The sequence below is a fragment of the Hyla sarda genome, chromosome 12 (assembly GCF_029499605.1).
Source record: "Hyla sarda isolate aHylSar1 chromosome 12, aHylSar1.hap1, whole genome shotgun sequence".
In the NCBI taxonomy this organism is placed as follows: domain Eukaryota; kingdom Metazoa; phylum Chordata; class Amphibia; order Anura; family Hylidae; genus Hyla; species Hyla sarda.
The window spans coordinates 82,722,605-82,794,693 of record NC_079200.1 but is presented as its reverse complement, the minus strand read 5'-3'; the positions used below and the strand labels follow the sequence as shown (position 1 = coordinate 82,794,693).

Here is a 72,089-nt window from a genome sequence, read left to right as displayed (position 1 = left end):
GGTCCAGGGTAATTCTTCAGTAGGCGAGTACGCCATCCAATTTCGTACTCTCGCTTCCGAATTATCTTGGAATAACGAGGCTCTCTGCGTGACCTTTAAAAAAGGCCTATCCAGTAACATCAAGGATGTGCTGGCCGCACGAGAGATTCCTGCCAACCTGCAAGAACTTATCCATTTGGCCACCCGCATTGACATGCGTTTTTCTGAGAGACACCAGGAGCTCCGCCAGGAAAAAGACTTAGATCTCTGGGCACCTCTCCCACAGTATCCTTTGCAATCTACGCCTGGGCCTCCCGCCGAGGAGGCCATGCAAGTGGATCGGTCTCGCCTGACCCAGGAAGAGAGGAATCGCCGTAGGGAAGAAAATCTTTGTCTGTACTGTGCCAGTACCGAACATTTCTTGGTGGATTGCCCTATTCGTCCTCCACGTCTAGGAAACGCACGCACGCACCCAGCTCACGTGGGTGTGGCGTCTCTTGGTTCGAAGTCTGCTTCTCCACGTCTCACGGTGCCCATGCGGATTTCTCCTTCTGCCAACTCCTCCCTCTCAGCCGTGGCCTGCTTGGACTCTGGTGCCTCTGGGAATTTTATTCTGGATTCTTTGGTGAATAAATTCTGCATCCCGGTGACCCGTCTCGTCAAGCCGCTCTACAATCCCGCGGTCAACGGAGTTAGATTGGATTGCACCGTGCGTTACCGCACAAAACCCCTCTTAATGTGCATTGGACCCCATCACGAAATGATTGAGTTTTTCGTCCTTCCCAACTGCACCTCCGAAGTCCTCCTCGGTCTGCCATGGCTCCAGCTTCATTCTCCCACCCTTGCCTGGACCACCGGGGAGATCAAGAATTGGGGCTCTGCTTGCCACAAATGCTTCTCCTCTCCTCCCAGTCCCGTCAGGTAAGCCTCAGTGCCTCCTCCTACACCTGGTCTACCCAAGGCTTATCAGGACTGTACCTTGCCTCCTCATGGCCCCCTGTCCTGGTGACACACTGCCCCGTGCCAAGCTTCACCCTCTGCCCTCCCTCCCCATTCCCACTCCTGCTGTACTGCCTGCCTTTGAGGAAACCCTACAGTCACTCCCGGTGTCCTCGTCCCATGTGAAGCAGCTGCCGGACAAAAAAAGGGGGAGACCTAAGGGGGGGGGTACTGTTACGCCGAGCGCTCCGGGTCCCTGCTCCTCCCCGGAGCGCTCACGGCGTCTCTCTCCCTGCAGCGCCGCGGTCAGACCCGCTGACCGCGAGCGCTGCACTGACATTGCCGACGGGGATGCGATTCGCACAGCGGGACGCGCCCGCTCGCGAATCGCATCCCAAGTCACTTACCCGTCCCGGTCCCCGGCTGTCATGTGCTGGCGCGCGCGGCTCCGCTCTCTAGGGCGCGCGCGCGCCAGCTCTCTGAGACTTAAAGGGCCAGTGCACCAATGATTGGTGCCTGGCCCAATTAGCCTAATTGGCTTCCACCTGCTCCCTGGCTATATCACCTCACTTCCCCTGCACTTCCTGGCCGGATCTTGTTGCCTTGTGCCAGTGAAAGCGTTTAGTGTTGTCCAAGCCTGTGTTACCTGATCTCCTGCTATCCATATTGACTACGAACCTTGCCGCCTGCCCCGACCTTCTGCTACGTCTGACCTTGCCTCTGCCTAGTCCTTCTGTCCCACGCCTTCTCAGCAGTCAGCGAGGTTGAGCCGTTGCTAGTGGATACGACCTGGTTGCTACCGCCGCAGCAAGACCATCCCGCTTTGCGGCGGGCTCTGGTGAACACCAGTAGCCACTTAGAACTGGTCCACCGGCATGGTCCACGCCAATCCCTCGCTGACACAGTGGATCCACAACCTGTAAGCCGAATCGTGACAGGTGCCTTTACATGTGCCTGCTCGGAGCGGCAATACATCGCTATGAGCAGACACACTGAAGCGATGTGCGAATCGCCGCGCATGCGTGGTGTACTCGCCCACATCTTGGCCGCTGCCCCTGCTCTATGAGCTAGGCTGAGATCTGCCGTGATGTGCAAGTATACTGCACATGCGCGCAGCGGCTCGCACATCGCAGTGTGTCTACTCATAGCAGCATATTTCCGCTCCGAGCAGGCACATGTAAAGGCACTATACAGCGGATCTGCAGCATAAAATACTAAGGGTGAGTCCACATGAGCTTGTTTCCCACTGCAAATTTGAAAGGGGGCAGGCTCTTCACGAGCTGACTGCAGCAGATTTTCAGCTGTTTAATTTTGCTGTTGAAAATCCACCAGAGATTCTATTGCCTTCAATAGGTCTGCAGCAGATTTTCCGTTTTAAAGGAAATACGCTTATGTGAACGAGCCCTTAAAGGGGTACTCCATTGGAATAAAATGGAATAAAATAATCTGGTACCAGAAAGTTAAACAGATTTGTAAAAAATGTTTATTTCTTTTCTGTCACACCACAGTGCTCTCTGCTGACACCTCTGTCCATGTCAGGAACTGTCCGGAGAAGGACAGGTTTGCTAGGGGGATTTGTTCCTGCTCTGGACAGTCCCTGACATGGACAGAGGTGTCAGCAGAGAGCACTGTGGTCAGACAGAAAAGAAATTCAAAAAGAAAAGAACTTCCTCTGTAGTATACAGCAGCTGATAAGTACTGGAAGGATTAATATTTTTTTTTAATAGAAGTCATTTACAAATCTGTTTAACTTTCTGGCACAAGTTGAATAAAAAAAATTGCTTTCCATCAAAGTACCTCTTTATGGTCTATTCACACGTACAGTATTCTGCGCAGATTTGATGCTCAGGATTTTCTGCTGCAGATCTCAGTGTAAGCTGAATGACTGAACAGCTTGAAATCCTGCGCATTAAATCTGCGCATCAAATCTACGCAGAATACTGTACGTGTGAATAGACCCTTAATCTACAAAGTCTGAACCAGGTTACTTTAGGCCTGAGTCTGTCTCTCCTCTAGGGGCACCTTTCCTTCCAGAGATCCTCCCTAATGGCCCAAGTCTGGGTATTTGAACTGATTTTTGGAATTCCTGCTGTACACATGGATCCCTAAGGTGCTGTGGGGGAGACATGCTGACCAGTTGTTATCACACCTACCACAATGCCTGTTCAGTCATTGGTAGATTGCATCTTTTTTACAGGTTAAAATAACACTTATGGACGCTTATTTAAGAGGTGACCATAATGTTGTCTATTCTGTCCTGTTAAAGGGGTACTGCCGTGGAAAACTTTTTTTTTTTTTTAAATCAACTGGTGCCAGAAAGTTAAACAGATTTGTAAATTACTTCTATTTAAAAATCTTAATCCTTTCAGTACTTATTAGCTGCTGAATACTACAGAGGAAATTCTTTTCTTTTTGGAACACAGAGCTCTCTACTGACATCATGAACACAGTGCTCTCTGCTGACATCTCTGTCCATTTTAGGAACTGTCCAGAGCAGCATATGTTTGCTATGGGGATTTTCTCCTACTCTGTACAGTTCTTAAAATGGAGAGAGCACTGTGGTCAAGATGTCAGCAGAGAGTTCTGTGTTCCAAAAAGAAAACCATTTCCTCTGTAGTATTCAGCAGCTAATAAGTACTGGAAGGATTAAGATTTTTTAATAGAAGTAATTTACAAATCTGTTTAACTTTCTGGCACCAGTTGATTTAAAAAAAAAAAAGTTTTCAATGGGAATACCCCTTTAAGGCTATATTCACATCAGCGTTGTCTAAATCTCTTATTGACACATAATGGAGGTCACCCATAACGGATATGAAACTGATGTTAACTAAAGTAAAATGGTAAAACTTGCATACAAAATAATGGACTGTTAAAATCCGTTATTAGCCGTAAAATTTTCCGTTAATGTCCGTTATAAATTTTTTTCTTCTGAACATGATAGTAGCAATAACAGATGAAATAATAGATAAAAATAACAGAGTTACTTGCATCACAATAGACTTCAATGTTAAATTACCACATGCGTTATGACATCTGTAATTTATGATTGAAAAAAAAATCCTTAATTCCCGTTTTTTTTCTGCTCAAAAATAAAGCAAATTCAACGCAACGGACAATAACAGAGGGCAGCGGAGATTTAAAAAAAAAGCCCATTGGCATCTCCATTGCTCATTTCTATTACAGAGATAAGAAATGGACATGAAAAACACTGTTAGCCTATGTTAGCATATACCAGCATAAGGCTGGGTTCACACTGTGGAATTTCTGGGCAGAATTTCTGCCGGAGATCGAGCCGGCGGCACTAGGACCACGTGGACTACATTGCCGTCCCCATAGTTGGCAATGCATTTCTGAGCAGATCTTCCAAAAGATCCACCCAGAAATGCATTGCAGTCTATGGGGGCAGCAATGCAGTCTGCTCGGTCCTAGTGCCACCGGCTCGATCTCCGGCAGAAATTCTGCTCAGAAATTCTGCAGTGTGAACCCAGCCTAAAGTTGCCCAAACCTATTCAGTATGTGACTACGTTCAGGTCTTGTATTTAATAGGACCACAGTATATGCCAGCTTCTCGTTCTTGGCGGGATGCCGTCAGACAGCTGTGACGTACAGTGATCCCTCAACATACGATGGTAATCCGTTCTAAATGAACCATCGTTTGTTGAAACCATCGTATGTTGAGGGATCTGTGCACTGTAAAGTATAGGAAGTTGTACTCACTTGTCCCCTACGCTCTGGACCCGTCACAGTTGGTCACCGCTGCCCTGGTCCACCGCTGGTCACCGCTGTCGCTGGTCCATCGCTGTTGCCGCGTCCCCGTCATCACGTTACTACGAACGCCGCTCCTATTGGATGACGGGACGGCGTGCGCGGAGACGTGATGACGACGATGGAGAGCACCGGTGATGGAGGGGATACCAAAGAGGACGCTTCGGAGCCCCAAGGACAGGTAGGAGACCATTACCGGAGCTCACGGGGCACCGTAAACGGCTATCCGGTGGTAGCTGAAGTAGTCAGCGCAGCCGTATAGCCGTTTATGCGATGGCCCCGACATACAAAAGCATCGTATGTTGATGCTGCCTTCAACATGCGATGGCCTCTGAGAGGCCATCGCATGTGCAAATTATCGTATGTCATGGCCAACGTAGGTCGGGGGGGGGGGTCACTGTACTGCATAAATTCATGCATGCTGGGAGTTGTAGTTTTGCAACAGCTGGAGGCACCCTGGTTGGGAAACACTGACCTAGCCTATGCTAAGGATTCCTCTTCTTCTTGTCTCCTCCCAGGTGCAGAGTCCAGGTTTGCGAACGCAGGGAAACACCTAGGTGGCTCATGGCGAGAATCGTTGTCCTAGGTGTTCTGTGTGCGCTGACAGGTGTGTTACACAGCACTATAATATGGTACCTGCAGTCATGGTTGCCAAGGCTGTAGTATGATGGGTGTGAAGGTAAGAGTGATACCTGTAGAACCTGTAGACTCTCTTATCTGTATTTCCCTCCAGAATCCCTGAAAGTGTGGACAACAGCACCGGAGGCCTTGGTCCTGGTGGATGGAGATGTTTTACTCCATTGTTATTTCACATTTGTGGAGCCCATCAGAGCAGAGGACGTTGCCGTGAAGTGGACGGTGAGGCGCAGCGATGGAGCTGTAAGACCAGTCTACATGTTTGATGGAGTAAATATTGATTCCCTGCGACTGGAAAGCTCTATTGATCACCACCTCCTGGAGACAGGCAATGCCTCTTTATACCTGGCAAACCTATTGGTGGAGGATGAGGGGGAGTACACCTGCACTGTGCTCATACCTCCAGAGGTTGGGGACACTGTGCTGGACCTGAAACTTGCAGGTGAGTGTGGTTTCCCAGTACCGTATTGCATACCATACCTAGGGTGGTGGTCCCCAAAGTCAGAGTTACTACGCTCAGGTAGGGTCCCTCAGGTGGGAAAGCCCCTAGTCGCCTCTCTTTTACTCTAATTCTATAGTGGTCATATGTGTATATATTTAATAATGTGTTTATTTAAGATAATGTATAGAGTACTTACCTCGTTAGCGTCGCAGAACCTTCAGTCATATGACTATGTTAAATCCTCTATGGTATGTGTCACGATGCCGGCTGGCAGGTAGTGGATCCTCTGTGCCAGAGAGGGATTGGCGTGGACCGTGCTAGTGGACCGGTTCTAAGCCACTACTGGTTTTCACCAGAGCCCGCCGCAAAGCGGGATGGTCTTGCTGCGGCGGTAGTGACCAGGTCGTATCCACTAGCAACGGCTCACCTCTCTGGCTGCTGAAGATAGGCGCGGTACAAGGGAGTAGGCAAAAGCAAGGTCGGACGTAGCAGAAGGTCGGGGCAGGCAGCAAGGATCGTAGTCAGGGGCAACGGCAGAAGGTCTGGAAACACAGGCAAGGAACACACAAGGAACGCTTTCACTGGCACTAAGGCAACAAGATCCGGCAAGGGAGTGCAGGGGAAGTGAGGTGATATAGGGAAGTGCACAGGTGAACACACTAATTGGAACCACTGCGCCAATCAGCGGCGCAGTGGCCCTTTAAATCGCAGAGACCCGGCGCGCGCGCGCCCTAGGGAGCGGGGCCGCGCGCGCCGGGACAGAACAGACGGAGAGCGAGTCAGGTAGGGGAGCCGGGGTGCGCATCGCGAGCGGGCGCTACCCGCATCGCGAATCGCATCCCGGCTGGCAGCGGAATCGCAGCGCCCCGGGTCAGAGGACGTGACCGGAGCGCTGCCGCGGGGAGAGTGAAGCGAGCGCTCCGGGGAGGAGCGGGGACCCGGAGCGCTCGGCGTAACAGTATGTTGGAGGACCTTTGGAGGTCCTTGGGTCACATGTTACCCATAACCCTTGGTAATGGTGATTGACACAAGTGTTGGACCAATTAGCTTTAGTCCAGCCCCTGCCCATATAAGGGAGCTGTAGCCAATTATCACTCTCTTGGGTTGCTGCTCTCGTGGATGCCGGACTAGCAGGACGGATCTGCACAACTTTCAAAGACATGCTAGGCCAGAAAACCTACCGGCCTCAGCTGAACTAAACCGTGAGTTCTAAACTAATCCCTGCTAAAGTTAGCATGACTACTGGACCACAACTAAATCCCCTAAATCAATTGGAACAGCGCATATCATCCTAAAGACTCTAAATTGCTTAAATGGGCACTGTCACCAACTTTATTTTTTGATATGTTGTAGTACTTATGTACTACAACATATCTCTAATATACTTTTATTATTATATATTTTTTTTAATTAAAATTGTTTAATTTACATTTGAAAACCGGCCACTAGGGGTCTCCCTCCTAGTGGCCGGCTGCAGCCTGGCGTGACGTCACGCCTGAAAAAGGACTGATGCGGCCGGGCATCGGTCCTTTTTCATTCAGCCTGCGCTCGCTCCCTGCCTGTCAATCAGACAGGCAGTGAGCGAGCGCATTGGCTCCCCGGCCACTGGCTGGGAGGCCACTCCTCCCGCACATCGCCGCCCCCTCCGCCTCATCGCCGCCGCTGTCCCTGTACGCCCGCTGCCGGACTCTGCAGTAAGTGTAATGGGGGGGGGGGAGGTTGTGATAGAGGAAACAGGGTATGGCGCAGGGGGGGGGGAGGGAGACGGAGGAGACGGGCTAGCACCGCATGTAACTAATAGTTTATCTACACAGGGTGCCTCCAGCTGTTTCAATACTACAACTCCCAGCATGCCCTGACAGCCAATAGATGTCAGGGCAAGCTGGGAGTTGTAGTGATGAAACAGCTGGAGGCACCCTGTGTAGATGAACTAAGGGCGGAAGTCCCCCCCAGCAGGCATCAGTGACGTGGTGCCTGCTGGGGAAGTCTGCCTGGTAGTGAGCACACTGCCAGGCAGACAAAAAGCATTTTTAATATAGTAAAAATAAAAATTAAAAGCAGGGAGGGGGTTAGGGATAGATTGGCAATAGGCAGGTGGGAGCTACCCTTTAAAGTCCCAACCTTTGTCAATCTCCAAGAGAACTTGCATGTATAGAGACTGTTCCGGTTATGAAGCTTGCATAAAATCTTCAGTAAAAGTTACAACTGTTTTCAGCAAACTCTCCGGTTGTGGACATCTAATTATTCTCTACCTCCCTATTGCTCTTGGGAAGGGTGGCGGTAGGACAAGCATTACTGAGGAGCCCTCACCCTGGCGTCACGAATAGCAAGGGTTAACCAAACACCCTTTAGTCACCGCACAAGCAACAGGTACACGAAAGGGTCAGATAACCTGACAGATAACTGGTAAGCAGCAGATTTGTTAATGCTGCTCTGGATTTATTATGTGATGTAACTCAGAATTGGAGATTGTATCTAGCTATGACCATAGACACAAGTATAACCTGTTTTGTGTATTGTGTACAGCACAGCCCACTGTCACCCTGCTCCCGGAGAACCCTCATCTGACCAACGGCGAGATGAAGACCTTTATCTGTAAACTCAGTCATTTCTATCCACAAGATCTTGATATAAAGTGGATCATGAAGAAGGACAAAAGAGAAACAGTGCTGAAGAAGGATATCTGCACCGGCATCCCCTTCCAGGGTCAGAACGGAACCTTCACCACAGACAGTCAGGTCTCTATCGTGTTTACCGAGGAAGATGATGGCAGCACAATCTTGTGTGAGGTTGGACACCAGTCACTGCCAGAGCCACTGAGGAGAGGCACCAGCATTCACCTCACTGGTAAGCGAGACATCACACCTTGGGGCCTGTACAGCAATCGGGGATGGCAGGAATGTGACAGACATAGTAACATAGTAATATAGTTCATAAGGTTGAAAAAAGACCAAAGTACATTAAGTTCAACCCTTCCAGAGAAAGGGGGAAAAAAACTCATACTAGAGGTAAAAATTCCTTCCCGACTCCAAATATGGCATCAGAAGAAATCCCTGGATCAACATTCTGTCCCTATAAATCTAGTATCCATAGCCTGTAATGTTATTACTCTCCAAAAATGCATCCAGGCCCCTTTTGAACTCTTTTATTGTGTTCACCATGACCACCTCCTCTGGCAGAGAGTTCCACAGTCTCACTGCTCTTACAGTAAAGAACCCCTGTCTGTGCTGGTGTAGAAACCTTCTTTCCTCTAGACGTAGAGGATGCCCCGTTGTTATGGATACAGTCCTGGGTATAAATAGATCATGGGAGAGATCTCTGTACTGTCCCCTGATATATTTATACATAGTTATTAGGTCTCCCCTAAGCCTTCTTTTTTCTAAACTAAATAACCCTAATTCTGATATTTCTGGGTACTGTATTCCTCCCATTCCCCGCATTACTCTGGTTGCCCATTTATGAACCCTCTCCAGCTTATCTATATTTTTCTTGTACACTGGTGCCCAGTACTGTACACAGTATTCCATGTGTGGTCTGACTAGTGATTTGTACAGCGGTAGAATTATTTCCTTGTTGTGGGCATCTATGCCTCTTTTAATGCTCCCCGTTATTTAGATTTTATTTGCCTTGGCAGCAGCTGCCCGACACTGGTCACTACAGCTAAATTTACTATTAACTAAAACTCCCAAGTCCTTTTCCACGTCAGTCATCAACGGTGTTTTCCCATTTAATAAATAATCCCAGGGGGTGGATTTTATTTCCCCATGTTCATAACCTTACATTTATCAACCTCATCTGCCACTTCTCAGCCCAAACCTTCAACCTATCCAGATCCATTTGTAAGCGTGCACTGTCCTCTATTGTGTTATCTATTATACACAGTGTACTGTCCTCTACAAAGCTTAGTATCATCTGCAAAAATGAATTCTTTACTATACAATCCCTCAACAAGATTATTAATAAATTAAATAGAATAGGACCCAAAACTGACCCCTGTGGTATCCCACTAGTAACAGTTACCCAATCAGAACAAGTACCATTAATAACCACCCTCTGTTTCCTATCACTGAGCCAGTTACTTACCCACTTACACACATTCTCCCCAGCCCAATCCTTCTCATTTTATGCACCAATCTTTTATGTGGCACCGTATCAAACGCTTTGGAAAAATCAAGATATACGACATCCAGCGATTGCCCCTGGTCCAGTCTGGAGCTCACCTCCTCATAAAAGCTGATCAGGTTAGTTTAACAGGACCAATCCTCATAAAGCCATGCTGATATGGAGTCATACATTTATTTTTATCAAGATATTCCAAAATAGCATCTCTTAGAAACCCTCAAACAATTTTCTGCCACATGATGTTGTGAGGTCTGACTCAATAAACAAGTTCAAGGGGGGCCTGGATGTTTTTCTAGAGAGTAATAAGATTACAGGTTATGGATAATAGATTTATGTGGAAAGAACGTTGATCCAAGGATTTATTCTGATCGCTATATTGGGGAGTTTTTCCTTTGTTGTGGGGCGGTTGGCATCAGCCTCATGTTTTTTTTTGTCTTCCTCTGGATCAACACAGTAGGGTTTTGGGTTGAACTCGATGGACTCTTGTCTTTTTTCGACCTTGCAAACTATGTTACTATGTTAATTTACATACAACGGAGGTTAAACTTACCGGCCTATAATTCTCGAGGTCACTTTTTGACCCCTTTTTAAATATTGCCACCACATTTGCTATGCGCCAGTCCTGGGGAACAGTCCCTGTCACTATAGAGGCCTTGAATATTAGAAATAGGAGTTTGTCTATTACTTTACTTAACTCCCTTAGAACACAGGGGTGAATGTCATCTGGACCTGGTGATTTGTCTATTATGATTTTTGAGCACAGCAGAGAGCACTGTGGTCAGACAGAAAAGAACAACCGAAAAAAAAAAAGAAAACTTCCTCTGTAGTATACAGCAGCTGATAAGTACTTGAATGATTAAGATTTTTAAATAGAAGTAATTTAAAAATCTGTTTAACTTTCTGGCACCAGTTAATTCTACAAAAAAAAGTTTTCACCAGAATATTCTTTGAGGGGTTAAAATATAATGTTAATAATAATAATAATAATTTTACTAATAATAATAATACGTTTATTATTCTGCTCATTGTAAATGTAAAAGAACACCAAAAATACTGATTTTTAATCACATTATAAATCAGAAAGAAAAATATACAGAAAAATAAAAAAGCTGTAGGGGTCAGAAAAGGACAATTTTAGGCATACTGATATTTAACAATAATATAAAAACTATATAAATTGGGTATCGTTTTAATTGTATTGACCTACAGAATAAAGATAATGACCCTGATTTGTAAACCCAACCTTTTTTGTTGGGTTGTGGGCCAGATTCTGGCGCATTGTGCCAGAATGTCCGCCAAATTTAAAAAAAACCTTACCAACTCTCCATTTCACTAAGAAAACCCGAAAAAGAGGTGTGGCTGCTGTGAAAAGGGGGCGTGGTCATCAAAAAGGGGGTATGTCACCAACATTTTTGAAAAATCCCAACATATTTTCTAAAGTTTCCACAGACAATAGCCCTCATTTACTAAGAATGGAGTGTTTATCTTGCAGTTTTCACTCTGATTTACTAATCTGTCGCACGTCAATTTCATTTTGTGTCGCACGGGTTGAAATTTGTGTCGCACGCTAAATTGTGTGAAGGGAATGGCCATGATTGAGTATTTTTGATTTTTTTATTATTGGTTGGGGCTGCCTTGATAAACTTATTTTTGTTTGTAATATACCCTGAAACCTGTTGAATTGTAATTGAAAAAACATTAAAAAAAAAATATTAGATTACAATAAATATAATCCTGATTGTGATGTATTATGTACAAATTTTAATTATAAACTAAAAGGTTAATAAGTTTTGATTGATCCTAGAGTCACCCTATCTACCTGGATGGACTTTAGGACATCACTATTTGTACCCCTCAGTTGATGTTGTCCAGTGACAAAAAGTTCAGAGTTAAAATACTTTTAGTTACTGTTTTCATACACTTTCTGCACACGGTCCACTTTCTGTGCACAATACACCTTTTTGCACATGGTCTACCTTTTGCACACTGTCCACCTCCTTCACACAATACACCTTTTTGCACATGGTCTACCTTTTGCACACTGTCCACCTCCTTCACACAATACACCTTTTGCACATGGTTCACTTTTTGCACACAGTCCAACTTCTGCACACCTCCACCTTTTGCACTGTATAGGTAGAGCTAATCAACTTTATTGGATTATCTCCCAGACTGACTGTCACCTGTATTGTCTTTACTGACCCTTCCCCCTGTGATGTCCTTCCTATAAAAGAAGACACTTGTTCCACAATAAAGAGTTCTGATTTTATACCTGAAGACTGGTGTTGCCTGGTTCTTTGGGTACAAGGATGCAATAATCTCTAGTTCTGCCTGGGGATATTGCCTGTGATACGCTGGGGCTTGTCATCCGGAAGGAGAAGTCACTTTTGGCGGAGTCAGTCCATCACAATAAGTAATAAAAATAGGTAATTAATAGATATAATTAAATACATTTCCAAAAAATGGGTTTAAATAATATAAAAAAGGTTTAAATAATATAAAAAGGTTTTCAACATAAACACTCCATTTTAATTACTTTACCAACTGCTCAAAGGTGTAGGGTTTTGGTTTTAACAAACTCACACGTTTTTATTGTGTATTTTCTCACACTCGGAGTGATTTTTTAGTTTTGTTGGGAACACGCCCCTTTCTTCAAAAACCACACCCCTTTTGTCGGGTTTTGGTACTGGTTCATGTCGGTAAAATCTATCGCATAAAATCTATCGCATAAAGTGTCGCACGTGCTGTGTTACACAATTTTAGTCGCACAACCCGACAAAAAGTCACGGGATTACCGTATTTATCGGGGTATACCACGCACCGGCCTATAACACGCACCCTCATTTTACCAAGGATATTTGGGTAAAAAAAGTTTTTTACCCAAATATCCATGGTAATATGAGGGTGCGTGTGTGCGCGTGTATACCCCGATATACCCCCAGGAAAGGCAGTGGGAGAGAGGCCGTCGCTGCCCGCTTCTCTCCCCCTGCCTTTCCTGGGGTCTAGAGCGCTGCTGTCGGCCCTTCTCACCCCCTGGCTATCGGCACCGCTGCCCGTTCTGTCCCCCTGACTATCGGTGCCGGCGCCGATAGCCAGGGGGAGAGAAGCGGCGCCGACAGCCAGGGGGAGAGAAGGGGCAGCGGCACCCATTGCCGGCGCCGCTGCCCCGTTGCCTCCCCCCATCCCCGGTGGCATAATTACCTGAGTCGGGTCCGCGCTGCTGCAGGCCTCCGGCGTGCGTCCCCGGCGTCGTTGCTATGCACGACGCGGCGCACTGACGTCATGCGCCACGCCGCTCAGCGCATAGCAACGACGCCGGGGACGCACGCCGGAGGCCTGCAGCAGCGCGGACCTGACTCAGGTAATTATGCCACCGGGGATGGGGGGAGGCAACGGGGCAGCGGCGCCGGCAATGGGTGCCGCTGCCCCTTCTCTCCCCCTGGCTGTCGGCGCCGCTTCTCTCCCCCTGGCTATCGGCGCCGGCAATGGGGCACTGGCACCGATAGTAGGGGGGACAGAACGGGCAGTGGCGCCGATAGCCAGGGGGTGAGAAGGGCCGACAGCAGCGCTCTAGACCCCAGGAAAGGCAGGGGGAGAGAAGTGAGCAGCGACGGCCTCTCTCCCCCTGCCTTTCCTGGGGGTGTATCGGCGTATAACACGCACACAGACTTTAGGCTAAAAATTTTAGCCTAAAAAGTGCGTGTTATACGCCGATAAATACGGTACTTTAGTAAATGAGGGCTAATGTGGTGGATTTGAGCTGAGGAAAATCCCACAGATCAGAGCAGTCATAAGAAAGCAAAATTTAGGGAAAAGTGCAAAATGTAGGGAAACCTAAGTAAATACCGTGGAAAAATATCTGTTGAGAGAAAAAACCCACAAAAGAAAACTACACTTCACTCTTAATAAATCAGGGCCAATGTGTCATTTTTTTATAGTAAAGTGTACTGCATAAAGACCAAAAGTTGCTAAATTAAGATTTTCTTATAATTTCATCCCAGAAATATATATTTTTTTGTTTTGCCGTGCATTTTATGGTAAAATGAAAAGTGTCATTACAAAGTACAATTGTTCAAAAAACAAATTGTACAAAAAACCCTTATAAAAAGCACTCATATGGGTCCGTGGACGGAAAAATAAAAAATTGGCTGTGTCCTCTAGGCCAAAATGGGCTGTGTCCTTAGGGGGTTAAACAGGGCTTCTCCTGTTATTTTTGTTATACATCTAACACAGTAGTGCACCCATATTCCTGTATTGTATTCTCCTTAAAGGGGTATTCCAGGAAAAAAACTTTTTTATATATATCAACTGGCTCCAGAAAGTTAAACAGATTTGTAAATTACTTCTATTTAAAAATCTTAAAGTAATTTCAGTACTTATGAGCTTCTGAAGTGAAGGTTGTTCTTTTCTGTCTAAATCCTCTCTGATGACACCTGTCTCGGGAAACGCCCAGTTTAGAAGATGTTTGCTATGGGGATTTGCTTCTAAACTGGGCGTTTCCCGAGACAGGTTTCATCAGAGGGGATTTAGACAGAAAAGGACAACCTTAACTTCAGAAGCTCATAAGTACTGAAAGGATTAAGATTTTTTAATAGAAGTAATTTACAAATCTGTTTAACTTTCTGGAGCCAGTTGATATATGAAAAAAAGTTTTTTCCTGGAATACCCCTTTAACCCCTTCCCGACCTATGACATACCTGTACGTCATGGATGGCAAGGTGTTCCCGACCCATGACATACAGGTACGTCATGAACATCTTTGCCGCTACTCGCGGCATCCCGCAGCGCCCGGTAAGATGGTGGCTATCACTGATAGCCAGCCACCTTACCATGCGACCACGGGGGGTTTCATCCCCCACCCCCCCCCCCCCCCAGCGATCGCTGCTATCAGCTGGTCAAATCTGACTAGCTGATAGCAGCGTTTCGCTATGAAAATACTTAGCAGCTCGGTGTGTGAGTCCGGATCACGGGGATCGGGACACACACCGCTCTGCTAAGTGTCCCTGACCCGTCCCCCGGCGTCACTTACCCGGCCATGCGGTGTCCCGAGCGGTCCCGGCGCGAGCGGCGTCCTCCAGAAGGTCCCGGCGGTGCTGCGTCCCGGCGGTGAGTTTCCGGCAGCAGTGCGGCATCTTCATTGGCAGCAGTGAGATCGCCGTAAAGCGATCTCACTGCTGCCTCTGGGAGTTTCAAAACTGCAACTCCCAGCATGCCCAGACAGCCTTTGGCTTTCTGGGCATGCTGCAACATCTGGAGGTCCACAGTTTTGGAGACCACTGTATAATGGTCTCCAATCTGTGCTCTTCCAGATGTTGGAAAACTACAACTCCCAGCATGCTCAGTCTGTCCAGGCATGCTGCGAGTTGTAGTTCTCTAACATCTGGAAGAGCACAGATTGGAGACCATTATACAGTGGTCTCCAAACTGTGGACCTCCAGATGTTGCAAAACTACAACTCCCAGCATGCCCAGACTGCCCAAGCATGCTGGAAGTTGTAGTTCGGCAACATCTGATCCTTCAGATATTGCCGAACTACAACTTCCAGCATGCCTGGGCAGTCTGGGCATGCTGGGAGTTGTAGTTTTGCAACAACTGGAGGCACACTAGTTGGGAAACATTGTCCGTTTCCTACCTCAGTGCCTCCAGCTGTTGCAATTGTTGCAAAACTATAACTCCCAGCATGCACTGACAGACCATGCATGCTGGGAGTTGTAGTTTTGCAACAGCTGGAGGCACACTGGTTTGGAAACACTAAGTTTGGTTGCAAAACACTTGAAAGTTTATTACTTAACTTAGTGTTTCCAAACCAGTGTTCCTCCAGCTGTTGCAAAACTACAACTCCCAGCATGCACGGACAGCCAAAGGGCATGTTGGAGTTTGCAACAGCTGGATGTTTGCCCCCTCCCAATGTGAATGTACAGGGTACACTCACATGGGCGGAGGTTTACAGCGAGTGCTGCAAGTTTGAGATGGCGCAAATTTTGCGCTGCAGCTCAAACTCCCAGCAGCAAACTTGCTGTGAACCTCTGCCCATGTCACTGTGCCCTAAAAACACTACACTACACTAACACTAACCTAAAATAAAAAAAACACTACATATACACATACCCCTACACAGCCCCCCCTCCCCAAAAAAATGAAAAACGTCTGGTACGCTACTGTTTCCAAAACGGAGCCTCCAGCTGTTGCAAAATAATAACTCCCAGTATTGCTGGACAGCCATTGACTGTCCAGGCATGCTGGGAGTTTTGCAACAGCTGGAGGCACCCTGTTTGGGAATCATTGGCGTAGAATACCCCTATGTCCACCCCTATGCAAATCCCTAATTCAGGCCTCAAATGCGCATGGCACTCTCTCACTTTGGAGCCCTGTCGTATTTCAGGGCAACAGTTTTGGGACACATATGGGGTATTGCCGTACTCGGGAGAAATTGCCTTACAAATTTTGGGGGGCTTTTTCTTCTTTAACCCCTTATGAAAAGGTGAAGTTGGGGTCTACACCAGCATGTTAGTGTAAAAAAATAAATTTTTTACACTGACATGCTGGTGTTGCCCTATACTTTTCATTTTCACAAGAGGTAAAAGGGGAAAAAAGACCCTCTTAATTTGTAATGCAATTTCTCCCGAGTACGGAGATACCCCATATGTGGGCGCAAAGTGCTCTGGGGGCGCACAACAAGGTCCAGAAGGGAGAGTGCACCATGTACATTTGAGGCGATTTGCACAGGGGTGGCTGATTGTTACAGCAGTTCTGACAAACGCAAAACAATAAATATCCATATTTGACCCCATTTTGGAAACTACACCCCTCACGGAATGTAATAAGGGGTGCAGTGAGAATTTACACCCCACTGGTGTATGACAGATTTTTGGAACAGTGGTCTGTGAAAATGAAAAATAAAATTTTTCATTTGCACAGTCCACTGTTTCAAATATCTGTCAAACGCCAGTGGGGTTTAAATGTTCACTGCACCCCTTATTAAATTCCATGAGGGGCATAGTTTCCAAAATGGGGTCACATGTGGGGGGGTCCACTGTTCTGGCACCATAGGGGCTTCCTAAATGGGACATGCCCCCCAAAAACCCTTTCAGAAAAACTCACTCTCCAAAATCCCACTGTCGCTCCTTCCCTTCTGAGCCCTCTACTGCGCCCGCCGAACACTTTACATACGCATATGAGGTATTTCCTTACTCGAGAGAAATTGGGTTACAAATTTTAGGGTGATTTCTCTCCTTTTACCCCTTGTAAAAATTCAAAAATTGGGTCTACAAGAACATGCGAGTGTAAAAAATGAAGATTTAGAATTTTCTCCTTCACTTTGCTGCTATTCCTGTGAAACACCTAAAGGGTTAAAACACTTACTGAATGTCATTTTGAATACTTTGGGGGGTGCAGTTTTTATAATGGGGTCATTTATGGGGTATTTCTAATATGAAGACCCTTAAAATCCACTTCCAACCTTAACTGGGCCATGAAAAATTACGATTTTGAAAATCTTGAGAAAAATTGGAAAATTGCTGCGGAACTTTGAAGACCTCTGATATCTTCCAAAAGTAAAAATTTGTAAATTTTTTTGATGCAAACATAAAGTAGACATATTGTATATGTGAATCAATATATAATTTATTTGGAATATCCATTTTCCTTTCAAGCAGAGACTTTCAAAGTTAGAAAAATGCTACATTTTCAAAATTTTCATGAAATTTTTTGATTTTTTACCAAGAAAGGATGCAAATATCAGTGAAATTTTACCAATAACATAAAGTAGAATATGTCACGAAAAAACTATCTCGGAATCAGAATGATAAGTAAAAGTATTCCAGAGTTATTAATGTTTAAAGTGACAGTGGTCAGATTTTCAAAAAATGCCCAGGTCCTGAAGGTGAAAATGGGCTGGGTCATGAAGGGGTTAAGCATAACAAAAATAAAGGCCTTTATATTCGGGCATAAAATATTATGTAAATCCTGCTGGTCCATGCACTAACTCTTCCCTGTCTTTACAGGCTTTCTACCTGCCATCCAATAATATAGTCATTAAATGTGTTACCCACACAGGTCAAAGTGTCCCATTTTAGGCTGCAGACCTCAGGATTCCTTACAGCATCAACCTACAGATTGGATTACACTTTCTTTCTTTTATAAAGCCCATTAACCAGCTGTCTTCAGCACCTGTGCTGACTTGGGTCCCACTGAAAACTTGGACTGGCCATACACATTAAAAAACACAGTGCACAATCAGATGGAGGATACATAAGACATCTGTGGTACAAACCTACTAAAAGGGAGGTGACAAGTGTATGAAGCAACATTGTAATAATATGTAAAAAGATCAAGGTCAAATATCACCAGTGATAAACAATCCATACAAATATGGCATATGGACAGGGCTCTGCACTGATGAAAAGTAACATTGTTTTTTTCTCTTTGGCAGTGGCAGAGGTTCCCAGCCGTACAGTGCTGGTCGTCAGTATACTGATGGTCGCCATAATGCTCATCTTAATGTCTGGCCTTTTATACTCAAAATTCCTGGCATCAGGTAACAATCCTTCACTCATCTGGGTGGTCAGCTCCAGAAAATTGAGCTTTCTGAAAAATGACAACTACAATCTAAAATTCTAAATGGTCACTATGAGCAATTGTTATAAGGCGGCATCTAGTCTTACATGTTTTCAGACAATACAACTAAGTGGGGAAACTATAGGACAGGTGACTACAATCATTGTTCTCTGTTATCAGGCATTTTAGGCTAGGGAGAGTCTGAATCAGGGTGGCCCTACAATGGGTCACGGTGGGTCCACTGGACCCAGGCGCCACCTTCACAGGGGTGGCAAATTGCCACCCCGAGACAGTGGCGGACATAACTCCCAACTGTCCTGGATCTAGCGGCACATTCCCGCTTTTGCCCCCCCCCCCCATGAAAGTCCTGCATTTAACTATATATGCCTCTTAATGAGGCACCTACAGTTAATTGTGGAGCTTGTGGGAAGTTTGACAGGGAGAAGAGCCATTGGCTCCCTACCCTGTCAATCACTCTTGTGTTTGCTGGCTGCATTTTGCCAAACTCTTCTCTGCGCTCTGGCACAGAAGTGACATCATCAGATGCCAGAGCGCAGAGGAAGCCAGAAAAGAGGCCACACTGATGGAGCCACAGGAGCTGACGGAGAAGAAAACCAGCAGGGGGAAGGTATGTTGGAGGAAGGGGGCCATTACTGCTGGTGGCTTCAATGGGGGAACTACTGCCTACTATGGACTACTGCTGGCTTCTATAGGGGAACTGCTGCCTAATATGGAGGAACTGCTGCTTATATGGGGGAGCTGCTGACTTCTATGGAGGAATTGCTGGCTTCTATGGGGCAACTGCTGCCTACTATGGGGGGGGGGGGATGCTACCTACTATGGGAGAACTGCTGGATTCTATGGGGAAACTGCTCCCAACTATAGGGGACTTCTGCTGCGCCTACGTAATGAGGGGGACATCAGCTGCCATCTGCTGCCTACCTAATGTAGGGAAACTGCTGCCTACCTAATGTGGGGGAACTGCTTCTTACCTAATGTGGGGGGACTTATGCTACCTACCTAATGTAGGGGGACTTATGATGTCTACGTAATTTGGGGTGACATATGCTGCCTACCTAATGTGAGGGAACTGCTGTCTACCTAAAAATGTGTGTTGCATTGCTGTGGAGCTCTTTAATATTCAGTGTAATTTTATGCACCAGTAAAAAAAAAGGACTTACTGAAAATAGAACAGTTTCAGAGACTGCTAATTTTGCTATTTTGCATGTGTGCTTGTGATAACCAAATTATTTGGGGGGGGGGGGGGGGATGTAGCATGTTATTTGTCCTCTTGATATGCAATTTCATTAATTTCACTCTTGGGCCCAGGCAGCACAATGTTTTGGGCCGGACCTGGTCTGAATGTAGTGGTTTTCAGCGAGTAACCTCCCTACCCCCATTTACATCATGTATGAATAATATCAGCTGAATCTCTTATAATACTTTAACACTTTTATGATATTCAGAGATATTTACATCATTTGACTGATCTCAACCACTTCTCAGCTGATATCAGCACAGACATTTATATCTTATTATTCTGAGTATAATAAGTCACAGATCCATTTTCTTTCAGTGCCTCCTCGGGTCTCAGCACTTATTCTACCGGAGCTGAATCTGGTGGGTGAGAAGATGGTTGCCATATGTAACATCAATGGCTTCAGACCTAAAACAGTGGCCATTTGCTGGTACATTGAAAAGACTGAGCATGGGACAGGAAGCGGACAGTACAGAGATGACCATCTGCTGAAGGCCACTGACATCACCAGCCAGGCTCAGCATCCAGTCAGCAGACATGACAGTCTGTTCAACGCCACCTCGCAGCTGTCGTATGTCCCCTCTGTCCAGGATGATGGGGCCAGACTGGTGTGTGAGGTGCGGCACAAGGCCCTGGGTACTGTAGCCAGGCGGGAGAGCCACATGCATGTAGCAGGTAAATCTGTTCATATTTCTAAATCAGTTTCTCAATTGTGGTAAGGGTGTGTGATGAGGGCAGATGTTGTACCCTAGGGGAAGATGGCATTAACCCCTTGTATTCATGATGCCAGGGCGTGGTTTATCCTCGATACCACTTGAAGGTATACCGCTAGACCCTGGGCCAGGCACGGAGGGGCAATAATGACTCCGATGCCAATGTACGCCTAACGGTAGCTTTACTGAGGGTAGACAGATGGTAAAGTCTATACAGTTCAGCCAGGGCCCAGTGAAGTGACCAGTGACTCAGAGACCTTAAGGGCTTGCTGGGACTTTTAGTAGGACTGGACAATGTAAGGCAGGCCACACTGACTTGACAGTTGCTGACAGGGACTGACTTGACTTGACTGAAGACTGACAAAGCTATGACTGTAGCTTACTTGCATTTGATGATGGCTGCAGGACTTGACTTTGAGGCCTCCAACACTCTGGACACACACACTAGGCACGACTGACCACAGCAAAGACTTTTCTCCAAAGAGAGCGAGCTAGCTCCACCCAGGGCTTATATGGGGGAGACTAGCAGGGAGCCCATTGGTCACTCTTGGGGTCACCTGGTCACTAATACCTCCTGGGTAACAATCACATGACATATCACATGGTACAACTCTTAAAGCAACAAGACATTTTATAATACATTACAATGCAGAACATATGTACAGGGGGGAACAAGTACAAGGGAGCCCTGGGGACACTGAATGGAGGCTGCTGACAGGGCAGTAAAGGTACAGGGTAACATCACCCGTACTGGGCCCCCACATGCTGTTCTCAAGATCTCTGCTTCCTGGCAATGTATGGAAACATTCGTTGTCTACATTTAGAAACTGAAAACCTGTCCTGACTTAGAGACCTATTAGACTGGCCCATTTCATTGATCGGCACTCATTTAGTGAGCCTCTATACAGCTCAATTATTGTGCATGCCGGGCCCCCATTAACAACTGCTGAATTGTTTGTGAGGGCCCTTTGTCGTCAGCACATCCCCCCCTTACGCAGGGCAATGTAAGAATGAGGATTCAAATGCCTGCATAAAAGATGTGGTCAGCAGATATAGAATTTTCATTGGTGGACCCTCTTACACAGGCTGATTATCAGGAACAAGCGTTCCTACGAATGCTCATTTATATGATAATCAGCCCATGTAAGAGGGATTTTTGTCTGTTTGTATGTTACAACTAGGGCTGCAATGATTAATCAAATTTATCAATAAAAATCGATGACGGGATTCGTTATCAAAGAATCCTGTCATCAATTAATCGCGCTCCGATTCGTTGTTAAGCAAAAAACGAGTGACATTTGTAACAAATTTTATGGGTCAGCGCTGCACTTCTGCGGGCAGCATTGTGCTCCGTCTGCTTCCAGCACAGGAATATGAATTTACAGTGCTGTGATATCATATTCCCTGCCGGGAGCTCTGATTGGTCAATCATGCTGACCAATTAGAGCTCCCAGCAGGGAATATGAAATCACCGCACATATGAAATCCCGCTGGGAGCCATCCGGCCGGGGGTTGGAATGCAGTGTCGGCAATTAGGGCATAATGTGATCTAAGATAAGGTCCTTTTCCTTACTTTGCTGATCCTGCATGATTGTCATACAGGGATCCAAGCTGGGGGCTGGTTAGGGAGGAGGCATGCCGCTGCGAAAGTCGGGCGGCCCCTCGGACTGTTCACCAGCATTACAAGACAGCATGAATATAACTTCACAAACCACTGGCAAAGTAAGGAAAAGGACCTTCTCTTAGATCGCATTATGCCCTAAATGATTGTGCCCACACCTCCATACCTTGTACAGAGGGGACAGTTTCGCCTTGAATGCTAAGTCAGTGTTTCCCAAACAGGGTGCCTCCAGCTGTTGCAAAACTACAACTCCCAGCATGCTGGGAGTTGCAGTTTTGCAAAAGCTGGAGTCACCTTGGTTGGGAAACACTGTGGCAAGTAATAATAGGGGTGCGAGAGAAACATAAAAAACCTTGTTCTCTTGTTTTTATATGCCTACTGTACATATGTTTTTCCCTGATTCACTGATCAATTAAATTATGTGCAATTAATCTTTTGTTGCAGCCCTTGATACCACTATGTTCAGTCTAGACTGCTCTGTGCCATTTCTTTACACTGATACATTATTAGTGTTGAGCGGCATAGGCCATATTCGAATTTGCGATATTTCGCGAATATATGGGCGAATATTCCTCATATATTCGCTAAAGTCGCATATTCCTAATATTCTTGTTTATTTTCGCATATGCATTAATTAGCATATGCAGATTTTCACATATGCGAAAATTCGTACGCCAGTCTCACACAGTAGTATTAGAGCCTTCTTTAGACCACACAAGCTGGAAGCAGAGAGGGATGATCACTGTGATGTGTACTGTGGGAAAAAAAAAAAAAAAGAATATTCGTAATTCCGAATATATAGTGCTATATTCGCGAATATTCACGAATTTGCGAATATGCAATATTCGCTAATAAAATTTGCATTGCAAATATTCGCGAGCAACACTATACATTATAGCAAGCCCTCAGCTGACCTTCACACACTTGAGAAGCTTGTTACAATATATCAGTCTATGTGATCTTCCATTAGTTACAACTTTGACTCCAGGTTGACACTTCGACTGATACATTGTAAGAAACCCTCAAATATGAGCAACTAAAACAAAGGAAAGCGCTCCATAGTGTGATACCGTAGGTACATATGGAAGATGAACACAAAAGAAAGGTGCTCACCCTCGGTGGTTGTACTGAACCAAGTACAACAATGGAAAGGCCTCTCCTGGGATAAACATCAAACGTACAAACACCTCCAAGAAACTCAGGATCAAGCAGGGTGCATGGAACTCAGCTGAGGCAGAAAAGGTATATTACCCACAATGCAACGTGTTTCGCGCAAGACCGCTTCATCAGGCATATCACCATGCCTGATGAAGCCGTCTTCCGCGAAACGTGTTGCATTGTGGGTAATAAACCTTTTCTGCCTCACCTGAGTTCCATGCACCCTGCTTGATCCTGAGTTTCTTGGAGGTGTTTGTACATCAAATATGAGCAGTCAGAGGTCAGGATGGGTTTTCAGTGTTTATGGCCAACATTTATCATTGTCTTTACACTGTTTTTTGTGTCTAGAAAAGGCGCAAAAAAAGGCGCAAACAGAGTTTATTTTCGCCTTTTGGTTTACACATTTTTGCTGATTTTTAGTTGCGATCCACTGATTTTGGCAATACACATGATATGGAGGGTTTTATGAACTGCGCCTTTTTGTGAAAAGGCGCAAAAAGGGCGCAAAGCCACTGAAAAGTCTCTAAAACTACACCAGCCCAGACTTAGCTTAGCTTTTTGGTGTATGTGAAGAGAGAAATTTCAGAAAATGTGACCTGCACAAAATGTATCAAATGCTCTGTGACTATTTAATAAATTTGGTGCTCCTACACATTACCAGTACACAAAAAAAGGTGTAGAAAAATGCTTTACTTACACCTACAATGATAAATGTCAGCCTATATATATATATATATATATATATATATATATATATATATATATATATATATTTTATCACTATTTTTACCCTAGTACGGCCTAAGAAAAGTTACGTAACTAGCTGGCCTCAGGATCCCCAGTGTGGAGACACATTGACACTGAGCTGCATTGTGGAACGATTCTATCCAAAGCCCATAGTGGTGACATGGCTGAGGAATGGCCAAGTGCAGAGTGGTGTCACACAGTTCGGGCCATTTCCCTGTGAAAGTGAGTATTACAGTGTCTGGAGCCAGATCGAGCTGACCCTGAAGGAAGAGGAGGATGGGGCGATGTACACCTGTCAGATCAGTCACTGCAGTCTGCGCAGCGTGGAGGAACTGTCCTACGAAGTCAACGCGCAAGGTATTATAATAATCCAGTAAGATTCCTGTAATCTCATATCAATGAGAGCGAGGCCACGTTATTAAATGGTTAGAGGACAGTCTATATCAGCGTTTCCCAACCATTTTCACCCCGGGACATACCTTGGAACAAATATTTACGGCAGGACACCCTACCAAAACTTTTTTTTTTATGAAAGACAAAAAATGTCTAAAAAGAAGCAATGCACTATACATTTAACAGCAGAATAGTGGCTGCAGCTCTGGCAGTGATTGTAGTACAGTTATGATGTAACCCAGGTCCAGTGCAGATGATATACAGCGGGTGAAATAAGTATTGAACACATCACCATTTTCTCACTAAATATATTTCCAAGGTTGCTATTGACAACAAATTTTAACCAGATGTTGGTAACAACACAATTAATCCATACATACAAAGAAACCAAACCAAATAAGCTCAGAAATAATGTATAATAATGTGAAACAACACAGGAAAAAAGTAATAAACGCATGAGGAAAAGGAGGTGCAAAAAGGCATGGAAAGCCAAGACAACAGCTGACATCTATCAGTAATTAAAAAGCAACCCAGCCCCTTGTCAGTGCAAATTAATATCAGGTGGTTAAGTCCCAACTGATGGCTACAAAAAGGTCTCATTGCCAAGACGCATCTCATGATGGGTAAAAGCAAATAGCTGTCTCAAGACCTCCACAACCTAACTGAAGTGAAATGTAATGATGGCGATGGTTCCAGGTACAGGTGCTCCTTCCCAGATTTCTGACAGAGGAAAAGAATAATCAGAAGAGTTGTCCAAGAGCCAAGGTTGACTTGTGGAGAGTTTCAAAAAGATCTGGAATTAGCAGGTACTGTATGCACGCTCACCACACAAGACTCCATTGCTGAATAGAAAGCATACTGACGCTGGTATAAAGCTTGCTGAACAACATCTGGAAACACCAGTGAAATACTGGAAGAATATATTGCGGTTAGATTAGCGCAGAATGGAACGGTTTGGATGTCAAAATACGCACAATGTTTGGAGGAGACATGGCACTGCACATCACCCTAAAACACCTTACAACAGTAAAGATGGGAGTTGGAGATGGGAACATCATGGTGTGAGGCGGCTTTTCAGCAAATAGTACCAGCAAACTTCACATAATAAAGGAAGAATGAACGGGTAAATTGACAGACATTCTTGACAAAAATCTGCTGCCATCTACCAGGATGATAAAGAAGATAATATGAGGGCGAACATTTCAGGAAGACAATGATCACAAACACAAAGCCAAGGAAACTCTCCAATGGTTTCAAGATTTAAAGACTGTTTGTATGGAAGAATGGGCCCAAATCACACCAGAGCAATGCATGTGACCAGTTTCTCCATACAGGAGGCGTCTTGAAGCTGTCAAAGTATTGAATAAATATCAGTAAGCGTGTTCAATATTTTTTCCCTGTGTCATTACACATAACTTAATTTCTGAGATTATTTGTTTTGGTTTCTTGCTGTTATATGACTCACAGATGGCATCTTCTCGTTCACTTTTCCTTTTCTTCAGCATTTGCCCCTGACCGTCATGATTTAGTCTGGCCACATCGCTGCAGAACATGCCAATCATCTTAGGCTCTGATTTTTTCCAGCACCCTCTTGCCCTTTCTCCCACCTATAGGAACACAATCAGTAGTAATTCCATAATTTATTGTCACACACAGTAAAATGTGTAAGTGGGTGGATAGGTCATTTGGGGAGAAGTAAGTAGATCTCCCCCACATAGAGTAGATAGGTTGCTCCAGTAGGTAATTTTTTTACCATTAGGTGCCCTCTGTGCCACCCACGGTAGGTTGTTTCCCCAATATGCTGGTGTCCCCTGTAGGTGGTTTACCTAGTATGTCGTTTGTCTCAGTTGGTGGTTTGCCCCCAGTAGATAGCCTGCCTCCTGTAACCAGGACTTCACTGGATTGTTGAACTCTTTGGATTACTGGATGCCAGATCAAAAGTATGTTACTGTAATAATTGTTTTCTGTCCTTCATTAATGATTCTCATTGTGTTTGCCTTCTGCAGGAACACCCCCCGAGGTGCAATTTATCATCGCTGACCCCGCAAACCCAGTCATTGGACAAGAAATCCTTCTCAGCTGCAGGATAAGTAACTTCTTTCCCAAGGATATTACAGTGGACTGGTCCAAAGATGGCTTCAGGTTGGATGCAGGGATTTGCCGTTCTCTGTGTGTCACCAACACCAATGGCATCCATTCTATGTGGAGCTTCCTTAGGTTTATGCCAGCAGCTGAGGATGATGGGAGTGTCTTCACATGTTCAGTGCAGCATGTCGCTCTGAGGAATCGAGAGGAACGAACTTACACCCTAAGCCTTGACACAGATGACTGCTTTACATAGAGATGCCATTGGTTTTATACTTGTGATAAGAATAATGGGGGAGATGCTAAGTTGCCCATAGCAACCACTCAGATTGCTTGAAAGAAGAAGAAAATGAAAGAAGTGATCTGATTGGTTGCTATGGGCAACTCAGCAACTTTTCCTCTGGACAGATTTTGATAAATCTCCCCCTATATCCTTATTGATAGAGAGTACGATGATCCCTGCTCACTAGCGGCATGCTGCCCAGACAGCAAGTATATGACTATGAGACAGAAAAAGACTCAAACTCTACACACACAGAGTAACTCCAGCTTTACACATCTGACACAGAGTAACTCCAGCGGTTAAGTGGTTATCCAGGTAACCCCTTGGGGACGAAGCCCATTTAGACCTTAAGGACGAGGCCAATTTTTGTTTTTGCACTTTCATTTTTTTCCTCCTCCCCTTCTAAAAATCATAACACTTTAAATTTTCAACCTACAGACCCATATAAGGGCTTGTTTTTTGCATCACCAATTGTACTTAGTACTGACATTACTTATGTTATAACATAATCTGTGGCGAAACAAAAAAAAAAGCGTATTTGTAGGATGAAATTAAAAATAAAATACAATTTTGTAACTTTTGGGGGCTTCCGTTTCTACGCAGTGCACTTTTCGCAAAAAATTACAGCTTTTCTTTATTCTGTAGGTCCATACGGTTACAAGGATACCCAATTTTATTTTACTTTAAAAAAATTGTAACTACAAGCACCAAAATTTGTATGTTTAAAATTGTCATCTTCTGACCCCTAGAACTTTTTTATTTTTCCACATACGGGACTATATGAGGGCAAATTTTTTGCAACGTGGTCTGTAGTTTTTATCGGTACATTATATTTTCATATTTCGGACATTTACACACACAACGGTACCTCATATGATTATTTTTATTTTTTATTTTATTATTTATATTTAATTTTTATTATTATTTATAATTTATTATTATTTTATTATTTTATTTATGATTTCATATGATTATTTTTTATTTTATTATATTATTATTATTATTTTTAATGGGAAAAGGGGGGGATTCAAACTTTTATTAGGAAGGGATTAATAAACTATTATAAACTTTTTTGTTTTAACACTTTATTTATTTATTTTTTAGCCCCCCATAGGGGGCTATACTATGCAATCTTTGGATTGCATATACTGTGATCAATGATATGCCATAGCACAACATTGATCAGTGTTATCTGAGCAGGCATGGAGCAGCAGATCACAGATCGGAGAGTGAAGAGGCAGGTGAAGACCCTCCTGCCGTCCAGTTAGCTGATCGGGATATCGTGGTTTCACCGCAATGGTCCCTATCAGCTCTGCTAAGCTGCCGGGACATTTTACTTTAGTTTTTAGACGCCACGATCAACTCTGATTGCGGCGTCTAAAGGTTTAATGCCGGACCTCGGCCCGATTAGCGGTGCCCAGCATTAACCCTGGGTCCTGGCTGCTGATAGCAGTCGGGACCCACTCAGTTTGACACACACTTCAAATCCTGGTAACGGGACTCAGCGCATACAGGTACGCCCTCCGTCCTTAAGTACTGGGACACGAGGACGTACCCATATGCCCTCCGTCCCCAAAAGGTTAAAGGGGTACTCCGCTGGAAAACATTTTTTTTAAATCAACTGATGCCAGAAAGTTAAACAGATTTGTAAATTACTTCTATTAAAAAATCTTAAATCTTAACCCTTCCAGTACTTATCAGCTGCTGTATCATCCACAGGAAGTTCTTTTTTTTTATTTCCTTTCTGTCTGACCACAGTGCTCACTGCTGACACCTCTGTCCATTTTAGGAACTGTCCAGAGCAGGATAGGTTTTCTATGGGGATTTGCTTCTACTCTGGACAGTTCCTAAAATGGACAGAGGTGTCAGCAGAGAGCACTATGGTCAGACAGAAAGGAAATTCAAAAAGAAAAGAAAGTCCTATGGATCATACAGCAGCTGATAAGTACTGGAAGGATTAACATTTTTTTTTATAGAAGTCATTTACAAATCTGGTAAACTTTCCGGCACCAGTTCATTTAAAAAGAAAAATGTTTTCCAGTGGAGTACCCTTTTAACTTTTCACTATCATGCCTGGGATGCCAAGTTGCCAATGCCTTAAAGAAGATATCTGGTGGAAATGTTTTTTTCATCCATTGATAGTCTGAGTGCAGTGTAAGGACCACCTTCTCCCTGCTGTCCAGGCCCGTAACATAACACTGCGCTCAGGATATCACTGGCTGAGACGGGACATTGCTGTGGCCCGCAATAAGCTGATCGCAGTGTGACACGTTGGGCTCAAAGATGCAGAAGAGGATCAGGCCCGAAGACGGATAACAGCACATCGGGGGAGCAACGGAAGGTGAGTTTCAGTTTATTATTTATTTTTTTGCAGCCCGGGCACAATTGATAAAAAAAATAAAAACAGTTCCACTGGATATCTCCTTTAAGTGCTTTATTTGCCTTACATGTGTGAGGTGAATTCACCCCTTTATTATGATTTTATGGTCCCCCAGGTTCAGCATTCCTCTGGACTCTGGATGGCTGTTGTCTTGAGCCTTTACCAGGATCCTGTTTGGCTTGAGACAACAATTTGGACCCCTAATGACGTGTGCGGTCCAGCTGTTCGTGCCGCTGCCCCTGTAATCAGCTGTTGTCTATGGGATGTAATAAGACAAAATCAATCAGCAATTTTGTAATTTCGATATATATATATATATTTTTTTTGCTTTTACACTGTTTACTCTGTGGGATCAGGAATGTGTATATGTGTGAAGAGAAAACATAGGTCCCAGCACTGGAAGTGGGATATCACTGCTTTTAGCAGCTTAAGAGTTAATGCTGTACTGTGGCTTTTGGGGATGCATATGCCATGGAATGACAAAGACTGTATAAACTACTCAAAGAAAAAAATGAAGATAGAACTCATCCGTTATGCATTGCAGTATCATGGTTCTTTATTTCCAAACATCATGGCAGTACATTGAAGAGGGCAGAGAGAGGGAAGAAAGAGCTCAGCAGAGTTTGTGCAGCTACGGTGCCGTTTCTCGGATTCACCCGCTTGGTCACACCATACAGATACAGTCATGGTTGTAAATGTTGGCACCCCTGAAATTTTTCTAGAAAATGAAGTATTTCTCACAGAAATTGCAGTAACACATGTTTTACTAGACACATGTTTATTCCCTTTGTGTGTATTGGAACTAAACAAAAAAAGGAGGTAAAAAGGCAAATTAGACATAATGTCACACCAAACTCCAAAAATGGGCTGGACAAAATTATTGGCACCCTTAACTTAAATTTGGTTGCACACCCTTTGGAAAGAACAGCTGAAATCAGTCGCTTCCTACAACCATCAATAAGCTTCTTACACCTCTCAGCCGGAATGTTGGACCCCTCTTCCTTTGCAAACTGCCCCAGGTCTCTCTTATTGGAAGGGCGCCTTTTCCCAACAGCAATTTAAAGATCTCTCCATTGGTGTTCAATGGGATTTAGTTCTGGACTCATTGCTGGCCACTTCAGAACTCTCCAGCGCTTTGTTGCCATCCATTTCTGGGGGCTTTTTGACGTATGTTTGGGGTCATTGTCCTGCAGGAAGACCCAAGATCTCGGACGCAAACCCAGCTTTCTGACACTGGGCTGTACAGTGCGACCCAAAATCCGTTGGTAATCCTCAGATTTCATGATGCCTTGCACACATTCAAGGCACCCAGTGCCAGAGGCAGCAAAACAACCCCAAAACATCATTGAACCTCCACCATATTTCACTGTAGGTACTGTGTTCTTTTCTTTGTAGGCCTCATTCCCTTTTCGGTAAACAGTAGAATGATGTGCTTTACCAAAATGCTCTATCTTGGTCTCATCTGTCCACAAGACGTTTTGCCAGAAGGATTTTGGCTTACTCAAGATCATTTTGGCAAAATGTAGTCTTGCTTTTTTATGTCTCTGTGTCAGCAGTGGGGTCCTCCTGGGTCTCCTGCCATAGCGTTTCATTTCATTTAAATGTCGACGGATAGTTCGCGCTGACACTTTGGAACTTGTTTGGGGCTGCTTATCCACCATCCGGACTATGCTACGTTTACACCTTTCATCAATTTTTCTCTCCCATCTACGACCAGGGAGATTAGCTACAGTCCCATGGGTTGCAAACTTCTTGATAATGTTGCGCACTGTGGACAAAGGCAAATCTAGATCTCTGGAGGTGGACTTGTAACCTTGGGATTGTTGATATTTTCCCACAATTTTGGTTATCAAGTCCTCAGACAGTGCTCTTCTCCTCTTTCTGTTGTCCATGCTTAGTGTGGCACACACAGACACACAATGCAAAGACTAAGTGAACTTCTCTCCTTTTTACCTGCTTTCAGGTGTGATTTTTATACTGCCCACACCTGTTACTTGCCCCGGGTGAGTGTAAAGGAGCATCACATGCTGGAAACAATCTTATTTTTCCACAATTTTGAAAGAGTACCAATAATTTTGTCCAGCCCATTTTTGGAGTTTGGTGTGACATTATGTCCAATTTGCTTTTTTTTCCTCCCTTTTTTTGTTTAGTTCTAATACACATAAAGGGAATAAACATGTGTATAGCAAAACATTACTGCAATCCTTTTCTGTGAGAAATACTTTATTCAGGGGTGTCAAAATGTATGACTGTAGGTGTGGGGATTTGAATTTTTATTGGGGAGGGGGAATTTTTTTATATTTTAAAAAACATATTTGGCCTAGCAATTGATTGGCAACCTTGTGATAATATAGCAGGAAGGAAGGAAGGAAGGAAGGGGGTGGGGGGTGTTGCTATCGGGCCATTAGATATGAATGTCATAACAATTTAAATGCCCGACACGTAAAGAGGGTTAACCAATTTTGGGCTGACAGAAACCTAGATGCCAGGATGAAATTTTCAGTCTCTATGGCAACTTGGGATTTGTCAAACCTGGTTTTAGACCACATTGGGTCCACTGAACTTAATACACCCGGTACACTGTGGTATACCCCCCCCCCCCCCCCCCCTGATAATATTTTGACAATTTTTGAATATATACAAGTACAGGGCAGTTTTATTATGTGAACATAGCCCTAGATGTTTATTTATTTACAGTGGGAGAATTCCACATGGAAACAGGATGCAGGATGCAAATGTGACATGGTACGTCTTTTCAGTGCTAAACAGTCAGTGATACTGTTTCTAGTTAAGTCAGTGGGAGGTGTATTTCTATATGGAAAATTACTACTTTGGTTGCAGAAATCAGTGCAGATTCTACATCCAAGAATCAGTGTGAATGTGAAGACACCCTTATGTTGTCTGAAGTACTTTTGTGCTGTAGAATATATCTCCCTTTATGATTCTTATAGACACCTTGGGCACCTGGGACTTACTGTATTTTTCGCCGTATAAGACGCACTTTTTCTTCCCCAAAACTGGGGGGAAAAAGTCGGTGCGTCTTATACGTCGAATACACCCCTATCGCGGCGGTCCCTGTGGCCATCAACGGCCAGGACCCGCGGCTAATACAGGACATCACCAATCGCGGTGATGTCCTGTATTAACCCTTCAGACGTGGCAATCAAAGCTGACCGCCGCGGCTGATTGGGACCGCCGTGATTTCACCGCGGCGGTCCCGAACAACCCAACTGAATAGCCGGGTTAGTGCTTACAGGACACCGGGAGGGACCTTGCCTGCCTCCTCGGTGTCTTCTCCGTTCAGGGATCCCCTGTATGGCCGGCGCTCTCCTTCCTCGTTATCACGTCGTCGCGTACGTGCGTCGGCGTGCGTAATGACGTGATGGCGGCGACGGAGAGCAAGGATACCCGGCCGGCAGCAGAGACGTTCCGGAGCGACGGGGACACGGCGATAGCGATGGAGCGACATCCAGGGCAGCGGTGACGGGTCCGGAGCGGCGGGGACACGTGAGTATTACCTCCTATGCAGTGGTCTTCAATCTGCGGACCCCCAGATGTTGCAAAACTACAACTCCCAGCATGCCCGGACAGCCAACGGCTGTCCGGGCATGCTGGGAGTTGTAGTTTTGCAACATCTGGAGGTCCGGAAGTTGAAGACCACTATTGGGTTCAAAATCTTTATTTTTTTAGATTTTGCACCTATAAATTGGGTGCGTCTTATACGCCGGTGCGTCCTATAGGATGAAAAATACGGTAGCTCACTAGGACGTAAATGTATGACCTGCGTCCCGGCACTGCTATGAAGCAAGTGCAGGAGCTGCGCTCACATCATAGACTGCGGGTACTGGCTGCTATCAGTAATGGCGGATATCAGTGATCGCGCTGATATCCACCATTAACCCCTCAGAGGCAGTGATCAATATTGATCATTGCATCTGTGCCAGTTCCGGTGGCTGATCTGATCGCCCATGGCACGGCCACAGGGATCAGTTCAGCTAAGATGGTGGCCGGAGGTCTCCTTACCTGGCTCCTGCTGCCATCATGGGGTTTTCATCTCAGGTCTGTCATCGAGCAGACCAGGGAAGAAGAAGATCACAGATAACACTGATCAGTGCTATGCATCTGTATCTGCACTCTAAATATCGGTATATATAGTCCCCCGTGGGGACTATGAATGTGTAAACAAGAAAAAAAAGGAGTAAAAAATTTAACATACTTAATATCACCACATGCAGAAATGTCCGATCTATTAAAATATTATTGTTATGTTTCCTAACGGCGTAAACGTTAGAAAAACCCAAAGTATCGTTTGTTGGATATTGGGTATTGTTTTAACCGCATTAAGCTACAAAATATAGAACACGTCATTTTTACCATAAAGTGCACTGTGTAAAAACAAAGTCAGCTGTTCTGGACACCTCACTGCACCACAGGTCAGCTCCTGCTTCCCCTCCCATATTGTCCCTGTCTTGGGACCTCTGCCTCTCTGCCTCTGAAGGGGGTGTAAGGAACTTGCCTTCTGTGGCTACCACTGACTCCCCCCCCCCTTTCTTGCCTGGGTCTCACTTCTTCACTCTATTGAACCCCTGGAGCCCCCTGCTGTTACCCAGATAAATATGGTGTCCCTGCCATTCTCTCAGCCTTCCAAACAGCAGAGGTCTGCAGATAGGGGTTGCCTGGATGTGGGGGCCCCCCATTTCTCCCCATGGAGGACCCCCTCTTTTTCTGGATCTGAGGCTCCGGCTCCCCCTGCTGGGAGTAGCCCACCCTGGTACACTGTGCCTGACATGGACTTGGTCTGTTCTGGTCTGCCCGGTCTGCTCCACCTGCCTGGAGTCAGTTGCTTTCTCAAATTCCCACCAAATATGGTTTCCATTTTTTGATTTCCGGGGTTAAAGAGGCGTGTAGAGCTGAAATTTCTACTCTTAGGCAGGATCTCCAGCATGTGTCTGACCGTGTTGAGACCTTGAAGGGGGATGACAATTCTACCAGAGCAATGAAGACACCAATGCCAGATTAAGGATAACGGCAGCTTTACTGAGGCAAGACAGGTAATATAGTCTTTGCAGTGCAGCCAAATATCCCAGGGAGGAGACCAATGACACAGGAGGACCTCGCAGGCTTGCTGGCACTTTAGTGCAGGCCACAGTGACTACAGATGGACTTGACAGAGATGGTGACTGACAATAAGATGACTTGAATTACTGATGACCGACTTGTGGCTGCAGGACTTTAGGCTTGAGGTCTCCAATGCTCCGGATACAGACACTGAGATGACTGCACTGGACCTCAGCATACAGCAGAATAGAGAGATTGCAGCCCCTCCCCTGGTTATATAGGGGGGCTGTGCAAGGAGCCCTTAGGTCACTTGGGAGTTGTTACCTGATCACTGGAGCCCTCTGGGTAACAATCATGTGGTACAAACATTAAAGCAACAGTACATTAAATGAGGCAAATCTATATACATAATGGGGGTATGCTGCAGGGGAGCCCTGGGGACATGCATGGACTCTCCATGACAAAGAAGGAGGACAGTACGGGGCCACATCATCCCGTATTGGGACATCACAAACTTCCACACCTGAATAAAGTCCCCCTTGAGGCCCAGTACGGGAGGGCGGAGGAGCGAAATGGCCACAGTGGCAGCATGCAGTCCTGGAGCATTGCACTTAACGTCCAGTTCCAGGCTGCACCTTAGTATGACCAATAAAAATAAAGAGTTCTTGTATAATGTCCATACACGCTCTGAAGACTAATAAACTTTTATGACTATTTTAGGAACATGACTCGATAACATTACACTTGACGATAACACACTTTATGCAACTGTTGACACAATATAAGACAGATTGGGCTGCCGGAGGCTTTTTACCCAATGCCTTGGCTACTGGGGTCCCTTGGCATAACACAGTTCTCCCCAGAACACTAACTTTAGAATTTAGACGAGACATTTCTAAACATTTGTTACCTTTTACTGTTTGATACATGCATAGCAGGTTACAGGTATACCTTCTGGGCAGGTAAGTATCCTGAGCACGAGCACACAAGAAAAAATACATTAGACATATGACAACTTATAGAGACATTAGTGTGGACTGTTTTATGGTTAGTGCTACAGCCCTAGTAAAATGACGGATATGTGTACATGAATATATGTACTCAGTGACACTATGTGTGATACTAACGGTTACTCGACACTTAATCTTTGTATCTTGCTGGCAGTTGGCCCCGTGTAGACCTTTGGGACCTACACAGCGCCACTTCTTGTGAATCAGGAACACTTCCCTCTTCGGGAGCCCTTGTCATGACTGTAGTTGTAGGGGATTCTTGGTGATCAAATTCCAGAGTTGGAGCTGGTTCTGGACTATAAGGACTCAGTCTGGCTAGCAGAGACACTGGAGACCTGGAAACCGGGATGTAGACTGGTGCCAATGGAGACAGAACTGGAGCTGGTGAGGTGACTATGGTTGGTAGCACCGGCCTCTGGGATGGTATGACACAGAAGACTGCAGGTTTGCTGGGAGAGAACATGGGGACATCCATGGATGGGTGGATCTCCTCTCCTGGCATGTAGTCCCTCACAGGTCTGACACCTGGTGGAGGAGGTACAGGAGGTTCAAGCAGGGCTTCCTTGTGACATAACTTTATCTGGTTACGGTGGACAACTTGCGGCTCAAATAACAACAAAAGAAAAAAAGGAGTTTACACAATGCCACTTGAATAAAATGTAACTTTTATTATAATTGTAATAAAATATAAACCAACTGGATACTAAAAATTGGAGGACCTCAGAGCATAGGCCGAGCAACTTTACAGGGAGCATGACACACCACAGATATTTGGGAGCACTGACAATCTCAAAATGAACTAAGTAAAATGTCACTCCTGTGCATGGAGAATACCTTACCTACCCCTCCTCAACATAAAGTGCAAACTGCTACCTATCATGGAGGCGTATGGCATTCTATAATAAGAAAGTGCCTGGCTAGACATACATCTTAGCAATAAAGTGCATAGTGTTATCAACAATCTCTGTATAAAGGATTTAAAGTGCTAATGTCTCACCCATTTGTGTGCTGCTCCACCGTCCCCAACGCCGTTTCGTAACCTTTCTCAAGGGGGCCGTTGCTGTCTAGTATCTTCTTAAGCCGCCTGATATCTATCTATGACCGGATATTGATGTGTCAGTGTGCGCGGTCTTTTTCGGCGGCGCCGCGATGTCCGCACCCGCTGGCTCCCACCCCACTTCCGGCACCTTCACCGGACTGCGCAGGACCGGCGAACAACGTCACCGGGCATGCGCACCCGACTTCAGCTTCGGGCAGGGCAGGGTTGCTAGGTAACGGACGCCACGGCGGTGCACTAGATCGCGCACGTCACATACATACTTGGTATCCTCACCATACTACCTGTCCAGTCTACATCCGTACTCTACGTGTGCTCCCAAATATCTTAGGTTTACATCCAACAGTAGACAGTAATAAGTAATAGATGATAAGAAGGGGGACATTTTATCTATACAATGATGGCTATTTTGTACAGTATACATTTAATTATAAATTATAAATCACAAATTATCTACAAACCTGCTTAATTATTAAAGTAAAATTTATAAGTACAATCAACAATTAAATAAATAAATAAATAATAAATTAAAAGACAAATAATTTTGTATCTGTGCAAGCATACATAATTATTGACTCATACCCATTATACCACAATTCATTAATCATACCCCATATCATAACACAATTAATATAAGTATAAATGTAATAATAGTAAATCCAACAGTGTATTATACATCATCGTCCCCAACCTTATAGATCTATCCCATTGCATTATTTACTGTATATATAGAAAAATCAAAAGGTATCAATATTCTAATCTACAATAGTGAATACTACAATAGATACATGATTGTCCAAATTTTTTTAAATTTTGATTATAACATGAAGATTGAGATTTAACCATGATGGTGCTAAAATAAAAATAAACATAAGTGTGACATGTGTCAGCCCATAATGAACCCAAATTGTGTCAGTGATTATATAATTACCCAGATACGTATAAATGATATAATGTGTAAATACTATTGATAAGTGAATAAATTAATATTTATACTGTAGATCCATTGATGAATATCATTAGCCTGTATTCACAGTGTGTGATCACTATGTGTGATGTGCAGTAATTGTGAATTTGTGTGCAAAAGAAGTGAATCGTATTAATACAGTGAAGTGATAAAATATATTAAAATAAATAAATAAAAATTGAAAATTAATTAGTGAACCACAGCAATATCAAAACCACCACCCCGTAACTCCCCCCCCACATGCCCCCCCATGCCCCTTAACCCCCCTCCCATGTTGAATAATCATGATATTACATTCCATAGGATAACAACATATATATTATTGTTGGACGTTTGGGGACGCTGGCCATCAATTCTGTAGAATTGCAGGTATATTCTGATATTAATAAGGCGGAGCTTGCTCCAGAGATGAAAAGTAAAATTAAGAAAACCTGTAAAAAAATTTTGGTTAAAAGAAGACAGAGACATACAATTAATGTTAATTAAAACTATAATGTACAGGTTAAAGAAATGCAGAGAAGGACAATTGTTCATTTAGACCAACCGGTGTCATTGTGCCCAGTTGCACAATCCACTTCAATTCTTTTTGTGCTAGCACTTTCTTAACATTCCCACCTCTTATTCCCATATTTATCTTCTCAGTTCCTCTTATTTTAAGACTCGTGGGGTCGCAGTTGTGACATTCCCTAAAATGTCTGGGTATAGTCTTCAAAGTGGTGTCATCTAAGGCATTTTTTGCCGCCAGCACATCCCGTACATGTTCCCTTACTCTCAATTTTAGGGATCTAGATGTCAGCCCTATATATATTTTGGAACATCCACATGTGGCGTAATAAATTACATTTGATGTTGTGCATGAGATGTATTGGCGGATAATATACTCACGTGATCCATTCGCTGATTGAAATGTACCTGTTCTTACCATATTGGCACATGCCACACAATCCCCACACAGGAAACATCCCACTCTGGGCATGGTGTTTCCAAATGGGCTTTGAACTTTTGCTATATAGTGGCTTCTAACAAGGTGGTCTTTCAGGTTTCTACATCTTTTTGCCGTGAATGATGCTCTATCCGGGATGATGGTTGATAGGATAGGGTGTGTCATAAGTACTCCCCAGTGTTTCTGAATTGCTGTCCTCATAGCATTCCACTGACAGTTATTAGTGGATATGAACCTTACTGCCACATCTTTTTGTAATGTCGACTTTTGTTGCTTTTTTATAAGGTCTTTCCTACTTTGATGTTTAGCTTTTTGATACCCTTTCCTGATACATCGATTGCTGTATCCTCTTGCCTGAAATCTATCAGTGAGATCCCTACTTTGAGTTTCAAATTTAATATCTGATGAGCATATTCTCCTCATTCTAAGGAATTGTCCATATGGTATAGCCCGTATGGTAGATGGTATATGGGCTGAAGGTAATAGGGAATTAGTTGATGTTTTCTTTCGAAATACATCAGTTGTTAACATTCCATTTAGTTGTTTTTCAATTTTAATGTCTAAGAATTCTGCTTGTTGTTGACTGTGAACATATGTCAATTTGATATTAATATTATTATTGTTAAGTGATGTCATGAAAGCTTCTAAATCTGACACGGACCCCTGCCAAATAAATAGCACGTTGTCAATGTACCTCATCCAGCACTGAACATGGTCTACGTCCTGCGCCCCGCCGCACTGCAGGACCTCCCTCTCCCAGTATCCTAGGAAGAGGCCTGCATACGACGGGGCACAGGCCGCGCCCATGGCAGTGCCGCGCCTCTGAAGAAAAAATTGATCTTTAAAAGTAAAGAAATTGTGAGTTAAAACAAAATCCAAGAGTTGTATCAGAAGCTGGCAGAGGTCCGTGTCCAGGGAGCTGCCATCTAAGAAGAACTTTACTGCCCTTAAGCCATCTGCATGATTAATGCAGGTGTACAACGATTCTACATCTGCGGTGACAAGCCACATATCATCCTCCAAACAGACCCCATCGATCCTCCCCAGCACATCCTTCGTATCCTGTACATATGAGGGTAATTCCTCTACTAATGATTTTAAATAAACATCTATAAATTTGCAGATACGATCGCATAGTCCGTCTATCCCTGATACGATAGGACGGCCGGGGGGTCGAGGGGGTCCTTGTGTATTTTGGGTATTAAATAAACGGTTGGTATTTGTGGGTACTGATTGATGAGGCCATCTCTTACTTTTTTTGAAATTATACCTGTCTCATAGGCTACATCCAAAATTTGTATTAGTTCTTTTTGATACATTTGTACTGGGTTATGGGTAAGTTTGCTGTATGTCGATCTATCTCTTAATTGTTTAAAAACTTCCCTCTCATATGACATCACTGGCCAAATTACCACGTTCCCCCCCTTGTCTGCCGGTTTTATTACAACATCCTCTAGGTTCTGAAGTTCTTTCAGTGCTGTTCTTTGTTTTGTTGTTAAGTTATCATTGGATCTCCATGTGGGGATCCTTTGAAACTCTTCAGTCACTAGACGGGTGAAAATTTCCACCGCTGGACAGATAGACAAGGGGGGGAACATTTTTGAGCGAGGCAAAACAGACATGACTTGCTTACCATGTGGGTCTGTATCTTGCTCTTCCAAGAGTTCCTCTAAATTTTGTAGTACTTCTCTATCCATGGCTGTTAAGTTGGAGATTTCCGACTTTGTGTGCAACTTTTTTAACAATATCTTACGGGAAAATAAATGGAGGTCTTTTAATGCTGCAAAAAAATTAAAATTATTAGTAGGGGAGAAACTCAACCCCAATTTCAACACTTCACATTGTGTCTCAGTGATTTTATGTGTAGATAGATTGATTACCTCCATATTATTTTTGCTCCGCTTATCCTGCTGTCTGGGGGGAGTGTGTCTTCTTTTCATTCTATATCTAGATGCCCCTGAGTTGTATGCTGGCGTCTGCATATCACGGAGATCATTTCTAGTTCTCCCTTCACTCTCATCTCGGGAGGTGCTGAATGATATGGACGAGGAACTGGATCTAGAGATTGAAGTATTCCGTTCTCTATTTTGATACCATTTATACATTTTATTTTGGACCAGGTCTTGATTGTCCCTTTGGAACTTTTTAGATTTTGTTGTACTGATCTCTTTTCCCCATTTTTGGAATAATCCCTCCAATTCTGTATTGAGTCTTTCAAGTTCATAATTAGGTAAATTGTTTTTAATTTCTGTTTGTACAGTTTCTATTTCTTTTTCTATGTCAGATAATGTAGCACCATTCAATTGCACCAGTAATTCCATGACACCCCGGGAGCAATGACTTGCTAGATCTTCCCACTTGTTTTTGAATATAGCATCATTCACGGGAAAGGATGGGCACATCTGAACCCTGAGTCCTCTAGGGATCAACCCCTGTGATAAATATTTTTCTAGGAATACTTTGTTCCACCAGGTACGGGTTCTTCTATGTAGAAGTGCTTTCAATTTAGTAATATTGTCCCTCATATCCTGCCCATTTACGTTTAAAACTGCGCCCGGGCTGTCTCTGAAGACCTCGTCCAGTTGAGACAACCATGTTTGTTCATGCTGTCTAAAATCCATGTTAGATCTGGATCCTGATGCTGTGAAAATCACAGAAACACTTATTAACCAAAAAAAAACTTGCGGCTCATACCCAGTTTTCTGGATCCCATACATATCAGAGTCTGGGTAGGGTATGGTCGTTATTGTGTAGGGCTCCTTTTCCCAGATGGAATCCAGCTTGTGGGACCGCAGAAATTTCCGCAGCCAGACCTTGTCACCTAACTGAAGGGGTTTGGCAGAGGCATCACGGTTAAAGTCTTGCTTTTGCTTTTGCTGAGCCTCGCCCATCTTTTTATTGACAATCTCTTTTGCTTCCTGGATTCTTCTTTGATGGTCAGAGACCCACTCCATGGAAGCTTGCGGAGAGTTATTGAAAGGAGCTTGAAGTCCAAATGTTCGGTCCTTCGGCAGCTGCCCATGCCACCCCATCATCAGGTAGAAAGGGGTGTATCCTATGGAACAATGGACCATATTGTTATACATTTTCAGCAACTCAGGAAACAATCGAGGCCACTCTTCACAGCTCCTGGAAGAGTTGGGCCTCAAAGGCCGTTCCTCTGTCCGTCAGGGAGGATGCATGGCGTATTATGTATCCAAATACTAAATGTTTCTCATGCTTTAACGCTACCCATAAAACAGCCTCACGTATAGATCACATAATTACTAATAGCTCGGCATTGGCGCTGATTCAAAAAATCTCGTATGAACCTCGAAGTATATCAAATCACGCTATGGTGATCTGTCAAATCAAAAAGCAGGAGGTAAAGATGGGGAATAGGAGTATGTATATTAACCCGCACTGGCTAAAAATTGATGATATAACTAAGGGGCTAGAGAAAGAAATTAGGGAATTTTGGGATATAAATGTTGGGTCTGCTTGTACACTGATGGTATGGGATACCTTGAAAGCATATCTCAGGGGACTCTTAATAAGGAATATAACTAGGTTAAAAAAAAAAAATTAGGGAAGAAGAGAGAGTGTTGGTGGAAGAAATAAAAAGTGCAGAAATGCGGTATATTAATGATCCAAGTATAGAAAATTGGAATATACTGAATGGGATCCAGGAGAGGTATAAAGAGATGCTCCTAGAAAAAGCCTGACACTCTATCTTCTTCAGGAATCAAAGGAAATATACAGAAAACCCAACAGAATGTTTATGAACATAATCAATCAAAAGGAGGGGAGGAGGATCTCAGTATTAAAAGATAAAAAAGGGAAGGAAGTTAGAGATCAAGAAGGTCTAACCCAAATAGCTATGCAGTTTTTCCAGGAGTTATATACTAAAGAAAATGATAGAACAGAGGAAGAAATAGAATTCTTTCTCGACCTGATTAATTTACCAAAAATTAGTAATATAGAAAGAGGCGACCTAGAAAAAAATATTACTTTAGAAGAAGTGGAAAAAGCGTTGGACTCTTTCCCTAATAACTCGGCTCCGGGAGCGGATGGGTTCGTTTTCGATATTTATAAGAAATTTAGAGATACCCTACTGCCTTGCCTAATAACGGTATTTAATGAATCCTTCAGAAAAGGGGAGTTATGGCAGAAGCCATTATAATTTTAATTCCGAAAAAGGGCAAGAGAAGTGAGGAGATGGATACACTGAGACCTATCTCTCTGTTAAACACTGATTAAAAGATTTTAGCAAAGATATGGGCAATGCACTTACAAGGTGTTATCAAACAACTGATTGGCCCAGAACAAAAGGGCCCCCTGGGAGAAATATCTACAATAATATTAGATGCCTATTTTTAAATATGCAAGTAGCTGGTGATGTGGGTCCCCACTCCATCCTGTCACTGAATGCGCACAAAGTGTTTGACAGGGTGGAGTGGGGATTCCTCTTCAGCGTAGTAAAACGTATGAATTTGGGGGACCTATTTCTAAAGGGTCTCAAAACTTTATATAACGCTCCTAGTGCAAGGATAAATATAAATAATGTAATCTCTCGAAACTCTGTCACTCTACAAAGAGGGACGAGGCAGGGGTGCCCCCTCTCCCCACTTTTATTTGCCATATTCATAGAGCCTCTTGCTCAAATAATAAGAGTGACAGAAGAATTTGAAGGATTTGGTTTAAATGGGGAAAAGGAAAAAATCTTATTATATGCTGATGACATAGTGTTATTTATCAAGGATCCAGCTAACAAACTCGCGAAAGTGATGGAGATAGTGAAGGAATATGGAAGTCACTCAGGTTTTAAGATGAATTGGAAAAAATCAGGTCTTATGATGTTAACAGGGGAACGACAGTCGCTACCTGGGGAGAACTATGTTCTGCAAGAATCAGGAGCACTGGAATATCTGGGTGTAAAAATATCAAAGAACATAGAGGACTTTGCGGGCTTAAATGTTGTTCCATTGGCTCAAAAAATAAAAAATTAAATTCAAGTTTGGGGGAGATTAAGGATGAATCTCGCTGAAAGAGTCTTACTGATTAAAATGATTATACTACCAATGGCTCTACATATTCTAAGAGCAGCACCAATATGGCTTGGTGAACACTGGTTTAAACAGATACAGGGTGAGATTAGCAGGTTTTTGTGGGATAAGAAACAGGCTCGCATTAAGTATAAGCATTTGAGCCCCTCAATAGGTGAAGGCGGATTTGGCGTACCAAACCTACAATTTTACTATATTGCTGCACAAATTGAATTTTTAGGTAAGGAGGAAGAAATTTAAAAAAATCTTTTTTCTAAATACGGGGGCATGGGTGGATCCCCAATAGAGGTATTGGAGGATGGTAGATGCAACTGTTGGGGAGGCACAGGGTTGCACACCTTTAAAATGTTTATAAAAGTATGGAAATATATTAGACGAGCACTAGGAATAAATGGAAGTTTAAAATTTACACACATCTGGAAAAACTCTTTTTTTCCAGAAATACTGAAATTGTAGGGGTATATAGATTGGGGAAAAAGGGGAATTACAAGAGTGTATAAATTAGTAGAGGGTAAAAAAAATTAAGGAATGGGAGACACTTAGTGTAGAATTTGGGCTTGGCCATAATTGTAGATACACATACGCCCAGTTGAGGAATGCATTTTTAAAAGATCAATTAAACCCAAGATGGGAAATCTGAACCCATGAGCTAATGGATTATATTTTTGCCATGCATAGTGCCTCTAATAAGATTGTGCGGAAAATTTGCAAAGGCCTGGTGAAAGCTGATATGGTAAACAAAGAACACAAAGCTAGGTTATACTGGTCCAGAGAAGTAGTTACAATAAATACGCAAGAATGGAGAGAGGTGTTCCAGAATATAATACGGGCCTCTATGAATTTGAATCATAGACTGTCATTTAGTAAGCTGGCTCTCAGGGTTCCATATTCGCCAAAATGTTTACATCGAATAGGTAAAAGGCTAGACGCGAAATGCCCCAAATGCAGAGAAGAAGAGGCAGACTTATTACATATGATTTGGGGATGTCCATTGATTACTAGATTTTGGCAGGAGGTATACCGCATAACGGAAAAAAGCATGAAAAGAACGCTGAGCAAAGATAGTAAAGGAGCTATCCTGGGTATTGGCCTAATGGAAACACCAAGGAATGATGCTATATTAAAAATATTTGGAATTGCAAAAATATTGTTATTAAGGAAATGATTCTCACCAGAACTGCCATCAGTTAAGGAATGGGAAACAGGTAACGCAGACTAAGAAGTATGAACTGTTATTCCACAAAGGGAAAAAGAGTTTTCCTAAGGTAATGATGGAATGGGATAGATGGGGGCAAACAACCTAGCTGGCAAATTGGGGGGGGGAGGAGGGGGGGAGGGGAGCGAGGGGTGGAGGGTGGATGGGTTGGGACCGGGGAGGCTGCAAAGGGGGGGGGGGGGAATCTAATTGTTGTGATACAGAATATTATTGTGTTTTGTAATTTTTGTACTGAAAAAAAAATAAAAATACATAGCAGGTGTCACGATGCCGGCTGGCAGGTAGTGGATCCTCTGTGTCAGAGAGGGATTGGCGAGGACCGCGCTAGTGGACCGGTTCTAAGTCACTACTGGTTTTCACCAGAGCCCGCCGCAAAGCGGGATGGTCTTGCTGCGGCGGTAGTGACCAGGTCGTATCCACTAGCAACGGCTCACCTCTCTGACTGCTGATGACAGGCGCGGTACAAGGGAGTAGGCAGAAGCAAGGTCGGACGTAGCAGAAGGTCGGGGGCAGGCGGCAAGGAACGTAGTCAGGGGCAACGGCAGGAGGTCAGGAACACGGACTAGGAACAGACAAGGGAACGCTTTCACTAGGCACAAGTGCAACAAGATCCGGCAAGGGAGTGCAGGGGAAGTGAGGTGATATAGGGAAGTGCACAGGTGGGAGCCAATTAAGCTAATTGGGAAGATTGGGCCAGGCACCATCATTGGTGCACTGGCCCTTTAAATCGCAGAGACCCGGCGCGCGCGCGCCCTAGGGAGCGGGGCCGCGCGCGCCGGGACAGGACCGAGGGAGAGCGAGTCAGGTACGGGGGCCGGGGTGCGCATCGCGAGCGGGCGCTACCCGCATCGCGAATCGCATCCCGGCTGAAGGCGGGACCGCAGCGCACCCGGTCAGTGAATCTGACCGGGGCGCTGCAACAACGAAGATGAGGCGAGCGCTCCGGGGAGGAACGGGGACCCGGAGCGCTCGGCGTAACAGTACCCCCCCCCTTGGGTCTCCCCCTCTTCTTGGGGCCAAAGAACCTGAGGAAAAAAAACTCAATTTTTCCGTGATGAGGTCCGATGCAAATTAGGAGGGGTTCTGTGTGGAAACGTACGAGACAGTCCAATCTTTTATTGTAAAAACAATAGATGTAGAGGGGTCTGGCGAGACTGGACACAGGAACGTAGAACCTGTTGATGAGAGAGGCCAAAAAAAATTTTCCTGCAGATCCGGAATCCAAGAAGAGCATAGTAGAGAAGGAGAAGGTAGAGGCAGATATCCGCACAGGCACAGTAAGGCGTGGAGAAGCAGAGTTGACATCAAGAACTGTGTCACCTTTGTGCGGAGTCAGCGTACGTCTTTCCAGGCGGGGAGGACGGATAGGACAATCCTTCAGGAAGTGTTCGGTACCGGCATAGTACAGGCAAAGATTCTCCATGCGGCGTCGTGTCCTCTCTTGAGGTGTCAAGCAAGACCGGTCAACTTGCATAGCCTCCGCGGCGGGAAGCACAGGAACAGATTGCAGAGGACCAGAGGAGAGAGGAGCCGGAGAGAAAAAACGCTTCGTGCGAACAAAGTCCATATCCAGGCGGAGCTCCAGACGCCATCCGGAAGAACGCATGTCAATGCGAGTGGCTAGATGAATGAGTTCATGTAGGTCAGCAGGAGTCTCTCGTGCGGCCAGAACATCTTTAATGTTGCTGGATAGGCCTTTTTTAAAGGTCGCGCAGAGAACCTCACTATTCCAGGACAACTCGTAAGCAAGAGCACGGAACTGAATGGCGTACTCGCCAACGGAAGAAACACCCTGGGCCAGGTTCAGCAGGGCAATCTCGGCTGAAGAAGCTCGGGCAGGTTCCTCAAAGACACTTCGAATTTCCGAGAAGAAGGAGTGTACAGAGGCAGTGACGGGGTCCTTGCGGTCCCAGAGCGGTGCGGCCCATGACAGGGCTTTTCCAGACAGAAGGCAGAACACGAAAGCCACCTTAGACCTTTCAGTAGGAAACTGGTCCGACATCATCTCCAAGTGCTGGGAACATTGCGAAAGAAAGCCACGGCAATACTTAGAGTCCCCATTAAATTTGTCCGGCAAGGACAGGCGGAGGCTAGGAGTGGCCACTCGCTGCGGAGGAGGTGCAGGAGCTGGCGGAGGAGAAGATTGCTGGAGAAGTTGCGACTGAAGTTGGTGCGAAATGGTGGACATTTCCGACAGCTGACGGGTTAGAAGGGCGATCTGTCGGGCTTGCTGGGCGGCCACCGTGGTGAGGTCAGCGACAACTGGCAGAGGAACTTCAGCGGGATCCATGGCCGGATCTACTGTCACGATGCCGGCTGGCAGGTAGTGGATCCTCTGTGTCAGAGAGGGATTGGCGAGGACCGCGCTAGTGGACCGGTTCTAAGTCACTACTGGTTTTCACCAGAGCCCGCCGCAAAGCGGGATGGTCTTGCTGCGGCGGTAGTGACCAGGTCGTATCCACTAGCAACGGCTCACCTCTCTGACTGCTGATGACAGGCGCGGTACAAGGGAGTAGGCAGAAGCAAGGTCGGACGTAGCAGAAGGTCGGGGGCAGGCGGCAAGGAACGTAGTCAGGGGCAACGGCAGGAGGTCAGGAACACGGACTAGGAACAGACAAGGGAACGCTTTCACTAGGCACAAGTGCAACAAGATCCGGCAAGGGAGTGCAGGGGAAGTGAGGTGATATAGGGAAGTGCACAGGTGGGAGCCAATTAAGCTAATTGGGAAGATTGGGCCAGGCACCATCATTGGTGCACTGGCCCTTTAAATCGCAGAGACCCGGCGCGCGCGCGCCCTAGGGAGCGGGGCCGCGCGCGCCGGGACAGGACCGAGGGAGAGCGAGTCAGGTACGGGGGCCGGGGTGCGCATCGCGAGCGGGCGCTACCCGCATCGCGAATCGCATCCCGGCTGAAGGCGGGACCGCAGCGCACCCGGTCAGTGAATCTGACCGGGGCGCTGCAACAACGAAGATGAGGCGAGCGCTCCGGGGAGGAACGGGGACCCGGAGCGCTCGGCGTAACAGCAGGACTCTCAGCCCCCCCCCTCTCCTCCACATAAGAGGGGCCCATGTCCAGTCCTTCCCCCACACACATAGCAGGACTCTCAGCCCCCCCTCTCTTCCACATAAGAGGGCCCCCCATCCAGTCCCCCCCTCACACATAGCAGGACTCTCAGCCCTGCCCCCTCTCCTCCACATACGAAGCCCCCCATCCAATCCCCCCCTCACATATAGCAGTACTCTAAGCCCCCCCTCTCCTCAACACAAGAGGGCCCCCCATCCAGTCCCCCCCTCACACAGCAGGACCCTCAGCCCCCCCTCTCCTCCACATAAGAGGGGCCCCCATCCAGTCGCCCCCCTCCCCCACACACACATAGCAGGACTCTCAGCCCCACCCCCTCTCCTCCACATAAGAAGGCCCCCCCATCCAGCCCCCGCCTACACATAGCAGGACTCTCAGCCCCCCCCTCTCCTCCACATAAGAAGCCCCCAATCCAGTCCCCCCCTCACACATAGCAGGACTCTCAGCCCCCCCCCCTCTCCTCCACATAAGAGGCCCCCATCCAGTCCCCTCCTCACACATAGCAGGACTCTTTGCCTAGGTTCTCCTCTCATCCAGAGTAGCAGATCTTCCCCTGAGCAGCTCCTGTTCCTGTGTGCCGTCAGAAGGAGGAGCCAGAACCAGTGAGGAGAAGGCAGACAGTAGAGGCAGCAGTGAGCGTCCTGTCTGTACAGTATGTAGTTCAGACTCTGTATCCTCCGGACCTCCGGCCACTGTGTCAGCCTGTCAGTCTCAGGACCTGTGTGTGCTGCTGTAGCTGAGGTGCAGGGTCCTGAGTTCTGAAAGGCTGACAGTGGCTGATCTGTATGTGTGTCGGGACTCCTGCCCTCCAGCCACTGCAAGGGGGGTGCAGCGGGTCCGGGCCACCTTGGGATCTCGGGCCCCTTACTGGGGAACTGGCTGTACCCCCCTGACAGCGGCTCTGGCAACGGAGCAAGGTAAGGGGGTCTCCGCTCGCATCCTAGCTGATCGGGACATCGCGATTTTATCGCGATGTCCCGATCAGCCCGACTGAGCTGCCGGGTAGCGTTTACTTTCAAGCGTCTGAAGGGTTAATAGCGCGCGGCACAACGATCGGTGCCGCGCGCTGTTAGCCCAGGGTCCCGGCTATCATCAGCAGCCGGGACCAACCCGGTGTGATGCGGGGGCAACGGTGTGACCCCGTTTTAAACACTGTGACCGGGCGTAGGGCGTACAGGTACGTCCTTAACAGGTTAAAGGGATATACCCAAATTTTATTTTTTTATTTGACTATGCTACAGGGGCTGTTCATAATATAGTGTCTGTACCTGTGTGTGATGGTTTTCTCACAATTCTTATGTGATTTTCAACCCATTATTTATTTTTAACAGCATACAAAATGTCTGTTGTCTCAGATTTTTCCCAGGTTGCAAGGTGGCCGAGACCTGACTCACTAGTCAGCTGATGACAGGGAGCCTGTCTGCTTCAATAGGTGGAGCGATTGCTTGGTGGGATAGAGATCAATCTGCAACTAATGCAACAGCTGTAGGCACCCTGATTGAAAACCACAGGTCTTTTGAATGGATGCAGCTCATTTATGTTTCAATGGGTGGGGTGGCTGATGTGTGGGAAGGAGAAAAATGGAATTATGGGATTTGTAGGCAAAAGAAGAAAACTCAAACAGGAAATACCAGTTCACAAAAAGCTAGCCACAGTGTTAAGGTAATCTCACTACATAGCCATTTAGCCCCAAGACAAGCGCATATCCTTCCTAAGCATGTCCATTACTGTCTGCCAGGTACGTACTAAAATCACTTTATGGTAAATAACCCCTTTAAGGGGTTAAAATAAAATATTATAAACAAAAATAAACACAAACATAAGTGGCATTGCTGTGTGCAAAAATGTCCGAACTATTAAAATATAACATTAATGAAGCCACGCGGTCAATGGCGTAAACCTGAAAAAATAAAATAAAAAAAAAACATATAACAGGATTGCAAATTTTTGGTCACTTCATATATCATACAAAAAATTATAAAAAGTGATCAAAAAGTCCCATCAAAGCAAAAATGGTACCGATAAAAACTACAGATCACAACTAGGGATGTCTCGATACCGATACTGGTATCGGTATCGGGGCCGATACTAGCCATTTGCATGGTATTGGGGACTCGATTAATGTCCCCGATACCATACCTGGTGCCGCTCTGCTGCCCCGTTCTTCCATCCTCCCGTCCTCATCATAGTGTTCCATGGAGGAGCATGTGACACACACGTCACTCCGCCTCCTCCCCTGCGCCCAGCATAATGCTACGGAGGAAGCAGAGTGACGTGTATGTCACATGCTTCTCCATAGGACGACACGATGCGGACCGAAGGAGAACGGGGCAGCAGAGCGGCGGCACCAGCACCCGACCCGAGGAGGTGAGCTGCCTGAAAGGACGGGGCTGCTACTAATGTCTAAGCGAGGGGGTCCTGCTGCTGTCTAAACGGGGGGGGGGGCTGCTACTGTCTAAAGGGGGTCCCTGCTGCTGTTTAAAGGGGAGGGGGCCTGCTGCTGTCTAAAGAGGGGCCCTGCTGCTGTCTAATAGGGGGGGGGGCCTGCTGCTGTCTAATAGGGGGGGGGGGCCTGCTGCTGTCTAATGGGGAGGGCCCTGCTGCTGTTTAAAGGGGGGCCCCTGCTGCTGTCTAAAGGAGGCCCTGCTGCTGTCTAAAGGGGGGGCCTCCTACTGTCTAAAGGGAGGGGCCCTGCTGCCGTATAAATGGGGGGGGGGCCTGCCTCTGTCTAAAGGGGGGGGCCTGCTGCTGTCTAAAGGGGGGCCCTGCTGCTGTCTAAAGGTGGGGGCCTGCTGCTGTCTAAAGGGGGGCCCTGCTGCTGTCTCAAGGGGGGGGGATGCTGCTTTTTTAATGGGGGCCCATTGTCTAAAGGGAGGCTGTGGTCTACAGGGGGGCTGCTACTTATGTCTACAAGGGGGGCAGCTGTCTACAGGGGGGGCTGTTACTAAGGACTGCCAGGGGGCTGCTGCTAATGTCTGCAAGGGGATACTACCTACTATTAAAGACAATCTTACTGCAGAGTCACCTGCACTAACTTGAATTTATATGTAGATAGTGAAGGTGACCCGGTTTCTACCGCTGCTCACCATGTGGTCATCGGTCTCACCGCCAATGCAAATTTCCTGTTCTGTCCAATGGAGAAGAGAGAAATCTTGGCTCATACTACAGCAGCCGCCTCCATTGTACACAACAAGGACCCACATATCATATGGTAAACAGTGCCAGAAACCGCGTCACCCTGGTGTCAGATTCCCTTTAAAATATAAGTACTCGTAATTGGTATCGGCGAGTATTAGAATTAAAGTATCGGTACTCGCACTCGGTCTTTAAAAAAAGGCTTGCATTGAGGGGCGGAGCGTGACGTCACACGGGGGTGGAGGCGGGACGTCACACGCCGCTGGCCTTGTGGTCGTCAGCAATCAGACCAGGAGCGAACACGCTCCGGGGACTGATTACAAACGGGGTGCCGTGTGCAAGATCGCGGGAGTCCTTTGGATAAAGGATAAGATGTCTAAGCACCGGAGTACCCCTTTAAGGACGCAGGGTTTTTCAGTTTTTGCACTTTTGTTTTTTTCTCCTTCCCTTTTAAAAATCATAACCCTTTCAATTTTCCAGCTAAAAATCCATATTATGGCTTATTTTTTGCGTCACCAATTCTACTTTGCAGTGACATTAGCCATTTTACCTAAAAATTCACGGCGAAATGGAAAAAAAAATCATTGTGCGACAAAATCGAAGAAAAAACGCCATTTTGTAACTTTTGGGGGCTTCCGTTTCTACGCAGTGCATATTTCGGTAAAAATGACACCTTATCATTATTCTGTAGGCAGTGGCGTTGCTAGAGTTGGTGTCACCCGGTGCGGTAGAAAATGGTGTCACCCCATACCTACCCCCTACCCCCAGTAAGTTTTTAGCCTGTTGTGACAGACACCACTGGTGCAGCGCATTGTGAGAAATTCCAGTATAATAATCAGATATACCAGTTGCCACAGAATAGGAAAGTGTTAAAGAAGATTTCACCATTGAAATATACAGCTCCCAAAAAAACTTAAAGGGGTACTCCACTGGAAAACATTTACTTTTATATCAACTGGTGCCAGAAAGTTAAACAGATTTTTAAATTACTTCTATTTAAAATCTTAATACTTACAGTACTTATAAGCTGGTGTATGCTCCACAGGAAGTTGTGTAGTTCTTTCCAGTCTGACCACAGTGCTATTTGCTGACACCTCTGTCCATGTCAGGAACTGTCCAGAGCAGGATAGGTTTGCTATGGGGATTTGCTCCTACTATGGACAGTTCTTGACATGGACAGAGGTGTCAGCACAGAGCACTGTGGTCAGACAGAAAATAAATTAAAAAAGAAAATAACTTCCTGTGAATCGCTTATACAGCAGCTAATAAGTACTGGAAGGATTAAGATTTTTAAATAGAAGTAATTTACAAATCTGTTTAACTTTGTAGCACCAGCTGATTAAAATTTTTTTTTTCCAGTAGAGTACCTCTTTGAGCAGTGGTGAGGTTATGCTGGGAGTTGTAGTTTCACTGACCTAACGTAGAACTGACAAGTGACTACAGCTCTGATAGGCCATAGAGAGGAGAATGTACAATGACATCAGTGACTACAGGTGACGTCTTCTCTATAGTCTTCACTTATCTAATTCAGATAGTACATACCGCCAGGACTTGTTCCAGCTAAAACTTCTCTCTGCAGAATGTGACGCCCAGACGTCTCCTCACTATGTCAGCGCATTCTCATCCTCTATATGAAAACAATTATTATTATAAACCTGCCAGACACTGTATCCTCTAAATATAATACTACTATACACTATACTCTTTGATTATAAACCTTCCATACACCATACCCACTGAATATAATACTACCACACATCTGTACATTCTGAATATAATACCAACACATACTGTACACTCTGAGTATAAATCAGCCACATACTGTACCCCTGAATATAATACCACCACACACTGTACCCACTGAATATAATACTACCACACATTGTACATTCTGAATATAATACCAACACATACTGTACCCTCTGAATATAAATCTGCCACATACTGTACACCTGAATATAATACCGCCACACACTGTACACTCTAAATATAATACTACCACAAACTGCGCCCTCTGAATATAATACTACCACAAACTGCGCCCTCTGAATATAAATCTGCCACATACTGTACCCTCTGAATATAAATCTGCCACATACTGTACCCTCTGAATATAAATCTGCCACATACTGTACCCCTGAATATAAATCTGCCACATACTGTACCCCTGAATATAAATCTGCCACATACTGTACACCTGAATATAATACCGCCACATACTGTACCCTCTGAATATAATACTACCACCCACTGCGCCCTCTGAATATAATACTTAGAGATGAGCAAACTACAGTAAATTCAACTCGTCACAAACTTCTCTGCTCGTCAGTTGATAACTTTTCAGGTGCTCCCGTGGGCTGGAAAAGGTGGATACAGTCCTAGGAGACTCTTTCCTAGGAATGTATCCACCTTTTCCAGCCCACCGGAGCACCTGAAGGCTGAACTAATTTACGCAGGATAAGTCATCAACTGCCGAGCCGAGAAGTTCGTGACGAATCGAATTTACTGTAAGTTCGCTCATCTCTAATAATACTACCACAAACTGCGCCCTCTGAATATAATACTACCACAAACTGCACCCTCTGAATATAATACTACCACAAACTGCGCCCTCTGAATATAACGTTGCCATACAGTGCACCCTCTGAATATAATACTACCACCCACTGCGCCCTCTGAATATAACGTTGCCATACAGTGCACCCTCTGAATATAATGCTACCACCCACTGCGCCCTCTGAATATAACGTTGCCATACAGTGCACCGTCTGAATATAATACTACCACCCACTGCGCCCTCTGAATATAACGTTGCCATACAGTGCACCCTCTGAATATAATACTACCACCCACTGCGCCCTCTGAATATAACGTTGCCATACAGTGCACCCTCTGAATATAATACTACCACCCACTGCGCCCTCTGAATATAACGTTGCCATACAGTGCACCGTCTGAATATAATACCACAACCAAAGTAACACCCCTCAACATCCGTTAGCTGATGCTATTACCACGGGAGGGGGGTATTGGTGGTGTTGCTAGTGGATGATGGGGGTGCTACTACTGGGGGGGTGTTGCTGGAGGATGATGAGGGTGCTACTGGCCATCCCCCCTGGCAGTATCACCCCCATCAACCATCGGCAGGATCATCCTCCTGGCAGGAGCACCTCCATCATCCACCATCAGGATATGTTGATGGAGGTGCTGCTGGGGGGGGGGGGTGTTGCTGGTGGATGATGAGGGTGCTACTGCCAGGGGGGAGCATTAGGTAGGCAGCAGTGCCCCCACATTAGGTAGGTCGCAGTTTCCCCACATTAGGTAGCATCTATTCCCCACATTAAGCAGCATAGATTCCCCACATTTGGTACCAGTTCCCCCACATTAGGTAGGTACCAGTTACCCCACATTAGGTAGCAATTTTCCCACATTAGGTAGCAAAGATTCCCCACATAAGGTAGCAATTTCCCACATTAGGTAGCACAGATTCCCCACATTCGGTAGCACAGATTCCCCACATAAGGTAGCATAGACTCCCCACATTTGGTAGCACAGATTCCCCACAGTAGGTAGCATAGACTCCCCACATTAGGTAGCATAGACTCCCCACATTTGGTAGCACAGATTCCCCACATTAGGTAGCACAGTTTCCCCACATTAGGTAGCATAGACTCCGCACATTTGGTAGTAGTTTCCCCACATTAGCCTGCAGGTTCCCCACAATGGGTCAAAGTCTCCCCACAATAGATCGCTGGTTATACTCCCCCCCCCACACACACACACACACACACAAAAAAAAAACACATACAACACAGAGAGACAAACACACACACAGTCAGAGAGACACACACTCACAGACAGACAGACACACACACACAGAGTCACACACAGAGTCACACAGTCACAGTCACACAAACACACAGTCGCACAAACACACACACAGAGTCACACACACACTCAGAGAGTCACACAAACACACACAGTCACATACACACAGTCACACACAAGCATAGATAGAGACAGACAGACAGACATACACACTCACCCATCCAGCGCAGCGCTCCTTCTCACCGGGCGCCGTGCGAGTGACGTAACTCACGTCCTCCTGCGCGGCCATGCGGTGTGACGTCAGGCCGGCGCAGACGTGGGAGCGGAGGACGGGCACAATGCTGGTGAAGGTGAGGGTGGGGGTGTGATGACGGTCGGGTGCACAGTGACGGTGAAAGAGGGGGTTTGCTGATGGACGGGCGCACCGCACACACAGCGCGGGGGGGGGGGGGGTGCTGACAGATGGGAGGCCGGTCGGTCACAGATGGGGGGGGGGGGGGGGGGGCTGCGGAGCGTCTTGGTGTCACCCCATTAGGTTGGTGTCACCCGGTGCGGGCCGCACCCCCCGCACCCGGATCGCAACGCCACTGTCTGTAGGTCCATATGGTTAAAAGGATACCCTACTTATATAGGGTTCATTTTGTCGTACTTCTGGAAAAAATCATAACTAAATGCAGGAAAATGTATATGTTTAAAAATGTCCTATTTTGACCCCTATAACTTTTTTATTTTTCCGCATATGGGGCGGTATGAGGACTCACTGTTTGTGCAGTGATCTGAAGTTTTTATCGGTTCCATTTTTGTTTTGATCGGACTTTTTTATATAAAAAGTGACCAAAAATACGTTTTTTTGGACTTTGGAATTTTTTTACGTGTACGCCATTGACCGTGCGGTTTAATTAACGATATATTTTTATAGTTCGGACATTTATGCACGCGGCGATACCACATATGTTTATTTTTATTTTCACTGTTTTATTTTTTTTATGGGAAAAGGGGGGTGATTCAAACTTTTATTAGGGAAGGGGTTAAATGACCTTTATTAACACTTTTTTTTTTACATTTTTTTTGCAGTGTTATAGCTCCCATAGGGACCTATAACACTGCACACACTGATCTCTCATCCTGATCAATGGCGTGTATTAACACGCCTGTGATCAGTGTTATCGGCGCTTGACTGCTCCTGCCTGGATCTCAGGCATAGAGCAGTCATTCATCGATCGGATACCGAGGAGGCAGGTAAGGGCCCTCCCGGTGTCCTATAAGCTGTTCGGGACACCGCGATTTCACCGCAGCGTTCTTAAACAGCCCGACTGAGCAGCCGGGTTACTTTCACTTTCACTTCAGATGCGGCGGTCAGCTGTGATCGTCGCGTCTGAAAGGTTAATACAGGGCATCACCGCGATTGGTGATGTCCTGTATTAGCCGCGGGTCCTGGCCGTTGATAGCCCCCGGGACCGACCCGATATGACGCGGGGACACCGCGTGACCCCGTGGCATATCGCGGGAGCCGGCGGAGGACTTAAATATATGTCCTTCGTCGTTAAGGGGATAATATACCAGGCCAGGAGAGTGTGCAGACTATACTATACCAGGCAAAGAGAGTGATGCAGACTATACTATACCAGGCCAGGAGAGTGCGCAGACTATACTATACCAGGCCAGGAGAGTGTGCAGACTATACTATACCAGGCAAGGAGAGTGTGCAGACTATACTATACCAGGCCAGGAGAGTGTGCAGACTATACTATACCAGGCAAGGAGAGTGCGCAGACTTTACTATACCAGGCCAGGAGAGTGTGCAGACTATACTATACCAGGCAAGGAGAGTGCGCAGACTTTACTATACCAGGCCAGGAGAGTGTGCAAACTATACTATACCAGGCAAGGAGAGTACGCAGACTTTACTATACCAGGCCAGGAGAGTGTGCAGACTATACTATACCAGGCCAGGAGAGTGTGCAGACTATACTATACCAGGCCAGGAGAGTGTGCAGACTATACTATACCAGGCCAGGAGAGTGTGCAGACTTTACTATACCAGGCAAAGAGAGTGATGCAGACTATACTATACCAGGCCAGGAGAGTGTGCAGACTATACTATACCAGGCCAGGAGAGTGCGCAGACTATACTATACCAGGCCAGGAGAGTGTGCAGACTTTACTATACCAGGCCAGGAGAGTGTGCAGACTATACTATACCAGACCAGGAGAGTGTGCAGACTATACTATACCAGGCCCGGAGAGTGTGCAGACTATACTATACCAGGCCAGGAGATTGTGTGGACTATATTATACCAGGCAAGGAGAGTGCGCGGACTTTACTATACCAGGCCAGGAGAGTGTGCAGACTATACTATACCAGGCCAGGAGATTGTGCAGACTATACTATACCAGGCCAGGAGAGTGTGCAGACTATTCTATACCAGGCAAGGAGAGTGCGCAGACTTTACTATACCAGGCCAGGAGAGTGCGCAGAATATACTATACCAGGCCAGGAGAGTGTGCAGACTATACTATACCAGGCCAGGAGATTGTGCAGACTATACTATACCAGGCCAGGAGAGTGTGCAGACTTTACTATACCAGGCCAGGAGATTGTGCAGACTATACTATACCAGGCCAGGAGAGTGTGCAGACTATACTATACCAGGCCAGGAGATTGTGCAGACTATACTATACCAGGCCAGGAGAGTGTTCAGACTATACTATACCAGGCCAGGAGAGTGTGCAGACTTTACTATACCAGGCCAGGAGATTGTGCAGACTATACTATACCAGGCAAGGAGAGTGCGCAGACTATACTATACCAGGCAAGGAGAGTGCGCAGACTTTACTATACCAGGCCAGGAGAGTGTGCAGACTATACTATACCAGGCCAGGAGATTGTGCGGACTATACTATACCAGGCAAGGAGAGTGCGCGGACTTTACTATACCAGGCCAGGAGAGTGTGCAGACTATACTATACCAGGCAAGGAGAGTGCGCGGACTTTACTATACCAGGCCAGGAGAGTGTGCAGACTATACTATACCAGGCCAGGAGATTGTGCAGACTATAATATACCAGGCCAGGAGAGTGTGCAGACTATACTATACCAGGCCAGGAGAGTGTGCAGACTATATTATACCAGGCCAGGAGAGTGTGCAGACTTTACTATACCAGGCCAGGAGAGTGTGCAGACTATACCATACCAGGCCAGGAGAGTGTGCAGACTATACTATACCAGGCAAGGAGAGTGCGCTGACTTTACTATACCAGGCCAGGAGAGTGTGGAGACTATACTATACCAGGCCAGGAGATTGTGCGGACTATACTATACCAGGCAAGGAGAGTGCGCAGACTTTACTATACCAGGCCAGGAGAGTGTGCAGACTATACTATACCAGGCAAGGAGAGAGCACGGACTTTACTATACCAGGCCAGGAGAGAGTGCAGACTATACTAAACCAGGCCAGGAGATTGTGAGGACTATACTATACCAGGCAAGGAGAGTGCGCGGACTTTACTATACCAGGCCAGGAGAGTGTGCAGACTTTACTATACCAGGCCAGGAGATTGTGCGGACTATACTATACCAGGCAAGGAGAGTGTGCAGACTATATTATACCAGGCCAGGAGAGTGTGCAGACTTTACTATACCAGGCCAGGAGAGTGTGTGGACTATATTATACCAAGCGAGGAGAGTGTGCAGACTATATTATACCAGGCCAGGAGAGTGTGCAGACTATATTATACCAGGCCAGGAGATTGTGCAGACTATATTATACCAGGCCAGGAGAGTGTGCAGACTATACTATACCAGGCCAGGAGAGTGTGCGGACTATACTATACCAGGCCAGGAGAGTGTGCGGACTATATTATACCAGGCCAGGAGAGTGTGCAGACTATAATATACCAGGCCAGGAGAGTGTGCAGACTATACTATACCAGGCAAGGAGAGTGTACAGACTATACTATACCAGGCCAGGAGAGTGTGCAGACTATACTATACCAGGCCAGGAGAGTGTGCAGACATTACTATACCAGGCCAGGAGAGTGTGCAGACTATTATATACCAGGCCAGCACAGTGTGCAGACTATACTATACAAGGCCAGGAGGGTGTGCGGACTATATTATACCAGGCCAGGAGAGTGTGCAGACTATATTATACCAGGCCAGGAGAGTGTGCAGACTATATTATACCAGGCCAGGAGAGTGTGCAGACTATATTATACCAGGCCAGGAGATTGTGCAGACTATATTATACCAGGCCAGGAGGGTGTGCAGACTATACTATACCAGGCCAGGAGAGTGTGCAGACTATACTATACCAGGCCAGGAGAGTGTGCGGACTATATTATACCTGGCCAGGAGAGTGTGCAGACTATACTATACAAGGCCAGGAGGGTGTGCAGACTATACTATACAAGGCCAGGAGGGTGTGCGGACTATATTATATCAGGCCAGGAGAGTGTGCGGACTATATTATACCAGGCCAGGAGAGTGTGCAGACTATATTATACCAGGCAAGGAGAGTGTGCGGACTATATCATACCAAGCGAGGAGAGTGTGCAGACTATATTATACCAGGCCAGGAGAGTGTGCAGACTATATTATACCAGGCCCGGAGAGTGTGCAGACTATACTATACCAGGCCAGGAGAGTGTGCGGACTATATTATACCAGGCCAGGAGAGTGTGCGGACTATATTATACCAGGCCAGGAGAGTGTGCAGACTATACTATACAAGGCCAGGAAGGTGTGCGGACTATATTATACCAGGCCAGGAGAGTGTGCAGACAATACTATACCAGGCCAGGAGAGTGTGTGGACTATACTATACCAGGCCAGGAGAGTGTGCAGACATTACTATACCAGGCCAGAAGAGTGTGTGGACTAGACTATACCAGGCCAGGAGAGTGTGCAAACTATATTATACCAGGCCAGGAGAGTGTGCGGACTATACTAAACCAGGCCAGGAGAGTGTGCGGACTATACTATACATGGCCAGGAGAGTGTGCGGACTATACAATACCAGGCCAGGAGAGTGTGCAGACTATACTATACCAGGCCAAGAGAGTGTGCGGACTATACTATACATGGCCAGGAGAGTGTGCAGACTATACTAAACCAGGCCAGGAGAGTGCGCTGACTTTACTATACCAGGCCAGGAGAGTGCGCAGACTATATTATACCAGGCCAGGAGAGTGTGCGGACTATATCATACCAAGCGAGGAGAGTGTGCAGACTATATTATACCAGGCCAGGAGAGTGTGCAGACTATATTATACCAGGCCATGAGATTGTGCAGACTATATTATACCAGGCCAGGAGAGTGTGCGGACTATATCATACCAAGCGAGGAGAGTGTGCAGACTATATTATACCAGGCCAGGAGAGTGTGCAGACTATATTATACCAGGCCAGGAGATTGTGCAGACTATATTATACCAGGCCAGGAGAGTGTGCAGACTATACTATACCAGGCCAGGAGAGTGTGCGGACTATATTATACCAGGCCAGGAGAGTGTGCGGACTATATTATACCAGGCCAGGAGAGTGTGCAGACTATACTATACAAGGCCAGGAAGGTGTGCGGACTATATTATACCAGGCCAGGAGAGTGTGCAGACAATACTATACCAGGCCAGGAGAGTGTGTGGACTATACTATACCAGGCCAGGAGAGTGTGCAAACTATATTATACCAGGCCAGGAGAGTGTGCGGACTATACTAAACCAGGCCAGGAGAGTGTGCGGACTATACTATACATGGCCAGGAGAGTGTGCGGACTATACAATACCAGGCCAGGAGAGTGTGCAGACTATACTATACCAGGCCAAGAGAGTGTGCGGACTATACTATACATGGCCAGGAGAGTGTGCAGACTATACTAAACCAGGCCAGGAGAGTGCGCTGACTTTACTATACCAGGCCAGGAGAGTGCGCAGACTATATTATACCAGGCCAGGAGAGTGTGCGGACTATACTATACCATGCCAGGAGAGTGCGCAGACTATATTATACCAGGCCAGGAGAGTGTGCAGACTATACTATACCAGGCCAGGAGAGTGTGCGGACTATACTATACATGGCCAGGAGAGTGTGCAGACTATACTAAACCAGGCCAGCAGAGTGTGCGGACTATACTATACATGGCCAGGAGAGTGTGCGGACTATACAATACCAGGCCAGGAGAGTGTGCAGACTATACTATACCAGGCCAGGAGAGTGTGCGGACTATATTATACTGTGATAGCCTGGGGGTGTAGGGTATATGGGAGTGTAGCTGTGCGGTTACTAAGGGTGCTTGCTTAACCCTTTCTATTTGTGACGCCAGGGTGAGGGCTATTCTCTGTATGCTTGTCCTACGGCCACCCTTATCAAGAGCGATAGGGAGATAGTAAATAATTGATTGTCAACAACCGGAGATTTGCAGAAACTTGTCGGAACTTTTACTGAAGATTTTATGCAATAATGAACAGGAATAGTCCATACAACAGAGTCTATTAGAGTTTGACAAGTGGTTGGGACCTCGTGAGTCTATTGAGCTTAGGGAGGTAATTGTTGCGGTGATCCACTGGATTTAGGGGTTTAGATTCGGTCCAGTAATCACGCTAGCTTTAGCGGGGATTGAGATTTTAACTCACGGTTTAGTTTAGGCTGAGGCCGGCAGGTTTCTGGCCTAGCTTGTCTTTGAAAGTTGCACAGATCCGTCCTGCTAGTCCGGCATCCACGAGAGCAGCAACCAAAGAGAGCGATCATTGGCTACAGCTCCCTTATATGGGCAGGGGCTGGACTAAAGCTCACTGGTCCATAACAACTGTAAATCTTCTGTACATAGAGTTATGGGTAATCACGTGACCCAGGGACCTCCAAAGGTCCTTCAACACACCACAAAGGAATTAACATAGTCACATGACCGAAGGTCCTGCGACGCTACCAAGGTAAGTACTAATATACATTATGTTAAATATATACATTTAGACATTACAAAAGAGCCGACTAGGGTCTGTCCCACCTGAGGGACCCTACCTGAACGTAGTGACTCTGACTTTGGGGACCACCGTACAAGGTACGGTATGCAATACGGTACCGGAACACCACAAACCCCCTTACTAAAGATAAGTCAGCCTCGACGTCTATCCCCCAAGACAGAGGGACGAAGTGAGGGTGGATTTATAACAGTCCTGGGCATAAATTTTCAAATGTCCATTAGTCAGGCTGTATAACACTATAAGGTTATTTAACTTTTTAAGGTACAAACATATGCATGGATAAACTCATGAACAGGATTACTTGGTTCATGAATTTAGTAACAGGATGACATTATTATACATGAGATACATCCTACTTGACATTTTTGAATCTGACTAGACATTTTTGAATCTCACTAGACATTTTTGCCACACTAGTTACCTGTTTAGTACAACTGAGGGTTTTACTGGCTTGCCTGAGGCTATCTACCAATAAACTAGCTACTAGGGTCCATTGGCTATACGCTCGTATCCCTAGAACACAACAGATAAACCTTACCTAGGTTACCTTTTGATTACGTGTATTATTTTAGCTTGCAAGAGCACCTACTGGCCGGGCAGGGCATCCCACACACGTAAGAGAAAGAAGAGAACAGTTAGTGTACATAACAGTGGCAGGAATTGGAAAATAACATAGGCTACAATTCCTAAAGCGTTTACTTAAGTGTGAAATATTTTTGTTGTTTGGTGTACTAAGTTTAAGTGAGGTAAGTACACTTGGGTGATTAGTTTGAGGTACTATGTGTACAGTACTATGTAAAAGGTCAGTCTTGGTACCTTAAGGGTGGTTTTCCCTGTGTAGACCTTTGAGATGGTGTTAGTGATGGGTGACGGAAATGTTACTCCCAGAGGAGCTGAGAGAGCCACCTACTAGCAACTACTACAACACCTATTATTTACATTTTTTTTCCTTTTTGTGCACACGTGCATAAAGCAAAAAAAAAATTTTTGTGTACAATAACCATTTACATTTAGTTACCTTAGTACAAACATTTATTAGACACTCCAACAAGGTTCAGGTGCATTCACCGGATAAGTGCAATTTGAGCAAAAGAATATTATCTTGGTTAACTGGTTGCGCGGTACATCAAGAGACTGTGCTCTGCTATTTTTGACTGCACTATTTATTATGAAGCTATATTCCTCTTTTTGTTTTGTCTAGTTTTTGTGCTTATGTATTTATTTATTTTTTCCCTTTTTTGTTTTCTTCCCTTTTTAATTTCCGCCCCCCTTTTTTTTATTTTTTTCAAATTCAAAAAAGGTTTTTATTCAAAAAATAAGTGAACATAAAGAAAGACAAGCAATACAGTAACAATCAAGCCCTACGGCCAGGTAAGGCCGGTTGTTACGCCGAGCGCTCCGGGTCCCCGCTCCTCCCCGGAGCGCTCACAGCGTTCTCTTATTAACAGCGCCCCGGTCGGACCTGCCGACCGGGTGCGCTGCGATAATGTTCCCAGCCGGGATGCGATTCGCGATGCGGGACGCGCCCGCTCGCGATGCGCATCTCGATTCCCTTACCACACCCGTTCCCCGTCTGTGCTGTCCCGGCGCGCGCTGCCCCGCTCCTTAGGATTGGCGCATCAGGTTTTAATCAGTACCTTCACCTGTGCACTTCCCTACTTATACCTCACTTCCCCTGCACTCCCTCGCCGGATCTTGTTGCCATTGTTCCAGTGAAAGCGTTTCCTTGTGTGTTCCTAGCCTGTGTTCCAGACCTCCTGCCGTTGTCCCTGACTACGATCCTTGCTGCCTGCCCTGACCTTCTGCTATGTCCGACCTTGCTCTTGTCTACTCCCTTGTACCGCGCTTATCTCAGCAGTCAGAGAGGTTGAGCCGTTGCCGGTGGATACTACCTGGTTGCTACCGCCGCTGCAAGACCATCCCGCTTTGCGGCGGGCTCTGGTGAATACCAGTAGCAACTTAGAACCGGTCCACCGACACGGTCCATGCCAATCCCTCTCTGGCACAGAGGATCCACCTCCAGCCAGCCGAATCGTGACACCGGTCATACAGGGGGCTACAATTCACAACGATGTAGAAAAACATAGGCAGAAGCAAGTGCACCAAACAGTCCTCAAGGGACGGCACATATATAAAAAAAACATGACGGAAATTAGAATACAGTACAACCGTGAGCAATTATATGTCTCAATAAACCATAAAATGAGAGGAACAAAATCAATAGCTGCTCGTCAGATGCACTTGCTTACCCCCCTTTTTTTTATGCGAGTCACATGTGCAGAATTTGATATCACTATAATATGTATAATGCTACTGAAGTCTCAGGAGGACTACTATCGCTATTGCAATTTCTTCACTTGATTGGGACACTCTGCTGATTGTGCGGCCTCTGTAGAATGTGACTCACATGGTTTGTTTCTGTGTTGTACTCTTGATTGAAATGAAAAAGGAGTTTAATAAAAAAGATCTGATTTAAAAAAAAAAAAAGAGTCCACAGATCACGGCTATCGCTGTTTAGCCGGGCACACACTTACAAATCTCCTACAGCTAGGAGTCTCTTGGTCTAAGGACCAGGCACAAAAGCTTAAAGGAGTTCTCTAAGCTAAAACTTTTAACCCCCGGGCTGTAAAACTATACATAATAACCTTTCACTTACCTACCTACGATTCCCCGTTGTTCCGATATCGCCGTCCCGGTCCCGGTCTCTTCCACTTCCTGCGGGTCGGTGACTTCACTCTGCGCTCAGCCTATCAGCGGCTGTAACGGGACATTGCTGCGGCCTCTGATAGGCTGAGCGCAGAGTGAAGTCACCGACCCACAGGAAGTGGAAGAGACCGGGACCGGAGAACGGGACGGCGATATCGGAACAACGGGGGATCGTAGGCAGGTAAGTGAAAGGTTATTATGTATAGTTTTACAGCCCAGGCACAGCGGGGGTTAAAAATTTTAGCTTAGAGAACTCCTTTAATGGTTAAGGTTTCAACTGGAACAGTCTTAGCATAGTCCTGCTAGGCACACTTCTTAAACGTTGCAGAAAAGTCTGTGAAGACAAAACTTTAGAAAAACATGAATGTCACACTTCAGAAGAAACTCTTGCGGCGTTGTCCTGCTCCTCTTCTGAAACCTCTACCCCTCTCAACATCAGAACCAGGCAAAGAATTTATGTGGCTTTCCCACACCACATTAGTGAGGGTAGAGTGGGACACAGTAGGGTTAAGATTAATAGTTGGTGCTGGTTGATTTGGCCCCCACCTTCTCGTCGGGAGTGGGCCGCAGCACTTTCGTTGGTGCCTGGTAGGCAGGCCAAACCTTCTCACCGGGAGTAGGCCTAGGCACTGTGGTTGGTGCCCGCAGCTTAGGCCAAACCTCCTTGGTAGGAGTAGGCCTGGGCACTTTGCAGGAAACAGAAGGAAGTGGCTGCTGCTGTAGAAACTCCTCCTCAGGGTCGTAGGTGGAGGCATCAGGAGCAGGCCATTTCGGCCTCAGCTGGAAGGGGTCCGCCTCCCAATCAGTGGATGCAAAATACTTGAAAGGAAGCTGGGTTGGAGCTTCTGGTCTGGTGACTGCGGCAGCCCACTCTCCTCGCAGGCCCTGGACGGGTGTGTATTCCACTATCTCACCCACCTCCAGGGAATGGAATTTTTTGTTGATGTATGCCCTCTGTACAGCTCGCCGATTTACGAGGATGGTATAGCCGGTGTGGGAATCAATAAGGATACCGTAACCCCTGACCTTGTCGAACTTGGCCACTGTTGCTCTGCGACGTTCCAAGGGCTTCTCACCTTCTCGGGGATAGTCCCACATGCGAATATAGAGTGCCTCCATCTCTTTGGTATTTTCTTGGTAACGGATCCTCTCCACATGAGGCAGATGAACATGCTTGGGGGCATAAAGTTCTCGGTGTCGGGTCTTTAGTTTTTCCATCAATTCGGCCATTTCGGCCTCCTGACGGGACCTTTCCCTCTGTGCCTTAGGGACCGGTGGAAGGGACTTCCCATTCTTCCAATGATAACCGCTCCAGACTGTCGGCAAGCTCGTGGAATAGATGGGCTGCGACCGCCACAACTTTCCTCTGCTCCGGCGCCATCTTGGTGCTCACGCCACGTGGAACGCTGCTCTACGCCATGTATGTACTCTCCATCTCTTCCTTGTGCTGACTGAAGAGGTTGCTGTGCAGGGCTCCTTTTATAATGGGCTTCTCCAAAATGGCTGCCGGCCAGAAGGACGTCATCGGTGCAGCCCCGACTTCCAGTCCCCCCGGAAACAACAGCAGTGAATTTAAGTTCCCTTTTGGCTGCAACACATTTACTTGATAGCCACGCCCAGGGGCGGGTCGTGGCGCAGCGCTGGCCTTTTTCGTGCGCTTTTCCGGCAGCAGGTTAACTCTTGCTGACCGGACCAGAGGATCGTAGCATATATTCACTTCTCTCTTTACACATTTCTGCAGCCAATAAATTTTCACCTCCCCCCTTACTATGCACGCATTACCATTCACACGATTCCGTACACTTAAATGGTGCTTCGTAACACATTGATAAAGTCTTTTACATAGGGGGGAGTACACTTTAACTGGTGGCAACAGCTGTAGGCACACATCCGTATCCTGTTCGTAGGACGCCAAAAAGCTATGTGATAGCCTGGGGGTGTAGGGTATATGGGGATGTAGCTGTGCGGTTACTAAGGGTGCTTGCTTAACCCTTTCTATTTGTGACTCTGTATGCTTGTCCTACGGCCACCCTTACCAACAGTGATAGGGAGATAGTAAATAATTGATTGTCCACAACCGGAGATTTGCAGAAACTTGTCGGAACTTTTACTGAAGATTTTATGCAGTAATGAACAGGAACAGTCCATACAACAGAGTCTATTAGAGTTTGATAAGTGGTTGGGACCTCGTGAGTCTATTGAGCTTAGGGAGGTAATTGTTGTGGTGATCCACCGGATTTAGGGGTTTAGATTCGGTCCAGTAATCACGCTAGCTTTAGCGGGGATTGAGATTTTAACTCACGGTTTAGTTTAGGCTGAGGCCGGCAGGTTTCTGTCCTAGCTTGTCTTTGAAAGTTGTGCAGATCCATCCTGCTAGTCCGGAATCCACGAGAGCAGCAACCCAAGAGAGCGATCATTGGCTACAGCTCCCTTATATGGGCAGGGGCTGGACTAAAGCTCACTGGTCCATAACAACTGTCAATCTTCTGTACATAGAGTTATGGGTAATCATGTGACCCAGGGACCTCCAAAGGTCCTCCAACACACCACAGAGGAATTAACATAGTCACATGACTGAAGGTCCTGCGACGCTACCAAGGTAAGTACTAATATACATTATGTTAAATATATTCATTTAGACATTACAAAAGAGGCGACTAGGGGCTGTCCCACCTGAGGGACCCTACCTGAACGTAGTGACTCTGACTTTGGGGACCACCATACAAGGTACGGTATGCAATACGGTACCTGGACACCTCAATACCAGGCTAGGAGAGTCTATGGACTATATTATACCAGGCCAGGAGAGTGTGCGGACTATACTATGCCAGGCCAGGAGAGTATTCGGACTATATTATACCAGGCCAGGAGAGTGTGCAGACTTTACTATACCAGGAGAGTGTGCAGACTTTACTATACCAGGAGAGTGTGCAGACTTTACTATACCAGGAGAGTGTGCTAACTTTACTATACCAGGAGAGTGTGCAGACTTTACTATACCAGGAGAGTGTGCAGACTTTACTATACCAGGAGAGTGTGCTAACTTTACTATACCAGGAGAGTGTGCAGACTTTACTATACCAGGAGAGTGTGCAGACTTTATTATACCAGGAGAGTGTGCAGACTTTACTATACCAGGAGAGTGTGCAGACTTTACTATACCAGGAGAGTGTGCAGACTTTACTATACCAGGAGAGTGTTCAGACTTTACTATACCAGGAGAGTGTTCAGACTTTATCATACTAGGAGAGTGTTCAGACTTTACTATACCAGGAGAGTGTTCAGACTTTATTATGCCATGCCAGTCACATGAAATGCGGAGGAGGAATTTCTCCCCATTTCATATTTAATCCCCTTCATTTTATGTTCAGTCTATAGAAAATAGGGGGGACTGGACATTAAATAGGAGGGATTTCACCATTTGTTTATTCTATCGAAATAGCAATATTTACCTCAATAATCGCAATTGCACATTTTCCCCATATCGTGTAGGCCTAGTATGTAGGAGGAAAATAAAAAGATTATGGTTCTTAGAAGGCGAGGAGGAAAAAGCGAAAATGCAAAACATTTTAACGAAACCTTCTAAAATTTGCGGTTTTCTTTTTAATTTCTCCACACAAATAAATTTTTTTTTTGTTGCATCATACATTTTATGGTAAAATGCAAAAAAAAATTATCCTCAAGTGTCCTCAAGGCTAAAATGGGCTCATTAAAGGGGTACTCCACCCTAGACATCTTATCCCCTATTCAAAGGATAGGGGATAAGATGTCTGACCGCCGCTGGGGACCCCCACAATATAGCATGCGGCACCCACCTGTTTCTGCTCCGGAAGTGCTGGAGGGTCTGGGTCCCGACCACCGGAACGCCCCCTCCTATAGACTTGCATTGAGGGGAGGGGGCGTGACGTCACACAGGGGAAGAGTTGTGATATCACGAACTTCTGTTCCGGTGGTCGGGACCCAGACTGCATGCTATATTGGGGGGGGGTCCCCAGCAGCGGGACCCCCGCAATCAGACATCTTATCCCCTATCCTTTGGATAAGATGTCTAGGGGTGGAGTACCCATTTAAGGGGTTAAAACACTATTTTCAGGCAAAGGTCACAACTGTCAAACTCCGCCCACCAACAGGTCACACCCCATAAACCACGCTGCGTCAATGTCAAGAAGTCCCTATTAAATAAAGTCTAATGTTGCCATCTGTGGGTACGGGGCCCTGGACAAGTAGTTTGTTGGTACAGTAACAAGGAGGCCCCGAAGCTATCACATGGGTCATAAAGCCGGTGATGTAAAGTTTACCTCGATCCGTAGAAAACTTAAAGCGCATGCGCAGAACTAATCTGATAGCATAGGGCTAACGTAGGCAACATTAGGAGCGTAGCGCATGCGCAGCTTTCCTCCCATACGTAGGGAGGCTAGAGTAAGTTAGTTCAGAGTAGTTCGTAGAAAACTGTGTGCGCATGCGTACCTAGTTAGAGTAGGTAGCGTAGTGTAGTGTAGCAGGCAGGGAGAGGGAAACCAGTGCAGGGTTAGCGTAGTTTAACATTAGTGTAGTGTAGCTAGCTTAGATTGGAATGTAGTTAGCGAAGCTTAGGTTTTATACTGAAAGGATGTAGGTTATATGTTTTAAAGTAAAGAGACTACAACTCCCAGCATGCCCAGGCATGCTGGCAGTTGTAGTTTTGCATGTTTTACAGTGAAGGGACCACAACTCCCAGCATGCCCAGACAGCTAAAGGCTGTCCAGGCAGGATGGGAGTTGTAGTTTTACACAGGTATAGAGTAGTTAGTGTAGCATAGTGTTAGCGCAGTTTTAGAGTAGTTAGCGCAGCGTAGTGTTATTGCAGTATTAGCTTAGTTTGTGTAGTGTAGTGTTAGCGCAGTTTTAGCGTATTTAGCGTAGTGTAGTGTTAGCCCAGTATTATCGTATTTAGCGTAGTGTAGTGTTAGCGCAGTTTTAGCGTAGTTAGCGCAGCGTAGTTTTTGCATATTTAGCGTAGTGTAGTGTTTTAGCGTAGTTAGTGTAGTGTAGTTTTAGCGTAGTTAGTGTAGTGTTAGCGCAGTATTAGCTTATGTAGTGTAGTGTTAGCAGTTTTAGTGTAGTTAGCGTAGTGTAGTGTTAGCACAGTTTTAGCGTATTTAGCCTAGTGTAAGCGCAGTATTAGCGTATTTAGCGTAGTGTAGTGTTAGCGCAATTTTAGCGTAGTTAGTGTAGCGTAGTGTTAGCGCAGTTTTATCGTAGTTAGAGTAGTGTAGTGTTAGCGCAGTATTAACTTATTTAGCGTAGTGTGGTGTTAGAGCAGTTTTAGCATAGTTAGCATAGTGTAGTGTTAGCGCAGTTTTAGCATAGTTAGCATAGCGTAGTGTTAGCGCAGTTTTAGCATAGTTGGCATAGCCTAGTGTTAGCGCAGTTTTAGCGAATTTAGCGTAGTGTAGTGTTAGCGCAGTTTTAGCATAGTTAGGGTAGCATAGTGTTAGCACAATTTTAGTGTAGTGCAGTGTTATCGCAGTTTTAGTGTAGTCAGCGTAGCGTAGTGTTATCGCAGTTTTAGTGTAGTTAGCATAGTGTAGTGTTAGCGCAGCTTTAGCGTAGCGTAGTGTTGGCGCAGTATTAGCGTATTTAGCGTAGTGTAGTGTTAGCACAGTATTAGCGTATTTAGCGTAGTGTAGTGTTAGAGCAGTTTTAGCGTAGTTAGCGTAGTGTTAGTGTAGTATTAGCTTATGTAGTGTAGTGTTAGCGCAGTTTTAGCGTAGTTAGCATAGTGTAGTGTTAGAGCAGTTTTAGCGTAGTTTGCGTAGCGTAGTGTTAGTGCAGTTTTAGTGTATTTAGCGTAGTGTAGTGTTAGTGCAGTATTAGCTTATTTAGCATAGTGTTAGCGCAGTATTAGCGTATTTAGCGTAGTGTAGTGTTAGCGCAATTTTAGCGTAGTTAGTGTAGCGTAGTGTTAGCGCAGTTTTAGCGTAGTTAGCGTAGCGTAGTGTTAGCACAGTTTAACGTAGTTAGAGTAGTGTAATGTTAGCGCAGTTTTAGCGTAGTATAGTGTTAGCGCAGTATTAACTTATTTAGCGTAGTTAGCATAGCGTAGTGTTAGCGCAATTTTAGCGTAGTGTAGTGTTAGCGCAGTTTTAGCGTAGTTAGTGTAGCATAGTGTTAGCACAATTTTAGCGTAGTTAGCGTAGCATAGTGTTAGCGCAGTTTAAGCATAGTTAGCGTAGCGAAGTGTTAGCGCAGTTTTAGCATAGTGTAGTGTTAGCGCAATTTTAGCGGTTAGTGTAGCGTAGTGTTAGCGCAGTTTTAGCGTAGTGTAGTGTTAGCGCAGTTTTACACAGGTGTAGTGCAGTTAGCGTAGTGAGGTGTTAGCACAGTTTCACACAGGTGTAGTGTAGTTAGCGTAGTGTAGTGTTAGCACAGTTTCACACAGGTGTAGTGTAGCTAACTTAGTTTTACAGCCAGATAAAGCATAGTTTAGCGAGTGTAGCATAGGGTATAGCTTAGCTTAAAGGGGTTCTCCGGTGCTTACACATCTTTTCCCCTATCCAAAGGATAGGGGATAAGATCCCTGATCGCAGGAGTCCCGCCGCTGGGGACCCCCGGGATCATGCACGCGGCACCCTGTGGGCCCGGTGGGCGCCTGTAATCAGACCCGGAGCGAACACGCTCTGGGGACTGATTACAAACGGGGTGCCGCGTGCATGATCCCGGGGGTCCCCAGCGGCGGGACTCCCGCGATCAGGCATCTTATCCCCTATCCTTTGGATAGGGGAAAAGATGTGTAAGCACCGGAGAACCCCTTTAATCATACAGTGAAGGGGCTACCACTCCCAGCATGCCCAAACAACCAAAGGCCGGATGGGAGTTGTAGATTTGCAAAAGTAGCAGAGTCGATTACGTCCTTGTATGTTAATGTAGCAGAGGCCATTGCGCTCTGTTACATTAAAGTAGCAGAGGCGAGTGCACCCTGAGCTGTGCTAGTTAGTTCATTAGGGGTATATAGCCATCTATATAAATGGCTATATACGGTGATCAGAAGGCCACTTACCCACCTCTGTTCCTGCTCCGTCACTAGACATGGAGCAACACAGAAAGATGACAGAGCTGGAACAGGGGTGGTAAGTTAGGCTCTCCAGGGGAAGAACCCCCAAAAATATACTAACCCATTTTTTTGTGTTTTTCTTCTCTTATCGTTTCAGGTACGTGAATGCGGAGGACTACATCAGATTCGGTGGACTACGACGATGACCTGCATTTTTTTTGTTTTGTTTTAATAGAAAAGTTAATGAGGGCTGTGGGGGAGTGTTTTTCCTAATAAAAATGTTTTAACTTGTGGTAGTGTGTTTTTTTTTTTTATCCAAAGGATAGGGGATAAGATGTCAGATCGCCGGGGTCCCGCTGCTGCGGACCCCCGGGATCTCGGCTGCAGCACCCACCTGTACGGATTCCACCTCGTACAGGCTTCCACGCCGTACAGGTGGGTGCTGCAGCCGAGATCCCGGTGGTCCCCAGCAGCGGGACCCCGGCGATCTAACATCTTATCCCCTATCTTTTGGATAGGGGATAAGATGTCTAGGGGTGCGGAGTACCCATTTAATCACTTTACAGGCTTAGTAGTGGAAGCAGTCTTATAGACGGAGTCCATTACTAAGCCGGGGCGTATCTGAAACGAGAAGAGAAAACACAAAAAAATGGGTTAGTACATTTTGGGGGTTCTTCCCCTGTAGAGCCTAACTTACCACCCCCATTCCAGCTCTGTCATCTTCCTGTGTTGCTCCACGTCTAGTGATGGAGCAGGAACGGAGGTGGGTAAGTGGCCTTCTGATCATCTTATACAGCTAGCTATATAGATGGCTGTTTATCCCTAATGAACTAATTAGCGCAGCTCAGGGCGCACTCGCCTCTGCTACCTTAACATAGCAGAGCGCAATGGCCTCTGCTACATTAACAAAATGCAAAACTACAACTCCCATCCTATCTTTGGTTTTTTGGGCA

General features: G+C 45.7%; 1 protein-coding gene and 1 gene segment (V, D, J or C); one reads left to right on the top strand and one right to left on the bottom strand.

Annotated features, from left to right (window-relative positions):
- The first annotated feature begins 5,232 nt into the window (after positions 1-5,232).
- LOC130296829 (Ig heavy chain C region, secreted form-like) lies at positions 5,233-27,098 on the top strand. The segment is given in 7 exon segments: positions 5,233-5,290; positions 5,417-5,761; positions 8,288-8,608; positions 18,315-18,419; positions 20,016-20,372; positions 23,985-24,293; positions 26,336-27,098. Coding segments are annotated over 7 exon segments (1,815 nt in total).
- A 13,159-nt stretch (positions 27,099-40,257) lies between these two features.
- Positions 40,258-67,583, bottom strand: LOC130296304 (uncharacterized). Its single transcript, XM_056547695.1, has 3 exons — positions 67,557-67,583; positions 40,371-41,167; positions 40,258-40,323 (listed from the first exon to the last, which is right to left on the bottom strand). Exons 2-3 carry the CDS (start codon positions 41,145-41,147, stop codon positions 40,258-40,260), a joined length of 843 nt encoding a protein of 280 aa, XP_056403670.1. The 5' UTR covers positions 41,148-41,167; positions 67,557-67,583.
- Between the last annotated feature and the right edge of the window lie 4,506 nt (positions 67,584-72,089).

Coding starts and splice junctions, on each gene's coding strand:
- LOC130296304 (XM_056547695.1), bottom strand. CDS start 41,147: ATGATGGGGTGGCATGGGCAGCTGCCGAAGGACCGAACATTTGGACTT. Junction 40,324..40,370: donor TAGAAAAAGAAATAGAAACT/GTACAAACAGAA, acceptor TGAACTTGAAAG/ACTCAATACAGAATTGGAGG.